Source organism: Macaca thibetana, chromosome 11 (genome assembly GCF_024542745.1).
Source record: "Macaca thibetana thibetana isolate TM-01 chromosome 11, ASM2454274v1, whole genome shotgun sequence".
NCBI lineage: Eukaryota > Metazoa > Chordata > Mammalia > Primates > Cercopithecidae > Macaca > Macaca thibetana.
Window position 1 is genome coordinate 13,073,338 of NC_065588.1, and position 70,552 is coordinate 13,143,889.

The 70,552-nt window shown below is 46.0% G+C and overlaps 2 protein-coding genes across 4 annotated transcripts; one reads left to right on the forward strand and one right to left on the reverse strand.

The window, feature by feature from the left end:
- The first annotated feature begins 8,427 nt into the window (after positions 1-8,427).
- Positions 8,428-29,383, forward strand: GPRC5A (G protein-coupled receptor class C group 5 member A). Of its 2 annotated transcripts, XM_050748250.1 has the most exons (5): positions 8,741-8,855; positions 18,951-19,100; positions 24,157-25,085; positions 27,806-27,864; positions 28,177-29,383. In XM_050748250.1, exons 3-5 carry the CDS (start codon positions 24,164-24,166, stop codon positions 28,261-28,263), a joined length of 1,068 nt encoding a protein of 355 aa, XP_050604207.1. In that variant the 5' UTR covers positions 8,741-8,855; positions 18,951-19,100; positions 24,157-24,163; the 3' UTR covers positions 28,264-29,383. The 2 variants fall into 2 exon arrangements, with proteins under 2 accessions (XP_050604206.1, XP_050604207.1); XM_050748249.1 differs by lacking the exon at positions 18,951-19,100 and having other exon boundaries at positions 8,428-8,855.
- A 26,955-nt stretch (positions 29,384-56,338) lies between these two features.
- GPRC5D (G protein-coupled receptor class C group 5 member D) lies at positions 56,339-69,589 on the reverse strand. Of its 2 annotated transcripts, XM_050748276.1 has the most exons (4): positions 68,583-69,589; positions 65,990-66,929; positions 58,324-58,391; positions 56,339-56,633 (listed from the first exon to the last, which is right to left on the reverse strand). In XM_050748276.1, the coding sequence occupies exons 2-4, from the start codon at positions 66,882-66,884 to the stop codon at positions 56,562-56,564; spliced, it is 1,035 nt and encodes a 344-aa protein (XP_050604233.1). In that variant the 5' UTR covers positions 66,885-66,929; positions 68,583-69,589; the 3' UTR covers positions 56,339-56,561. The 2 variants fall into 2 exon arrangements, with proteins under 2 accessions (XP_050604233.1, XP_050604232.1); XM_050748275.1 differs by lacking the exon at positions 58,324-58,391 and having other exon boundaries at positions 56,340-56,633.
- Between the last annotated feature and the right edge of the window lie 963 nt (positions 69,590-70,552).

Sequence of the window (70,552 nt, forward strand, 5' to 3'; positions counted from 1 at the left end):
AGTGTCGCCTTCCCACCAAGGCTTCACAGGCCACCCTGTGTAAAACAGCACCTGTCCCTTCAACCCTGCACTCCCTTTTCCCCCTGACTCTGCTTAACATATTTACTTGATTATTGTTTTCTTCCTTCCACTGAAATGTTAGCTGCATGAGGACGGAGACACTGTCTTGTTCACTGCGGAATCTCTACCTCCTGGAAGAAGGCTCGGCACATAAAGATTTTCAAAATACAGTTATTGAATGAATACATATCCTAGTCTCAAGCCAGGGAGTGTAGAACAAACAGGGAGGAGATAAGTAACCACAGAATCCTAAATATTCAGGTGTCTAAACCACATTTCCAAGACAGCTTCTTGCCCGGGTGCAGTGGCTCACACCTGTAATCCCGGCACTTTAGGAGGAGGAGGTGGGTGGATCACTTGAGGTCAGGAGTTTGAGACCAGCCTGGGAAACATGGTGAAACCCCATCGCTACAAAAAAACAACACATAGCCAGGCGTGGTGGTGTGTGCCTATAGTCCCAACTGCTCAAGGGGCTGAGGTGAGAGGATCGCTTGAGCCTGGGAGGTTGAGTTTGCAGTGAGCAGAGATCATGCCACTGCATTCCAGTCTGGGTGACAGAGTGAGACCCTGTATCAAAAAAAAAAAAACCGGCAGGGCACGGTGGCTCACGCCTGTAATCCCAGCACTTTGGGAGGCCGAGGCGGGAGGATCACGAGGTCAGGAGATCGAGACCATCTTGGCTAACACGGTGAAACCCCGTCTCTACTAAAAATACAAAAAATTAGCCGGGCGTGTGGTGGGCGCCTGTAATCCCAGCTGCTCGGGAGGCTGAGGCAGGAGAATGGCGTGAACCCAGGAGGCGGAGCTTGCAGTGAGCCGAGATCGCGCCACTGCACTCCAGCCTGGGCGACAGAGCAAGACTCTGTCTCAAAACAAAACAAAACCGCTTCTTATGCCTGGAAAGAACACCAACTAATTTTCAGACTGGAACCTTCTCCTGAAATGCTTCCCGTAGCCTGTTTTGTCATCCTTCAGCTTCCTTAGAATTAATTCTACTCTGAGTGCTCTTAGTGATTATTTTATTTTATTGAGATGGAGTCTTGCTCTGTTGCCCAGGCTGGAGTGCAGTGCTATGATCTTGGCTCACTGCAACCTCTGCCTCCCGGGTTCAAGTGATTCTCCTGCCTCAGCCTCCCGAGTAGCTGGGACTACAGGTGCACCACACCATGCCCAGCTAATTTTTGTATTTTTGTAGACATGGGGTTTTGGCATGTTGCCCAGGCTGGTCTCAAATTCCCGACCTCAGGTGATCCACCTGCCTCGGCCTCCCAAAGTGCTGGGATTACAGGCATGAGCCACCACACCCAGCCTTAGTGATTAATTTTTTTGTATTATATATCAACCTCTTTAATAGACCTTTTCTGAAAAAAACAACTTTATTGATGTATAATTTATATGTAATAAAATTCACCCACTTTGTTGGGTTTTGACAAATGCATACAGCTGTGTAACAACCACCACGATAATGATACAGAATATTTCCATCACCCTGACAAGGTTCCTTTGTGTCCCTTTTGCAGGAAATTCTTAGCCCCCGCCCCAGATGCAGACAACCACTGGTTGAATTTCTGTGATCGCAGACTAATTTTTCCTATTCTTGAATTTTATATAAGCAGAAGCGTACAGTGTGCAATCTTTTATTCTCCACGCAGCATGGGAGATCCATGCTTTTATTCTCCTGCTCCAGCATGACAGTTTTTGAGATCCATGTTGTGTGTATCAGTAGTTAATTCCTGTCTATTGCTAAGTGGAATTAATTGGCCCTTCTTTAAATGGAAAATCCTCCCAGAAGGAGTCATAGGGAATCCTTTCAGCCCTTGAACCCTCTGGTATGAATGAGGTTTTTTGGTTGAGCAACCTATGAAAGCACAGGAGGCCGGGCGCGGTGGCCCATGCCTGTAATCCTAGCACTTTGGGAGGCAAAGGTGGGCGGATTGCCTGAGTTCAGGAGTTTGAGACCAGCCTGGGCAACACAGTGAAACCCTGTCTCTACTAAAATACAAAAAGTAAGCTGGGCGTGGTGGCGTATGCCTGTAGTCCCAGCTACTCGGGAGGTTGAGACAGGAGGATTGCTTGAACCCGGCAGGTGGAGGTTGCAGTGAGCCAAGGTCTGGCCACTGCACTCCAGCCTGGGTGACAGAGCGTGAAAAAAACAAAAAACAAAAAACAAAGCACAGGAGTGTTTGTGGAGGTGGCGAGGCCTGACCAAGGGGAGAGGCTGGAAGGCAGTTTTGCCAGCTCCACTGCCTGTCTTTATGCGCCGATTCACAAAGCTACCTTCCTTCTTGCCTTTGGTGCCAGAAATCCAAGAGTGGGTGAGTAAATGTTATTGAAAATCTCCTGGCCGGGCGCGGTGGCTCACGCCTGTAATCCCAGCACTTTGGGAGGCCAAGGCGGGCGGATCACAAGGTCAGGAGATCGAGACCACGGTGAAACCCCGTCTCTACTAAAAATACAAAAAATTAGCCGGGCGCGGTTGTGGGCGCCTGTAGTCCCAGCTACTCGGGAGGCTGAGGCAGGAGAATGGCGTGAACCTGGGAGGCGGAGCTTGCAGTGAGCCGAGATCGCGCCACTGCACTCCAGCCTGGGCGACAGAGCGAGACTCCGTCTCAAAAAAAATAAAAATAAAAAATAAAAATAAAAATAAAAATAAAAAAAAAGAAAATCTCCTAGGCCGGGTGTGGTGGCTCACACCTGTAATCCCAGCACTTTGGGAGGCTGAGGCTGGCGGATCACGAGGTCAGTAGATCAAGACCATCCTGGCTAACACGGTGAAACCCCATCTCTACTACAAGTGCAAAAAATTAGCTGGGCGTGGTGGTGGGCGCCTGTAGTCCCAGCTACTCAGGAGGCTGAGGCAGGAGAATGGCGTGAACCAGGGAGGCGGAGCTTGCAGTGAGCTGAGATCGTGCCACTGCCCTCCAACCTGGGCGACAGAGCGAGACTCTGTCCGTCCATCTCAAACAAACAAACAAACAAACAAACAAAGAAAAAAGAAAGTCTCCTGAGTGCTAGATGTAAATTACATTTGATGCTCACCACAACCCTGTGAATTCATTGTGGTGAGTGCCCTTTCCTTAGATGAGGAAATAAACCATGATGCTGTTGAGTAGGGTTCAGGCCACTTCTTCCTAACTCTAAGGTTCAAGTTCACTCCCAATTACTTCCTCTAGGTCAGGCAAAGGCTTTTAAGCAGCAAGAACCAGAAGAACAGACTGATTTATGAGGCCTGATAAAAAATGAGGCTGAGGTATGAGCCTTCCTAGCCGCTGGCTCCCCTCCCTGCCCTGAGGCAGCCTCAGACAGAGGGCGAGAGAAGTCGGGAGATTCACGGAGCGGGAAGGAGAATCCCACAACTGCATTGGGTTTCATGTCACTGAACCAGTCTGGGTACTTCATGGGATTCTCTAACCCAGGCTTGGGGTTACTGGTAGCCCCTCTCTGGTTTCAGCGTGGGGGCTTCGGTTTATGAATTTCCTTGGAATTAAGACCCTGGGAATGAGTGCAATCTTAAAGTCCATCCCAGAAAAGGTAAGGAAGGCTGAGCTGTAACCACGGCGTTTTTAAAATAGGCTGATAACAATGAGAGGCCCCCTGAGAGGCAGCGCTGGGGCTGGCCAGCCTGCTGACTGCAAGCGTTCCCTACAGACTGCATTCCGGGGCTTCAGGTGTCATCCCTCACTCTGCAGGCACGTGTTTGCCCTTTGCACATGCCACTCCTGTCCCCATTCCACCTGGGGGCGGGGGGAATGAAACCAAGGCATTGGAGATGAAGCCCTAGAGACTCCTGCTGTGCTAGGTGGACTCTTTTTAGCATGTCACATGCTGGCATATGCAAAAATTTCAAAGGTGTACATTTCAAAGGTGTGTTGTTGCCGTAACAAAGTACAAAAAACAGGGCAGCTTAAAACAGCAAAAACACGTATTGCCTCATAGTTGTAGAGGCTGCAAGTCCAAGATCAGGGTGTAGGCAGGGTGGGTTCCTTCTGGAGGTGCTGAGGGAGAAGCATCCCATGCCTTCCGTCTTGGGTTCCTCAGCTTGTGGCAGCATCACTCCAGACTCTGCCCCTGTCTTCCCAAGGCCTTCTCTGTGTGTCTATCTCCTCTGTGTCTCTGATCTCTCTTCCTATAAAGACACCAGTTATTGGATTTAGGGCTACAGGAATGGCTCTTTCTCTCACACATGGCATTATGACCATCCCTACTTCATGCCTTCAGTGCCCTTCTGCTTCTAAGATGAGTCTGGGGTTCTAGACTCAAGCTGGACACTGGACACTGGCCAGCTGCCTCTCTTCTTGTCCACACGTTGTGCTGAAACTTTCTTTTTTTTCTTAGAGTCTCACTCTGTTGTCCAATCTGGAGTGCAGTGGCACCATTATAGCTCACTGCAGCCTCGATCTCCTGGGCTCAAGTGATCCTCTTACCTTGGTCTCCTGAGTAGTTGAGACTACAGGTGTATGCTACCAGGCCTGGCTGATTTTTTTTATTTTTGTAGAGATGAGGGTCTCACTGTGTTGCCTAGGCTGGTCTTGAACTCCTGGACTCAAGAAGTCTTCCTGCTTCAAAGTCTAGGATTACAGGTATGAGCCACTTTGCCTGGTCTGTGCTCACACTTTCTTAACAGGCAGGGCTGACACATGCCTCCGGGCATCCTGCCCCCTCTGCCTGAAATGCCCTTCCTGATCCTTACCCCTCTTCACTTCTCCATCTGAAAAGCCTTAACTCATCCTTTAAGCTCCCCCTCCTCAGTAGGGGCTACTCTGAATTCTGGGGTGAGTATTGACTGCAGCTTTTTGTGCCTGACCGTGGTCCCTGTGCATTTTCCTCGTGTGACACCTAACACAATGCATTGCTTTTGTTTGATTACTGCCCATCTCTCCACCAGACTGAGCTTCTTTTTTTTTTTTTTTTTTTTTTTTTGAGACGGAGTCTCGCTCTGTCGCCCAGACTGGAGTGCAGTGGCCGGATCTTGGCTCACTGCAAGCTCCGCCTCCCGGGTTTATGCCATTCTCCTGCCTCAGCCTCCCGAGTAGCTGGGACTACAGGCACCCGCCACCTCGCCCGGCTACAGACTGAGCTTCTTAAAGGCAGTTTTCTTTTGATTCTCCAGCATAGTTACATAGAAGACCATCTATAGTTGCTAAATGACTCACTCAATAAATGGACATTCCCTTCAGAGGATAAAGATCGAGTATGATCTTTCTTCTACTTCTGTCGTATTCCCTATAATGTATGGTGCATAGGTGGCTCTCAGATGAGTCCAGTATTGTTTAGTGATTGAATGGAAGAACCATTATTAGCAGGAACCTGGTGGGAGCTGTGGCTCACTGACACTAGCAGCTCCAATAAAGTAATAACCTAAGGAAACAGAATTCCCTTCCGCCTTCCTCCTGCCAACTCAGCTACTTCTTATATGAGATTTAATTGAGGCCAGGGAGGGGAACAAGTAGCACCTTCCTCCTGCCAGTAAAAAAGCAAAGGGAGAGAAAGGGGAAGCCCTAGGCCTGAGATTCTGCAGCCAGGAATTCCAAGGCAGCATTAGGAAGGGGGTCAGGATCAGGACATTGGCAGAACTGTCTGTGTTCTTGCTTCATTCCTGCAATCAAGAGTGGGGTTCATGGTAGTGATGGTTGGTGGGTATCAGAAGGGAAGGGGTCAGCAGGGATTGAGTTCTGGGACTTCCTGAATGAGGCAGACCCAGGCCCATGATCTTGGGCCATAGGCCCCCTAACCCCTGCCCACACTTTGCTGGCCTTGGAGCTGAATGAAGGTCCTCTACATCATCAGACCAGCCTCTCTTTTTGGGGGAACAAGGCACCCTTATTGCAGGGCTCTCTCTTCTCCTCTCCTCATTTCCAGTCTGGTGAGCTTTCCTCTGTGTTGCTCAACAAAGCTACCTGTCACTTTCAACCGGGTGGCACTCTAAGGATGATAACTAGAGTTGAGAGTGAAACACGGGTCTCCAGACCCCTGTCCTACTGTTTCTTTCATTGATTCCCAAGAACCCTCAACCTTGGTCTCCAGACCATTTTAACAGGATGAGAGACCTAGGAAGTGAATGATTCCATCTACTGGTCCAGTCTTTCTTCTCCTCTGGGGCATCTCAAAATCACTCAGATACCCCAGAAGCACTCAGCTGTTCCACCTGCCCTAGTCCTCCCTGTCTTCTTCCAGAGAGCCAGCCCCCAGGGACACAGGTGCAGGACCGGGACTAGGAGAGGCACGCAAGGGGCCTAGAGCTCAGAATTTAAAGGGGCACCCATTCTTAAAGTTGTGGAGCGCCTCCTTGAACTCTGTGCTCTGGGTGTGTCATGGCCTCATCTAGTCCTGGCTTTGTGCAGGCAGGTGTCTCCGTAAAGGGATGGGAGGAGAACAAGAGATTACGAGGAGAGTAAAAAGAGAGTACTAAGAGGACAAGGTGGGACATCCAAAGTCAATGGTACTACTCAGGATGGCTTGAGCCCAGGAGTTGGAGGCTGTAGTGAGGTATGGTGGCCTGTGAATAGCCACTGCGCTCCAGCCTGGGAAACATAGTGAGACACTGTCTCTAAGAATAACAACAACAACAAACAAACAAACAAAGCCAATAGCAAGGTGAAGAACAATGACTGAAGACAGGTTTGGAACAAGCATCCCCACACATGCTCTCTCTGTCACACACCCTGGACCTGCCAGACAGACACCATCCAGAGAACAGTGAACAAAGGAAAGATCAAATACACTCACCACATTCTCATTAGGAGGACCTATGAGAATTAGATCCTCCTAATTAGGAGGACTCCTGGGGAGGGGGTGTAGAGATCCTAGCACTTTGGAAGACCAAGGCAGGAGGATGGCATGAACCCAGGAGTTTGAGACCAGCATGTGCAACACAGCAAGACCTTGTCTCTATAAATAATAAAAAGAATTACTTGGGAGGCTGAGGCTGGAAGATTGCTTGAGCCTGGGAGGTAAAGGCTTATAGTGAACCATGATGGTACCACTGCACTCCAGCGTGGGTGACAAAGTGAGAGTGTCTCAAACAAGATAAAAACAAACAAAAAAAATTAGCCAGGTGTGGTAATGCACACATGTGGTCCTAGGTACTTGGGAGGCTGAGGTGGAAGGATAGCTTGAATCTGGGTGATTGAGGCTGCATTGAGCCGATGGTGCCATTGTACTCCAGCCTGGGTGACAGTGAGACCTAGTCTAAAAAAAAAAGAAAAAACCCCACAAAAAAATAAAAAATGTGGCTTATGTTTGTGGCTTGAATTATAGTTCTATTGTACAACGGTAGTCTAGTTCAACTTCCTCCTTGAACAGATGAGAACGCTGGGGTCCAGACAGAAGCCCTGACTTAGTGGAGGGCACACGCTATAAAACACTGTCATCTGCAGTCCCACCAATCTCTCAGTGCCCACCCCAACTCTGCCAGACACACCCCTGGGAGCCCTGGGTGTGAAAGGGGTAGACTCGCAGACCCCTGGGCTGCGCACCTCAAAGGAGGTGTTCCAACACTCAAGGCACTGCCTGTGTTTTTTTGGGAGTGAAATAAAAACCTAACAACGGTGGGGTCACAGTCTCCAGTAGGTCACATTTTAAAAGCACTTTAGGCTCTGGAGACTTGGGGTGTGGGGAGAAATGGGGAGAAAGCTGGGGGGTCCTGGATCTTCCCCCGTTTATTCATATGCAGAATAATCCAGATTAGTTTGCCAAGCCCGCTGATAACCACCTTAAAAGCAGAGTCCCTCCTACCTCCCACGAGGCATGGGGTAGAACCTGGCCTGAGCCCTGACACAGGCGGGCAGCCACTCCAGGATTGTTTGACACGTAAACAAAGCCAAGTTTCGGTCCGATTGGCTTGATCCTGAAAGAGGAGTGGGCAGTGGAGTGAGGGGAAACCGGGCGCCAAAGCAAATTTCGTCATTTCATAATTTCATCTGGCGCCGCGTTCCATCAGCCTGCAGTGTGGAGGCTTTAGGAGAGGCAGTTAGAAAAGGAGAGATACTTATCTCTCAGCCCCAGAGCAGCACTCGTGGTGCCTGTCTAGACTGTGACAGGTGGAGCTGCTGGGCTAACTACGGATCTGATGGGGAAGTTTTCCTTGACTTTCACGTGGCTTTGGCTGGGGAGCCCTGAGAAAGTGGCTGCCTCCTTTTTCTTAAGCCTGGCTTCCCATACGGCAGTGGCTGGGGGAGAGTGATGGAGAGAAAGGCTAAGCTAAGGGCCAAAGAAAGTGGAGGAAGGCTGGCTTGTCCCGCTGGACTTCACGGCGGAGCTGCTGCAATCTCGCAGGCTGGGCTCCTGCCCGAGGTGGACCCGAGTGCCTGCGGGGAGGCGGGTGTGGCTCCTCTGGGAGGTGACAGCTGGCGGGGCCCGTTCGGATCTGGTCTGCTCCGGCTCCCCTGTCGTAGCCGGCGCCCTGGAACCAGCGCATGAGCACGTCTCGGAGGAGTCCGATGCGCTGGGTAGGGCCGGGTGGTCACCCCCGCCCCGCTTCCAGGGGTGACTGTGCCTCTGACGTCAGATGGCTTTTGGGTCATTCCTTGGCACCAGGGCTTTATTTTCATAACAGCATGAAGTGCCGTGAAACTGGAATAGGCGTGTCCTCTGCCTCGACCCTCCCCCGCCCCTTGTCCCTCTGCTCACCCCTCGCTCCTTCCCTCCCTCCGGCGAGGGCCGCCTTTATAACAACTGCTCGGAGCGGGAGAGCGGGATAGCTGTCCGAGGGCGCCCCCAGCACTGAGGAGCTCGCCTGCTGCCCTCTTGCGCGCGGGAAGCGGCACCAAGTTCACGGCCAACGCCTGGGCGCTAGGGTAAGTGAGGCGCCGGGAGCGCAGAGTGCTTGGGCCTCTGGATTTAAATCGTCTGGGGAGAGCAGGGCCTTGGGAGGGGTGGGATAGAAGAGGAGAGAAATCTTGGTAATGGAATACAGTTGGCTATGAGAAGAAAATTCCCTAGGAAACAGTTCCTCTAGTTTAACAACTTAAATTTTTTTTTTTTTTTTTCCTTTGCGGGTTTCCCAGACTAAGATAGACGCGGAGAGCAAAGAGATGATCAGGGTAATAGTTTCTGCTCGGACACATTCTACAAACTTTGAGTAGGTGGAATCCGGCCAGGCAGGAGGTGAGCGGCTCTGGGATCACTCTGAAGGAAAAGAATAGAGGGAGAGAGATCTCAGAGGACCCAAAGGAACTGGGAGTGGAGGGGGAGTGGGAAACAAGGGGCAGGGGCAGGAGGGAGGACACGGTGACAGCTGCTACTTTACCCAGATACTGCAAAAAGCCCTTCTGAGTTTTGCGAATTAGATCTGGAAGCCCATCCCCTTTCTCTTGATGTGTGTGGCGGTCAGTTCCACTCTGGTGTCCCTTGAGTTGCTCAGGAACCTGGGACAGAAGGAAGTTGAATGCGCACTAAGAGCTCACCTTCCACCCACAACTTTATAGAAAGGACTTGGGAATAGCGTAGATGCTGTTCAATCTGGTCCCTTAAACGTCCTTGGGGAAGGCTGGCAAATAGCTTTATTTTATTTTATTTTATTTTTTGAGACCATCTTTCCCTCTTGTTGCCCAGGCTGGAGTGCAATGGCCTGATCTCAGCTCACCACCACCTCTGCCTCCTGGGTTCAAGCGATTCTCCTGCCTCAGCCTCCTGAGTAGCTGGGATTACAGGCATGTGCCACCACACCTGGTTAATTTTGTATTTTTAGTAGAGACGGGGTTTCCCCATGTTGGTCAGGTTGGTCTCGAACTCCCGACCTCAGGTGATCCGCCTGCGTCAGCCTCCCAAAGTGCTAGGATTACAGGTGTGAGCCACCACGCCCGGCCACAAATAGCTTTAAACATCCGTGGGAAAGGCTAGCACACAGCTCTAAACATCAATGGGAAAGGCTAGCCAACAGCTGAAACCTGTTCAGAATCAAGAAATTTGAAGGGCTTTCGATTCCTGACTTCTTTCCAGGCTGATTTTCTCCTCAGAGGCTTGTGTAAACAACACACCTGTTGAGGGGTTCGGCCGAATCAGCCACTGCTATGGGTTCATTCCTGAAGGGGAACACTTCAGTCACTTCAGATACAATGGGCTAGGGACCACCGGAGGGGTGAGGGCAAAGGGGGCATACAACCTCCAGGTTTGAATGCCGGTGTCTGCTAGGTGAGGGAAGGAATGAGGAGAAGGAATGGCCGGGAGGGGCGCTACCTGGGAGACAAGGGGCCCCTCCAAGGGTGTGGAGAGGTGAGTGCTTCAAGGGCAGAATAGAATGAGCAGAACCCTTTTGTTTCCTGGGAAGAGCTCTCAGCCTTGAGTCAGGAAGACTGATTTCTCCTCCCAGGTCCGCAGGAACAGGGAACTGTGATCAGCCAAGGGGCTGGGCCTGAGTTCCTCATAGGGATCTTGGGGAGGCCCCCAATTTCCTCTCCTGTGTTTAGATTCTAGCCCCTCTCTATCTGCACATGTCACCTTGGAAGTCCTCTTTAGAACTGGCTTTTTTTGTATTCTAGTCTTTAATGGTAATCAAAGACTACAAGGTATGAAGAACAATTTTGACGGCGTGATTTTATTCTTCTCATTCTGAGTCCACTACTATTTAAAGTCCACAGATTAAGCTGAGGAATTCATATGGTGGTATAGTAAATAATAAATTGAATAGTATTTTTGCTTGAGGAGTCTTTTATTTCCTGAGTAGTTCAGGGTGTTAGTTTCTTTTGTTCTTATTTTTATTGCACTGTGGTCAGACTATATGGTCTGTACATTTCTTATTTTAGAATTCCAGATTTGCCTTTGTATTCTAAATCTGCTCATTTTTTGGCAAATGTTCCATTTGGCCCATGGACCATAGTTCCTATTAAGCAATCATAATAGAGTAGGGATGGCAAAATATGGTCCATGGACCAAATATGACCTATAGCCTCTTTTTGTAAATAAAGTGGTTTTTTTTTTTTTTTTAATTGTTTTTGTTTTTTTTGAGATGGAGTCTCACTCTTATCTCCAGCCCTGGCTGGAGTGCAGTGATGAGATCTCAGCTCACTGCAACCTCCGCCTCCCTGGTTCAAGCCATTCTCCTGCCTCAGGCTCCCAAGTAGCTGGGATTACAGGCGCTCGCAACCATGCCTGGGTAATTTTTGTATTTTTAGTAGAGACGGGGTTTCACCATGTTGGCTAGACTGGACTCAAACTTCTGACCTCAGGTGATCTGCCTGCCTTGGCCTCCCAAAGTGCTGGGAGCATAGGCATAAGCCACCACCTGTAATCCACCATTTTACTGAAACACAGCAATGCTCATTTGTTTATGTATCATCTTTGCTGCTTTCATGCTACAAATGTGTGGCTTGCAGAGTCTAAATTGCTTCTAATCTGGCCCTTTACAGAAAATCTACGCTGATCACTGATATAGAGGATCTGAATTATATATGATTAGTAATGGAGATCTAATAAGATATGAAGACAGAGAATATTTCTATTAAAGTATCCATAGAACATTTACACAATTTTACCATGTTCTTATTCATATTGTATATTTTATCTTCAGTGTAGAGCATCCCTAATTATTGTAAAACAAGCTTTTTGGTCAATATAATGCCTTTTTACTTTGATTACAACTTTGTATGATATGAAAACCTCAACTTCTGCTTAATTATTTTACCTTGAATAACCTATTTAACTTTGTGTCTGACACATAATACTTATTAAATATTACCTGTTAGTATTTCTTCTTTTTGAATTTATTTTCATTTCTTTCTGTTCTTTTGCTTTTAACTCTTGCGTATCTTTTTGTTTTAGGTTAGGTTCTTCTAGGTATGATATAGTTTAGTCTTTTTTTTTTTTTTTTTTGAGACAGAGTCTCGCTCTTGCCCAGGCTGGAGTGCAGTGGCGAGATCTGCAAGCTCCGCCTCCCGGGTTCACGCCATTCTCCTGCCTCAGCCTCCCGAGTAGCTGGGACTACAGGTGCCCACCACCATGCCCAGCTAATTTTTTTTGTATTTTTAGTAGAGACGGGGTTTCCCTGTGTTAGCCAGGATGGTCTTGATCTCCTGACCTTGGGATCCGCCCACCTTGGCCTCCCAAAGTGCTGGGATTGCAGGCAGGAGCCACCGTGCCTGGCCTTTTTTTTTTTTTTTTTTTTTTTTTTTTAAATAAAACAGTTACCATTTACATTTCTTGTAATAATAGTTTCTTGTTATTGTCATCTAATTTTACGCCATATGGTTTGGTCATCTCCATCTCCTTCTGCATTACATAGTATATTTCATATTTTTAGATATACTAGGCAACTGAGTAGATGGTAGTGCCGTTCTCCAGGGTTGGAAAGATAAGCTTGTAAGGAGAGGTGATCAGTTTAGCTTTGAACTTGTTGGATCCAGTGAATATTACCCTTATGTATCAGAATAAGATATTTAAATGAAGGGATCTTTGAGAGCCTTAAGATAGTATACTAGTAGAGGGCTGGCGTGGTGGTTCACACCTGTAATCCCAGCACTTTGGGAGGCCAAAGCGGGCTGATCACGAGGTCAGCAGTTCAAGACCATCCTGGCTAACACAGTGAAACTCTGTCTCTACTAAAAATACAAAAAAAAAAAAAAAAAAAAATTAGCCAGACATAGTGGCAGATGCCTGTAGTTCCAGCTACTCGGGAGGCTGAGTCAGGAGAATGGTATGAACCTGGGAGGCGGAGCTTGCAGTGAGCCAAGATCCCATTGGGCAACAGAGTGAGCCAAAAAAAAAAAAAAAAAAAAGTAGTATACTAGTAGAGGACTTCACTTTATTTTCCTATTTTCTGGAAATTTCATTTCTTTGAATTCTGGGCATAAGAGATTTAGAAGCTATACTCAAAATATTAAGCTTTATTTTTAAAAAATGATTTCCAGTATTTCACTTTACATTCACATTACTCAAGTCTACATGCTTTGTTTAGAGTGACAGGAAGATGGTAATACGCCTAGGGAACTACCTGGAAGTGTAGAAATTAGAATGAACACCGTGGTTATACTTGTTTTGATCTGTCTGTGGTGCTATCATGACTTATTTTCTCTCATTATTACATAGAAACTCAATTCATGTTATTCAGATGTTATTCATAAGTTATTGCCATGATTAATCCCTTTGATGTCATCAGAATTGGGATGGCTACCCAGAATAGGGGATCCTGGAGATTTCCCTGTAGTCACTTTGCATTTATAATTAACCCTTTATCAAGGACAGAGGGATTTCTGTGGGACTTCTCCCTTAAAAGAACTCAGCCTGAGTGGAAATATGAGGATTAACATCAGCACATACTCGTCTTCAAAAAATTTTCCTCGCCATTACTCACACTTGCTAATAAATAACTTGCTTTGGGTAAATATTCAGCACTCAGTCTTAGTCCAAAGCATTTGCTCAGCACTCACTGCATAGAGTACAGAGTAAGGGGGATACCAACAAATACAAGTTTGCTCTATTTTCTTAAGAAGCTTGTTTTCTGATAGGCAGCTCAGCACTGATATTAATTTGTAATATATAACACAGATATGGAAAAACTTGAGTGCCAAGAAATATTTAATTGTAAAAACTATGAAGAGATCAACACATTTAGAGTGCAATAGGATTTCAAGTCTAGGTGTGATGGCTCATGCCTGTAATCCTAGCACTTGGGGAGGCTGAGGCGGGTGGATCACTTGAGCCCAGGAGTTCGAGACCAGCTTGGCCAACATAGCAAAACACTGCCTCTACTAAAAATATAATAATTAGCCAGGTGTGGTGGCGCATGCTTGTAATCCAAGCTACTTAGGAGGTTGAGGCACAAGAATCACTTTAACCTGGGAGGCAGAGACTGCAGTGAGCTGAGATTGTGCCACTGCACTCCAGCCTGGGCGACAGAGCAAGACTTTGCCTTAAAAAAAAAAAAAAAAGCTATAGGATTAATAGTAATAATAATAATAATTCAAAAAACTCATGATAGAGGTTAAATCTTGGGCAAAGTTTTGCAGAAATATGGTAAGTGGATCATAAACAGGAGGGAGAGGACCTTTCTGGTTAGGAGAATAATTCATGTGTTGAGGCAAAGAGCACGAGAAGACCTTAAATGAACCCAAATTCCCTTCCAGACGGAAAATACAGAACTCTAGGAAGATTTGCTTGCCTGGCATAGAGGTGGAGGGTTGCTTGTTTTAGAGACTTCTCAGCAAGCCAATGCTTGAATATATGGTGGTTTACATGGAGAGAGGTTGGGGTCAGGGAGAAAAGCTCTAGAGGTGATGACAGTGATTTAGAGGTGAAAAGGAGGATTGAATTACAATGATGACTACTCATGAAGAGCTATTCTTCCTGACCATGTGACACTGGACATGTACCTTACTCTCTCTCAGTTAGGTTTCTCACCTATAAAATGGGCTGTAGGAATGTTAAATGAGATAATGGTTGTAAAAGCATATAAATGACGGAACATGTGTAAAAAACACATAACTGCTCAGCATAGTGCCTGACTCATAATAGGACTTAGGAGGTGACCGTGGTTGTCATTATTCTTACTCATAATTACATCATGACTGTTATTACTACTGCCTGAATGTAGCAATTCGAGAATACAGAGAAAATGAACATGCTAGCAAGTCACACATTTTCAGGGCTGGGCTGGTGGAAAGACACATTTTGACAGAATGGGAGAAATCCCATAGGGAGGGAGAAATCTCAGAGGAAGGAAGACAAAGTCAGTTTGTCTTTGCAAGGTTCCAGGCCCTAGGTAGCTGGGATTACACCTACTTGGGAGGCTGAGGCAGATGCTCTGGGAAGGACTGCATAGAATCAGCATGGGCAACATTCCAGGCCTAGTCATAAGCAACTCTAGACACTTCCCATCTCTCTGGTCATGAAGAGGAGTCTCAGGTTAGAAACCCAAAGCGGGAGACTCATCACATGTTCACGTTTGTCCCTGCACAGTGGTGAGTGCTGTGTGTCAGTCAAGGTCACGTCTAGAGTCAACGCTGCTCCAGGAGCCTCTGGCTTTGTCCTTCAGGCGGGCAGTCCCCTGGTGTGCCTCTTCTTCCGACCCTTCAACCTTACCTCCAGCCCTGGCTTTTAGTTTGGATAGGAGTTTGTGGCACATATTCTTTTAATGACAGGAGATGGGGCAAGAGTGAGGATGAGGGGGAGAAAGAAAGATCTGGAAGTTTTGTACATGAAGCTCCCTATGTACGATGGGTGAACGGTGGAGCTGAACATGAGCTCAGACCACGTAGTTCAGCAGCGCGTCCTGCATTTTATAGATGAGAGGAGGCTTTGAGAGGTCAAGCGACTTACTTGTTCACACAGCCTGGCAGCTGAAGCCCCTTCTCCCTAAAGGGGAGGAGGAACAGAGGGCTTGGAGTTGAGCCCAAGAAGTGACTTATCCCTCATTTTCCTTTCCTCCCTCTTCCTCTTGTTCTTATTATTCCTTTCCCTCTCCCCCCCTGGTTTTTTAAAGCCTTTCTTTTGAGGCTGGGCATGGTGGCTCATGCCTGTATAATCCCAGCAATTTGGGAGGCCGAGGTGGGTAGATCATCTGATGTCGGGAGGTTGAGACCAGCCTGACCAACATGGAGAAACCCCATCTCTACTAAAAATACAAAATTAGCTGGGTACCTTGGCGCATGCCTGTAATCCCACCTAGTCGGGAGGCTGGGGCAGGAGAATCACTTGAACCTGGGAGGTGGAGGTTGCGGTGAGCTGAGATCATACCACTGTACTCCAGTCGGGGCAACAGCAGTAAAACTCTGTCTCAAAAAAAAAAAAAAAAAAAAAAAAAACACCCCCCCCCAAAAAAAACCCCAAAAAACACCGTTCTTTTATGCCTAGATTCATTCCAAAAGGGCTTAAGACAGCAACAAGTGATTCCAGGGTCTCAGCTGTGGGCATCTTTGTGTTACTGGATGGCTGTGTGTTAACTGTTAGCAGCTGGAATAAGTGAAGAGGGTCTCGTTCTAATATTCAAAGTCCTTTGCTCATGCCCATGGCCAGAGGCTACTCATGCTGAAACATTACCATCTCCCTCCAAAGTGCAGGGTTTAGTCACTGAGTACTGGGTGGAGCACATGACTGGATCCCAGTTAATCCCTTCCTGCTTACCAGTAAAACCTCAGGATTCATGCTTTCATGGGAGCCACCTGTGGCCACTAAGATAGGAGCGGGATGCCAACATGGCCAGGCGCTCCTAATCTCAGACCCAAAGTGCAATTTTTGGCAGCCCATGTGAGAAGGAGGGTGGGAGGAAGGGTGTTTAGACCTAAGGATAGCAGCCTGAGGGTTTGAGAGGAAACCAGGCGCAGCCCATCCTATCCTATCTCACGAGCAGCCCGTCCTCCTCCTGACTCCCCTTACGCCACACACCGAGCGCCATTCTCTTGCTGCCTCATCCATTCCGGTTAGGTACTTACTGAGCATCAGGTTCTAGGCAAGTGGCTGGGGAGAGAGAACTTTTAATGACTCAGTCTCCAGTCTCCGCCTGCACAGAACCTTTGAGTCTAGAGGGAAACACAGACTTACTGACAGACTGGGTTGTGTAACAAGCGCTATGGGAGGAAAAGCTGAGAGTGTCTGAGAGTTTATGAGATGTGTGTCTCATCAGACTTGGGCATCAAAAAAACCAAAAAACAAAAAAACCATCCTGGAGGAAAGGACATCTAGTCAAGTGGAGGGGTGGGGTCCATTTGGTCTTTATAGGAGCAAGTTCTTTGTTGACTGGATTCTAGATCTCCCTTCCTTTGACTTTGGTTACAAATAATTTCCAAACCACACTGCTAGTCTCATTCTCTTTTCTCCTTCCTGCTCCAACCCTTTGCTGCTCTCCCAGGCTGTTTCTCTAGCTCCAGACAGTTCATATTCCTAAATGCTGATTGCTTCTCTTTTCCCTCTCATACGCTGCTTTCTAGAAATCCTTTTCAGTTGTTCAGAAGCCTGTCCTTCTCTTCCAATCCCCTGGTGTCGTTCCCTTACGTGGGTCATTCTCTGGGCAACACGGTAACCTTTCAGTGCGGACTCGCTTATTAATAACTCCAGTGAGTTTTATTTTCCTCTGACTAAATTCAAAGTACTCAGAACATTTTAGACTTATTAAGCAATCCCTGTCAGCTTAGGGATGGGGTGGGGGAGGCTAACAGAGGTATATTAAGAATGATAATTCCGGGCACGGTGGCTCACGCCTGTAATCCCAGCACTTTGGGAGGCTGAGACGGGCGGATCACGAGGTCAGGAGATCGAGACCATCTGGGCTAACACGGTGAAACCCTGTCTCTACTAAAAATACAAAAACTAGCCGGGCGAGGTGGCGGGCGCCTGTAGTCCCAGCTACCCGGGAGGCTGAGGCAGGAGAATGGCATAAACCCGGGAGGCGGAGCTTGCAGTGAGCTGAGATCGCGCCACTGCTCTCCAGTCTGAGAGACACGGCAAGACTCCGTCTCAAAAAAAAAAAAAAAAAAAAAAAGAATGATTTCAAACTAATTAGTTATCCAGATTAAAAATTTACTAAGAAGGTTTTTTTTTTTTAAAGACATTTGTGAGATAATTGGGAAATATGAATCCTAACTACATCGTTGATAATAAAGGATTCTTGTTAGTTATTAAAATATGGTTAAGAAGGAGTTTTTATATCTTTTAGAGAGACATTCTAGGCTGGACATAGGGGCTCACACCTGTAATCCCAGCACTTTGGGAGGCCGAGGGGGGAGGATCCTTTGAAGCTAGGAGTTCAAGACCAGCCTGGGGAACATAGCAAGACTCCATCTCTACAAAAAATAAAGATTAAAAACATTAGCCAGGTGTGGTGGCATGCACTTGTAGTTTCAGCTTCTTGGTGGGGTGCTGAGGTGGGAAGATACCTTTTGCCCAGGAAGTCAAGGCTCCAGTGAGGCACAGTCACACCACTGCACTCCACCCTGGGCGACAGAATGAGAACCTATCTCAAAAAGAAAAAAAAAAGGGCCGGGCATTGTGGCTCACGCCTGCATGCCTGTAATCCCAGCACTTTGGGAGGCCGAGTGGGGCGATCACCTGTGGTCAGGAGTTTGAGACCAGCCTGATCAATATGGAGAAACCCTGTCTCTACTGAAAATACAAAATTAGCTGGGTGTGGTGGTGCATGCCTGTAATCCCAGCTACTCAGGAGGCTGAGGAAGGAGAATCGCCTGAACCTGGGAGGTGGAGGTTGCGGTGAACTGAGATCACGCCACTGCACTCCAGTCTGGCAACAAGAGTGAAACTCTGCCTCAAAAAGAAAAAAAAAAATACACATACTATTTATAGATAAAATTATATGGTGTCTGGGACTTGCTTAAAAATAGTCTAGGGAGTGGGGTAGGGGATGCAGACGAAACAAAATTGGCCATATAGGAATAATTTCTGAAATGAAGTGCTGGATACATGGGACTCTATTATAAAACTTTCTATAATGAAAGCAAGTTTTTAAAAAAAATGTTTAATATTTTAAAAATAGAGACATGGTCTTATTCTATCTCCCAGGCTGAAGTGCAGTGATGTGATCATAGCTCACTGCAGCCTCAAAATCCTGGGCTCAAGCAATCCTCCTACCTCAGCCTCTTGAGTAGCTGGGACTACAAGTGTGCCCCACTGCACCTGGCTAATTTTTACATTTTTATTTTTCTAGAGACAGTGGTCTCACCATCTTGCCCAGGCTGGTCTTGAACTCCTGGGCTCAAGAGATCGGCCCGCTTTGGTCTTCCAAAGTGCTAGGATTAAAGGCATGAGCCACTGCGCCTGGCCTAAATAATGTTTTAAAGCACTTCAAGAACTGTTTCTCCATTCCCGCTTGCATGATTGGGAGGTGGGAGGTGGAGGTGAAATTTGGGGAAATTGTTTACTTCTTCTCTTTACACCCACTGCCATTGCTCTTGTTGGATCCTGGTCTGTGGGTGCTGTAAGACCCTGAGACACAGCACCCTCTTCCGCAGCTGCACAGGAAGAGGAGCCTGTAGCTTCTAGATGGGGGCTCTGCCTTACCGTCTGTCTGTCCAGTACCAGAACTGTTCTTGAGGCAAACACCACATCAATCTCTGTCAAGATTTAGAGTCATCAGGTTCAAAGTCCCTCATAACGACCAGGTAATTATGATTAACAGCTACTTGTCCACCAACAGTAATACCTGATGGGTGGGGAAGGAGCAGTTGGTAGGGAGGGGCAGGGAGAGGGAGAGATCAAAGGGAAGAGGGAAATACCTTTCCTGCTAGACATCGCCCTGGTGATTAATCTGCCGGGGTGTGGAGAGACTACAGTGAAGTGCACAGGGCCTGAGTTCCTTCCCCACGCAGCCCTTGAGTGAGGCAGTGTCTTCCTCTTCCACATTCACGGTGTAGCCTGGGAGAGCCCTCATACCTCCCCTTTCCCATGTCAAAGAGGGGATCAAAGAGGGGACATTTGTAGGCAAGGCGGATCAGAGTTGGGCGCTTGGATTGCAGGGGCTGCCGATATCTGAACCTCATTTGCCTTTTTCTCCTGTTTCTCGTTCTGCACTGCCCTGTAGAGGTATAGCCCATTCTTTGTGCTCTGCTGGTGGTAGCGATGGCTGTGGTGTAGATTCCAGGAGGCCAGACTGTGCAGGTGACAGACCCACTGTGAGGGAAGGTGGGGGGAGGCCCACGGCCATAGTGACAGGTGCCCTCCGTCTCTCTCTTCTACTGTGGTAGGGAACGTGTCTGTTTCCCCCTTTACCACTGAGTGCTTAGAGCAGTGATCAGCACAGAGTGGTGCTCGGTAAATATCTGTTGAATGAATGACTACATACAATAAAGTTAAGCTTGGAGAGCCAAATTTATTAAAATTCAGGAAGATTGATTTAAGCTATATCTGGTGTCACTTTAACACACTATACATAATATTGTGATAATATATATTCATATGATATTCTTATGTGTATCATACATATTTATGCATATGCATATATTTTATATATGCATATATTATATATACATATGTGTATATTTTATATATACATATACATATGTGTATATTTTATATATACATATACATATGTATATTTTGCATGTATACATATACATATGTACAATCTTTTCCTACTTGCTATGTGAATTAAATAATTTTGGTAAGATGACTATCTCTTCTAACGGAAAAGATAATTTCGTGGGTTTTTTTTGTTGTTTTTTTTTTTTGAGACGGAGTTTCATTCTGTCGCCCAGGCTGGAGTGCAGTGGCATGATCCCTGCTTACTGTACCACCGTCTCCTGGGTTCAAGCGATTCTTCTACCTCAGCCTTCCGAGTAGCTGGGATTACAGGTGTGTGCCACTATGCCCGGCTGATTTTTGTATTTTTAGTAGAGACAGGATTTCACCATGTTGGCCAGGCTGGTCTCAAACTCCCGAACTCAGGTGATCTGCCTGCCTCAGCCTCCCAAAGTGCTGGAATAATAGGCATGAGCCACTGTGCCCAGCCAAGAAAGTTGTTTTTTCTGCTCTAAGGAAAGAGGCAGGATTCAGTGGATGCTTCGTATCTTTTCCTGCTTCCCAACCCAGTTCTTCCTCTTGTTTTGGATTTCTTGCTGCATCATCTCTATCCCTCTTTAGGGCTGGAGGTGACCTCTGCGAGCCTTCTCTTCCTGTAACTCTGGCCTCTTTCCTGCCACACCATAGTTCTCTTCTAGTCCATTCAAAACGTTTTTAATGCCACGTGAACAATCTCATTGGGAAACAAAAAAACTCAAGAAAAAATATTCCATGCCCAAAAAGCATGGAACACAACAGAAAGAATAGTGTAGAAGACACTTAAAGAAGCAATAAAATAATTTGAATGACATTGTTGAGAAACTGGACCTAGAGCTATGTCTAGCCTTGTTGAAGCTCAACATCTTATTCGACATTGACTTTGGAATTTGCGAGCCACCTGTTTTGAGGAAATGGGGTCACTCCTTTCTCTTTTCCAATTTCCCAATTTATCTTCCCACTTGTGCCCTGAATCCTGAGGATTTAGATTTCCTAGGGGTATGCTCAAGGAGCTGGGTCTACAATTCACACGAAGGTTGTAGGGGCAGAGAAAGAAGCCTTTCACCTGACAGATTAAGGACAGATATATGGGAAGTAAACTGTTACACGGCCAGTGGATTCCTGATGATCCGAGTAAGTAGATTTCTCGCTTTGTAGATGGTCTATTACTGGGATTTCCTATCCTCCTGGGCTGAACTAGGAGGATGGAACCAGGGTCATAATGAGGCATCTGATGAGGGCAGGGATAGGGAGAGAGAGAAAGAGAGGTAGAGAGGAGAGAGAGAAGGATATCTCAGATCTCATTTTAAGGCTAATTTGAGAGGAGATACCTAGAGTACTTGAGAGCTTGGGTCCTGGCACTAGACGACCTGGATTCAGATCCTGGCTCTGCCATTTCCTGGTTGTATGATATAGGGCATGTAACTTGACTTCTCTGCCTCAGTTTCCTCATCTGTAAAATAGGGATAATAGTTTTGCCTCATAGGGTTGCTATGAAATGAAGTAAGTAATGTATACATAGAGTGATTAGAAGTCAAAATTCGAGGCCGGGTGGAGTGACTCAACACCTGTAATCCCAGCACTTTGGGAGGCCGAGGCAGGAGGATGGCTTGAGCCCAGGAATTTGAGACCAGCCTGGGTAACATGGTGAAACCCCATCTCTACAAAAAAAATACAAAAATTAGCTGGGTGTGGTGGCGCATGCCTGTAGTCCCAGCTACTCAGGAGGCTGAGGTTAGGGGAGGATGGCTTGAGCCCAGGAGGTGGAGGTTGCAGTGAGTTGAGATCGCGCCACTGCACTCCAGCCTGGGTGACAGAGCGCGAGGCTCTGTTCCCCCCACCTCCCAAAAAAAGGAGTAAACATTGGAGCCATACTAAAAATTAGCATGTTAGCTATGAAGATTATTTTTTGTTTGATTACCTGCTGTTTATGTGCCATCCAGGACTTTCATCTTTACAGGTAGCCAATTTAGAGCTGGTTATGACAGACGAGACCCCTTTCATAATTTTTTGGAATTAATGGAGCCATATTTATACATCTTAAGGAGGAGGCCGGGCACGGTGGCTCACACCTGTAATCCCAGCACTTTGGGAGGCTGAGGCGGGCGGATCACCTGAGGTCGGGAGTTTAAGACCAGCCTGGCCTACATGCAGAAACCCCGTCTCTACTAAAAATACAAAATCAGCCGGACGTCGTGGCGCATGCCTGTAATCCCAGCTGCTCAGGAGGCTGAGGCAGGAGAATTGCTTGAACCCAGGAGACGGAGGTTGCGGTGAGCCAAGATTGTGCCATTGTACTCCAGCCTGGGCAAAAAGAGCGAAACTCCGTCTCCAAAAAAAAAAAAAAAACAAAAACCAAATCTTGAGGAGGAGGGGCAGAATCATTCTGAGACCACAGAGCCTAAGAAGAGGACGCAGTCACTGGCTCAGAAGGGAATGCTTGGCCTTCTTTTTTTTTTTTTTTTTTTTTTGAGACGGAGTCTCGCTCTGTCGCCCAGGCTGGAGTGCAGTGGCCGGATCTCGGCTCACTGCAAGCTCCGCCTCCCGGGTTCACGCCATTCTCCTGCCTCAGCCTCCCGAGTAGCTGGGACTACAGGCGCCCGCCACCTCGCCCGGCTAGTTTTTTGTATTTTTTAGTAGAGATGGGGTTTCACCGTGTTAGCCAGGATGGTCTCGATCTCCTGACCTCGTGATCCACCCATCTCGGCCTCCCAAAGTGCTGGGATTACAAGCTTGAGCCACCACGCCCGGCCATGCTTGGCCTTCTGTAGAAAAATCTACCATTCAGAGACCATCCTGGCGAACACGGTGAAACCCCATCTCTACTAAAAATACAAAAAAAAAAAAAAGTTAGCCAGGCGTGGTGGTGGCGTGGTACCAGCTCCTCGGGAGGCTGAGGCAGGAGAATCACTTGAACCCGGGAGGCGGAGCTTGCAGTGAGCGGAGATTGTGCCACTGCACTCCAGCCTGGGTGACAGAGCAAGACTCCATCTCAAAAAAAAAAAAAAAAAAAAAAAAAAAAAAGAAAAATCTGCCATCCAGATGACTCCTCTTAACCATGAGAGACTAGGATGCTTACAAATAACTGGATCAGGGCCAAAGGTAGAGGCTGCGAAATTATGATTAAAGTGTTAACTTCAAGCTTAGATAGTTCCATGTTCACTAATTCCTAAGAAAACACTAGCAAAAAAAATATCAGGATCCCTGGCAGGTTATTTGTAACATATATATATATATATATATATTTTTCAAGAGACAGGGTCTTGCTCTGTTGCCCAGGCTGGGGTGCGGTGATGTGATCATTGCTCACTGCATCCTTGAACTCCTGGGCTCAAGTGATCTTCCCACCTCAGCCTTTTGAGTAGCTGGGACTACAGGTGCGTGCCACCATGCCCAGCTAATTTTTCTTTTCTTTTTTTTTTTTTTTTTTTTTGAGACGGAGTCTTGCTCTGTTGCCCAGGCTGGAGTGCAGTGGCCGGATCTCGGCTCACTGCAAGCTCCGCCTCCTGGGTTCACGCCATTCTCCTGCCTCAGCCTCCCGAGTAGCTGGGACTACAGGCGCCTGCCACCTCGCCTGGCTAGTTTTTTGTATTTTTTAGTAGAGACAGGGTTTCACCGTGTTAGCCAGGATGGTCTCCATCTCCTGACCTCGTGATCCGCCCGTCTTGGCCTCCCAAAGTGCTGGGATTACAGGCTTGAGCCACCGCGCCCGGCCCTAATTTTTCATATAAAGATGGAGTCTTGTTACATTGCCCAGTCTGGTCTCAAACTTCTGAGAGCAAATGATCCCATTGCCTCAGCCTCCCGAGGTGCTGGGATTATAGTAGCATGAGCCAACACCTCCAGCCCTGTGAAGTTTTTTGAAATTAAGCTTCAAAATACCTCTTCAGAGTGTTCAGGTTCTCTGGCTTTAAGGTAACTATTAAGATAGTTCAACTGGGGGAAGGGACACACGAGATTTCTTCCTGTTCTTCAACAGGTTTTAGAATTTACTACAGGAGATAGGGGAAAGTTAGTAGCTTTACTTAATGTAGTAAGCTCAAAGTCAAAACCCTGGCTAAACAGGCAAAATTCGTTTCCTAATCCTTTTTTAGTCTTCTATGTCTGAGGACTGTGTTAGGAGACTCACCACCTTCTCCCCACACCAACATTCCTTTTCTGCAGGTCCAGAATGGCTACAACAGTCCCTGATGGTTGCCACAGTGGCCTGATATCCAGGTACCACAGACTTTGTGATAAGGTTGAAGCTTGGGGCATCGTCCTAGAAACGCTGGCCGCAGCGGGGGTTGTGACCTCGGTGGCCTTCATGCTTGCTCTCCCACTCCTCGTCTGCAAGGTGCAGGACTCCAACAGGCGAAAAATGCTCCCGACTCAGTTTCTCTTCCTCCTGGGTGTGCTGGGCATCTTTGGCCTCACCTTCGCCTTCATCATCAGACTGGACGGGAGCACGGGGCCCACACGCTTCTTCCTCTTTGGGATCCTCTTCTCCATCTGCTTCTCCTGCCTGCTGGCTCATGCTCTCAATCTGACCCAGCTCGTCCGGGGGAGGAAGCCCCTCTCCCTGTTGGTGATTCTGGGTCTCGCCGTGGGCTTCAGCCTCGTCCAGGATGTCATCGCTATTGAATATATTGTCCTGACCATGAATAGGACCAACGTCAATGTCTTTTCTGAGCTTTCCGCTCCTCGTCGCAACGAAGACTTTGTCCTCCTGCTCATCTATGTCCTCTTCTTGATGGCGCTGACCTTCCTCATGTCCTCCTTCACCTTCTGTGGTTCCTTCACGGGCTGGAAGAGACATGGGGCCCACATCTACCTCACGATGCTCCTCTCCATTGCCATCTGGGTGGCCTGGATCACCCTGCTCATGCTTCCTGACTTTGACCGCAGGTGGGATGACACCATCCTCAGCTCTGCCTTGGCTGCCAATGGCTGGGTCTTCCTGTTGGCTTATGTTAGTCCTGAGTTTTGGCTGCTCACAAAGCAACGAAACCCCATGGATTATCCTGTTGAGGATTCTTTCTGTAAACCTCAACTCATGAAGAAGAGCTATGGTGTGGAGAACAGAGCCTACTCTCAAGAGGAAATCACTCAAGGTACAGACACAGCCTGGCTAGGCAGAGAATCCCTTGTAGAAAGGTGGGGGAGAATCATAGGATGTTATAACTGTAAGGAACATGCAAGATTTTCCAGATTATACTCTTGATAGACTAGGTAAGTTCCTTAAGGCTCAGATCTTTCTTAAAATCATCCAGCCTGTTAGAGACAAGTAGAACAAGAAGCTGGCCTCTGGATCTTTACTGAGTACTTTGTACAATTGGTGTAGACAGGGGAGAGCCCTCCTCACTTCCCCTTTCTTGTGGTGTAATTTCCTGTGGGGCAGAACACCTCAGAGCTTTCTGTGCATCAGAATAAGATGCAGCAAAGAAATGGAAAAGGGATAACGAGACAAATTCCCAGCAATACGTAGGTGAGATTGTGTTTTTTGTAAAAGATAGCGAGACATTCCTTCCAGAAATGTAGAGCCTTTGTAGATTTCAGTGCATGAAACCAAGCCATGATTTCCTGCAGTGATCACAGAGCAGAGAAGGGAGAAAGCCCTTTTATCACAAACCAGCAGGAAGTCTCCTTAAAATTGGTAAGGATTCTGGTTTAGTGCAAAGAACCACATTTTTTTTGTGTGTGCTTCTGGGCCCATGGGAAGGAACAGATCATAGCTGACATACAAGAATCAAATGATTCAGGCCAGGCATGGTGGCTCACGCCTGTAATCCTAGCACCCTGGGAGGCTGAGGTGGGAGGATTGCTTGAGCCCAGAAGTTTGAGACCAACTTGGGCAAAATAGCAAGACCTCATCTCTATTTAAAAAAAAAAAAAAAAAAAAAAAATCAAATGATTTTGCTCTTGTCTGGAGTTGTGAGAAGCCAGATATTCTCGTGTTGTTTTCATAAGCAAAAGAGGCTAAACTGATGGCCAGAAAGTGCCCCTGCTCATAGGGACCTAATCATTGGTCTCCAGGGTTACCCTGACCTTTATGTCTAATCACAGGGAGTGGGTGGTTTTGGGATAGGAATGAGGAACCTCCAAGGCCACGTTCTTAGCGCCAGCTAAAAATAGGTCTTTCCTTTGCTCTTAAGCCTGAGGTGTGGAACTTCCTGGTGCTACTCACTGCAACTGTGGTCCCTTTCTAGGGCACTTGGAAGTCTGAAGGGAGGTTATTGAACCACCCAGCCCCTCCTGTCCGTTCCGTGGCTTCACTCCATCACCTCACTCCTGGACTTCCTGTTCTCATTCACTGACGAGTCTTCCTTCCTTCATTCATTTTATGGACCACTGTCAGCTTTCTCCCTTAAAATGCTGCTCTGGCCTCCATGTTTTGCTGCTCACTTTCCTCCCCGGGTCCCATGATCCACCCCATCCCATCAAATCCTTCCTGAGCCCTTCCACAGTTGGAACCAACAACCTCTGAAGCTTTGCTCTCAGTCCAGATAAACCAAGTCACCGCGCTTTCCTGCCTGTGCCCGTGCTCCAGGTGTGTCTGTCCTCTGCCTGGCGTAGCTGTCTCCCTCTTCTGCCCTTCTCCAGGATCAGGCATTCCCTAGTTACCCCTGGTACTCATTCCACCCTGTGCATCTGTCGGACTTTGAAATGCTCTTATCAGTGTCTGTCTCATTGCATTGTTATTTATGGGCCTGTCATATGTTCCTCACTCTCCAGCGTCAGCTGCAAGGAGGGATCATTCTGGTTAATCCTTATGTGCTTCACGATCTCTTACATAAAGGTGTTTAAGTGTTTATTCAGCAAATTGGGCAGGTAAATTTGGTGGGAAATAAACGAATTGCTTTGAATTGCATTCATGATGATTGCATGTGTTTATCCTTCTTTCCCAAGCCTCTGATTTTCCCCAAATACACAGAAAACAGTTGCTCATCAATCCTGCTCTTCCCAAAGAAAATGATACAAATATGTACATATTTTCCTTGTCAGGCAGTTAAGGAAATAGGTAAATCCCCAGTGAGATTCACTGTAGGTACACCCCTGGCCAGATTTATATCTGAAATGACTGGTTTTTATGACTTTTCTTTTCTTTTCTTTTTTTTTTTTTTTTGAGACGGAGTCTTGTTGTGTCGCCCAGGCTGGAGTGCAGTGGTGCGATCTACTCACTGCAAGCTCCGCCTCCTGGGTTCATGCAATTCCCCTACCTCAGCCTCCCAAGTAGCTGGGACTACAGTCTCCCACCACCACGCCCGGATAATTTTTTGTATTTTTAGTAGAGATGGGGTTTCACCATGTTGGCCAGGATGGTCTTGATCTCCTGACCTCGTGATGCGTCTGCCTCGGCCTCCGAAAGTGCTGGGATTACAGGCATGAGCCACCACGCCCGGCTTAATTTTTTGTATTTTTAGTAGAGACAGAGTTTCACCGCGTTAGCCAGGATGTTCTCGATCTCCTGACCTTGTGATCTGCCTGCTTCGGCCTCCCAAAGTGCTGGGATTACAGGCATGAGAGCCACCGTGCCCGGTTCATTTTCAAATGTGCTTTTGAAATGGTCCTAGGATGAGGTGGGGCTCTGGTGAAGTTCTGAAAAAGGGTGTCCCTAGTCATTATAGTTATTCATTCATTCAACCACTATTGTGTTTGCTTTGTGCCTGGTCCTAGGCTTGGGGACCTAGTCTCTCTCCCTGCAAGAAACTTAAGGTCTGCTGGAGAGACAGGCAGTTAAATGGGCAAGATGTCACATTGTGATCAGTGATACAACGGGGTGAACACAGGTGGGGGCCCCAGTGCTTTCATTTCTCCTCTCCCTCTGTTTCAGGTTTTGAAGAGACAGGGGACACGCTCTATGCCCCCTATTCCACACATTTCCAGCTGCAGGTACGTGATTTTTTTTTCTCCCTCTTCGTCAAAGGCATTAGCCCCTCAGGAACACTGATCCTTTGGAAACAGGCGATATTGCCATTCTGATGGCCCCTAGATGGCCACTTGAAGGAATGATGGGTCTTCTTTCCTCTAATTGGCCTCATGGGGTTAGTGGGGAAGAAGGAGAGCTTGGCATAGAGAGGACTTGGGGGTGGGAGGCCTGGGAGAAGGGGAAGGAATTGAGACTCCTGCCCAGACTGGAGACCTGTTGAGATGGCAGGAACTGGAGTGGGTTTCACGATATGATTGTTTCTTTTTCATAACCAGCCTCCCCAAAAGGAATTCTCCATCCCACGAGCCCACGCTTGGCCGAGCCCTTACAGTGACTACGGAGGAAAGAAAGAGGGCAGCTAACTCTGTCCTGAAGACTGGGACAAACACAGCTGGGCGGCAGATCCAGCGGGAGCTCAAAGGGATGTGGGCGAAATCTTGAGTCTTCTGAGAAAACTGTACAAGACGCTACGGGAAGAGCTTGCCTCCCTCCCACGTCAACCACAATTCTTCCATGCTGGGGCTGATGTGGACTAACACGACTCCAGTTCTTAGCGGCCTGTGGTGTTTTTTTTTTTTTTTCTCATCCTTGGGATACTTCTTTTAAGTGGGAGTCTCAGGCAACTCAAGTTTAGACCCTTACTCTTTTTGTTTGTTTTTTGAAACAGGATCTTGCTCTGTCACCCAGGCTTGAGTGCAGTGGTGTGATCACAGCCCACTGCAGCCTCGACCTCCCGTGCTCGAGCAGTCCTCCCATCTCCGCCTCCCAAAGTGCTGGGACTACAGGCATGAGCCACAGCTCCCGGCCTAGACCCTTACTCTTGCTGTTACTTTCCATGGACTAAAGGTCTGGTCATCTGAGCGCACGTTGGCTCACACAGCTCTAGGGGCCTGCTCCTCTAAGTCACAGTGGCTTTTGTGAGGATTGCTTGGCCCAGAGCAGACCTGCACATCTGAACAAAAACAGCACAGGCCTGTCTCTCAACCCACTGGCCTGAATCTACACTGGAACCAACTTGCTGGCACCCCCGCTCCCCAACCCTTCTTGCCTGGGTAGGCAAGGCTAAAAGATCACCCTACATTTACTCATCTCTCTGGTGCTGCCCCACATTGGGCCTCAGCAGCTCCCCAGCACCAATTCGCAGGTCACCTCTCTCTTCTTGCACCGTCCCCAGACTTGCTGTCAATTCCCAGATCTAATCTCCCCCTACGCTCTGCCAGGGATTGTTTCAGACCTCACTGGCCCAGGCCCAGTTGCTCCTTGTCAGGAGAATTTGCAGATCATTCTTACTCTAAATTCCTGGGGCTGATACTTCTCTGTCTTGCACCCCAGCCTCTGTAAATAGATTTACCGCATTCACGGCTGCATTCTGTAAGTGGGCGTGGTCTCCTAACAGAGGAGTGTTCATTGTGTAATAAGTTATTCACCTGAGTATGCAATAAAGATGTGGTGGCCACTCTTTCACGGTGGTGGCAGCAGTTACCAGTAGTGAGCATTAGACGCTGGGGGAGAGAACACGGGCTGCCCTGCGAGCTTCATGTTGGAGCTGAAGTTCAAGTTCACTTCCTTTGGCTTTGTACTTGACCCTTCTTCATGTGTCTGTCCTGTTGCCTCTAAAACAAGTGTGTTTCCCCTAATTTTCGAGGTTGTCATTGGTGAGAGAGCCAGGATCGTCACGGGGCCTGAGGTTTTACTCCAGCAAGGCAGAGGAGTGGCAACCTTGGCTTGGGGTTTGGCAGCCCAGGAAAGGCAGGGAGGGGAGCTCAAGCCGGTTTCATGTTTCACCCAAGGTCTAATTGTGGGAGAGGACAAATCCAGATCCCCTATTTGACAGAATTAGTTCACAAATGTCTCTCGGCAAAGACATGATACTTAACCATGATAATTGACTTAATCCGAGAAACAGCTCGGTAGGGCAGAGCAATAGGAAATCTCTCTTTGGTTATGGAAAAAACATAATCCCTCTACACAGAAACTGAGTGACGTGTAAAAATGTGTAGCTAAGTCAGGGAGTTACTTCCTAAGAGCCTGACGCTCTGCTTTTCATCAAAAGGAAAAACCAGAGTGAGGCAGAGGCGAGGGAGGTGGAGGTGAACGGATGATGTGCTGAGTTAGGGATGTTTATATGCCACAAAGGTTTGGTTGGTAGGCTTTGCACTAAGATTAGCCTAGCTTTGTACTGAAAAGGGGGAAGGCCACATAGTGACACAGATCCGTCTGGTCTTTCCCAGGAGGTGTGACCTAATGAGGTTTGTTGTGAGAAGAAAGCAATGTGGTTTCACATATATTATCTATCATAGGCTAGGGACTCAAGAAATGCATATTCCCTCCCCACTTTCTTTCTTTCTTTCTTTCTTTTTTTTAAGATAGAGTCTCACTCTGTCGCCCAGGCTGGAGTGCAGTGGCATGATCTCGGCTCACTGCAGCCTCCGCCTCCCAGGTTCAAGCGATTTTCGTGCCTCAGCCTTCTGAGTAGCTGGGATTACAGGAGTGCGCCACCACGCCTGGCTAAATTTTGTATTTTAGTAGAGATGAGGTTTCACTGTGTTGGCCAGGCTGGTCTTGAACTCCTGATCTTAAGTGATCCTCCCACCTCGGCCTCCCAAAGTGCTGGAATTACAGGCGGGAATCACCGTGCCCAGCTTCCCTTTCATCTTTTCTTTCCTTCTCTGGTCTTCATACTACCAACAAAGCAAGGGAGGAGTAGTAAAAGGTAAAATCACAAAATACTCTGGATTGGCATTTTTTTGAGACAGGGTCTAGCTCTATGGCCCAGGTTGGAGTGCGGTGGCACAGTCATAGCTCACTGCAGCCTCAACCTCCTGTGCTCCAGTGATTCTCCTGCCTCAGTCTCCTGAGCAGCTGGGACCACAGACATGCACCATCACACTCGGCTAATTTTATTTTTTCAGAGATCACATGTGGTTTGAGGGAGGATAGGGAGGACAGGGTGTCAAGAACAGCATTTTTACCAAGTTGGTATAAAAATGAAACAGGATCCAGGCATGGGTCTTTACACTGATAGTTACAGTAAGTTTTAAAATCTGAGCAGCAATTTGAATCACTTCTTGAAAACCAAACACAAAAAATATATTTTTTGTAGAGTTGGGGGTCTTGCTGTGTCGCCCAGGTTGGTCTTGAACTCAAGAGATTCTCCTGCTTTGGCCTCCCACAAGTGCTGGGATTACAGGTGTGAGCTACTGCACCCGGCCTGCTTTCTTTTTAGGGAAAAGGATCTGTGGGAGCTTTTATCCCCATGACTGCCTTCCTCAAGTCAACCTCTTTCCCCAGAAATGGTATCATCTCTGGACTGTTGTTTCTCCTTGTTCCTTCTTCCTTTCTCCTCCCCCTCTCCTCCTCCTCCTTATTCTCCTTCTCCCCGCCCCGCCCCGCCCCGCCCTCCTCCTCCTCCTCCTCCTCCTCCTCCTCCTCCTCCTCCTCCACCATGCTCGGCTAATTTTTGTATTTTTAGAGACAGGGTTTCACTATATGGGCCAGGCTGGTCTCGAACTCCAAACCTCGTAATCCACCTCCCTTGGCTTCTGAAAGTGCTGGGATTACGGGCATGAGCCACCGTGCCCTGCCCCATTGTTTCCCTTCTAAGAAACACAGTGGTCTCTGGAGCCCGCACAAGCAGGCCAGCCCTGCACTGAATGCCTGTTCTTGCCAGGTGGCCGAAGGTTGCTGCTCATTTGAGCAGTACCTGTCACCCCTCCTCCCCCTGCTGTGGCTGTTAACTCATCTTCAGGTCTCACACCTTCTGCACATAAATAAGCTCTTTATAAAAATTATTTTTTTTTACTCTTTCTTTTCTTTGGAGAGGGTACCAAAGGATTGCTATTCTTTTTAAGTAGGGACCGCTCATGGCCTGGAGGCTTTGGCATCTGAGAATCAAACTGGAGAAGAAGATTCCGAAGCCGTTATTGTCTCCATCCCTACCTGGGCTGAAATGGAATGTGCAAATGGAGTCCAGCCTGGTCCTTGGTTATTACCAGTTGATTGATGGCTGGGAGCCAAAGTGGCATCTCTTTGACCTAAACGGGCGATGATGAAATAAAACTCAACAGCCTTTCTCTCATCTTTCATAGTGAGATGCGAAATAGACCCTTTGTCTATGCCTCTCATTTTAGACTGAGGCTGTCCAAAGCGACCATACCCCATATTTCCACTAGATGGCGCTGACACTCCAGGCATCAACCTTCGGGGCCTCGGAGCCTTGCAAAGGCAGCCTCTTAAAGCCGCTTTCCTGTGTGGGGCACCAAGCTGAGCTGCAGACACCCAGTAGGCGCGAGGTAAATGCGTCCCATTTTAAGAGGCTTGTATTTATGAGCTCTTTGCTTCCTCCCTCCTACTATCTTTAAAGAATTGCTCTCCATCTCCTTTGGCAGAGTTCCTTTGCCCTTTGTCTTATTTTTGTGAAACCCTCCAAGGTATTTCCAGTCCATTTGCATGCAATCTGGCATCTTTATGGAGAACGGTCTCATATGCTGTTGTTGTTAACGTCGACTAGTATTTATGTGTAGAGAACACTGGCTGTTTGTCAGGAACAGTGTGCCAAAACAAAGAGTACGGCCCGGCCCTGGAAATGCATCAGCAAAACCCATTTCCCCTGTGCATTCATTCTGAGCTTCCTTCCTTCATTTCTAGACCTGTCATTACTGCTGAGAACTGGCCTGTGCCCAGCTGACCTTTCCCTTCCTTGCCCTGCTGTTGCCGCCAGGGTCTGCAGGTTTGCCACCGTTCCGGCCCCAATCTGAAACATGGGATTATTTCAGAATTGGAGGTGGCAGCTCCAGAAAAAAAAAAAAAAAAAAAACCTTCTGGAGTGTTGACTGCTAAGATCCAGGAACCGGGAAATCAACCCCCAGTTTGTAGATTGCCCTCTTTGGAAATTCTGTGACCCAACCTCGTGGCTGTTTTCTGGAATTCCTTCTATCCGGGGCAGACAGTGCTGTGCCTTTCTTAACTTCAGGATGTTCCAAGGATGCTGCTGGATTGCGTGTGTGTGTGCCTGACCCTGATTTCTGCAACCTCCAGATTTCTTTCTTGACCCTTCAAAGTGGAACAGTCCAGTGACAAAAATTTTAGAGTTTGAGAAGGTCACAGAAATCCTCCAGTTGGTGCCTCCACAGTCTTCATTTTACAGAGGAACTCAGGCCTAATGGAGTTAATGCAACAAGATCAGGGTTTTGGTTCTGTGTTGTTTCTACCATCAGCACCTGTGTGCTCAGTTCGGACACTTTTCCCAGAGAAGTCTTGGAGTAGAGAATCCTACTCAAATGTCACTGTATATTTTAAGTGTTCCTCTCTTTTCCCTTTGCCTCCCCCATTGCCTTTTCTTCCCCTGATTTCTCCTCTGGTCATCTCCTCTCCCTTCGGCGTGTAAGCCATGGGAAGGCGATCGAGGGGAGGACAGCTTCTGGTTAAACACAGGTCCCTCTTCCACATCAAATGAACATTGGCTTCCTGGGACAGAAGGCCTTCAAAGGAGGGATTGCAAAGCAAGGCAAAGAGTTCTGTCTTCATTTTCCCCACCACCATGAGATAGGACTGACGGAGAGGGTGGTGGGGCAACACTGCTTAATGGATGCATTTTCACATCATTTCAAGTTTTAGCCCTCATGACTGTATTTTCTAATCAGAGACAATAACATTTTAAATAAAACAACGATAAAGAAGTCTGAGTCAGGTGGTAACATTTGTTGTTTTCAAGCACTATCTTTTGATATATTTGGTTTCACATCATAATGTATTCAAGGTTTCATCCAGTTCTTACATGCTCCCCTTTACTGAGATTTTCTTTAAAAACATTAAAAAATTTTTAAATGTAATTCTTTTTTCTTTTGAGATAGGATCTGGCTCTGTCACCCAGCCTGGAGTGCACTGGTACGATCACGGCTCTCTGCAGCCTCGACCTCCTGGGCTCAGGTGGTCTTCCTCCTTCGGCCTTTCGAGTACTGACTGGGACCAGAGGTGCACGCCACCACACAATGCTAGTTAAAAAAAATTGTAGAGACAGGTTCTCCTTATGTTGCGCAGGCTGGTCTTGAACTGCTGGGCTCAAGCTATCCTCCTGCCTCCGCCTCCCAAAGTGCTGGGACTGCAAGCATGAGCCACCATGCCCAGCCTGATAGTTTATTTTCCATTCATCTTTTAACTTATCTCACAGTTGACCAGATTCAGCCAGTCTTTTCAGGATCCAGTAAACAGTTAATTCTTCATTTTAATTATTTTTAAGACAGGGTCTCGCTCTGTCGCCTAGGCTGGAGTGTAGTGGTGTGATCTCAGCTCACTGCAGCCTCCATTTTCTGAGCTCAAGCCATCCTCCCACTCAGCCTCCTGGGTTGCTGGGACTAGAGGCATGCGCCACCATGCTTGACTAATTTTTGAATTTTTTTTTTTTTTTAGAGACGGGGTCTCACTATATTGCACAGGCTGGTCTTGAACTCCTGGGCCCAAGCAATCCTCCCACTGTGGCCTCTTAAAGTGTTGGGATTGCAGGTGTGAGCCACCATGGCCCCCAACCAACAGTGAATTCCTATTCACTTGTTTGTGTTATTGATTCCTTCAACTTCCTTGAGGCCCATAATGAGCCCCAAACCCACACCCATACCCCTTCTTTCTCTTTGCATGGAATTCTGGCTCCCTTCAGGGAGCAAATGCCACACCTGGGAGAGCCCTGTCTCCCCGTGCAGCTTCTGGGAGCAGGTGCCGAGGTAGTCCTTGGAGAGCCCTGCAGATAACTTGTGTTTGTAATGACTCAGCCAAGATGTTTGCCCTGAGCCCAGTGATTCAATCCAAGTCCAATCCAATTGTGGTCTTCAGCAGACAAGAAGATGACACGTTAGTGAAATTTCGTTGCCGCATGTGCCACACCAAATTGCCTGGTTCCAGTTGCTTCTAGTGCAAGCCCCTTCCATATGATGATCTGTCAATCCTGCTGGGTTTATATCAACTCAATTCAGAAAACTCCTCTGGCAAGCCCATGTAGCCATGCTGTGAGCTCTGGGACATGATTGTAGGGGCTTAGCACCGTGTTTCCTGATTATGTAAAGCTACTACCTTTCTCTAAGAAGAAATGCTTCCAGGCCAGCTCTTTTTTTTTTTTTTTTTTTTTTTTTTTTTTCCGCCAGGAATTGAAAGAGAAAAAGCACGTGTCAATTTTTAGCATATCTTTATGAACAATGGAAAAAAGCAGAGATCATGATAATAGAGTTAGGTGGAGTCATAACTCAAACATTCAAGAAGAGATCCTTTACTAGATGGAAGTCTCTAGTGATGCACCGCAGGGCTCTGTCTTTGCATCTGTTGGGATAACGTTTACATCAATCACTTGCATAAAGATAGAGCACATTTATCAAGTTTCGCACATGACACAAAATTAGGAAAGACTGAATAATAAAACCAGAATACAAATATGTTGCAATAAGCTGGAATAAAGATCCCAAACCAAGAATTTACCTTAATAGATGTAAATGTATTCATGCCATAAAGTACATTACATAAATACAAATTGGAAAGACTTGGTTTGACAGTAGTTTTTATGCAAAAGACCTGGTAGTTTGAGGTGTCTAGAAAACTGAGAAGGACCAGTGATGAGACAACAGCCAGAAAGTCAAAGCAATCGTAGGCAGCACTGACACAATTGTGAAGTCCAAGTCAAGGCATGTGCTGTTCCCATGAGGTACTACATCAGAGCATAAAATCCACATCTGTGCAGCTCACTCTGATGGAGGAGCTTCTAACGGAGGAGATATTTTTAGTATTTCATGACATGTAGAATGGCTGATGGGACTGGAGCTAGTTAACCCGGAGTGGAGGAGATGTTGCAGGGACATGATCATCACCATCACTAACATTTACTGGGCGCTCACTCCGTGCCAGGCTCTCTTTGAAGTGCTTCATTTATTTTTGAGACGGAGTTTTGCTCTTGTCACCCAGGCTGGAGCGCAATGGCGCAATCTTGGCTCACTGCAACCTCTGCCTCCCGGGTTCAAGCGATTCTCCTGCCTCAGCCTCTTGAGTAGCTGGGATTACAGGTGCCTGCCACCACGCCTGGCTAATTCTTGTATTTTAGTAGAGATGGGGTTTCACCATGTTGGCCAGGCTGGTCTCAAACTCCTGACCTCAGGTGATCCACCCACCTCGGCCTCCTAAAGTGCTGGGATTACAGGCGTGAACCACTGTGCCCGGCCTAAGCGCTTTAGATACATAATATAATTTAATATGTATAAAAACCTCATGGGTTATTACTATTGTCACCCTTTTGTATTTAACACCTGCAGACACCAAAGCACCCAGGGGCTAAGTAACACCCAAGGCTACACAGCTGTCAAATGATGGGCTGGGAGCCAGGGCGGGGTGGGTGGACTGCCTCCAGATTTCTTATCCGTAACTCCCTGCTGCCTCCCCATCATTTTCAATAACGACCGCCCAACGGGTGGCTCTGTGGTTAGAAATTTTAGGGAAGCAGATTCCAGAAGAGCTTCCTGCAAAATAGCGGGTCCTTTCTTGGCTGGTGATGTTCAAGCTCAATGTTATTCAAATAGCATGCGCTCCATTCCTAAGGCAACTTGAATTCTAAAGCAAAGTTACGAAGGAGAGAATTTGTCTTGTAACACACAACTACCAGTGACATCCAATAATAATACTTATTAAAAGGGGAGGGCACATCCTCCAGCTCTGCTGGGGACAACGTAGGGAATTTTGTCTGGAGCAAGGCGTTAGATAAGCTTGGAGCAGCTTGTAACTCTTAGGGTTTGGACTTTTATTGGCTGAGTTGTTATTCCTCATATTTGAATCTAAGAGCCATAGAGGGTTCCTAGGTTGTTAGTTTTACTGGATAGTTTTCTTTCCGTAAGCCTCCAATCCAAACGCTTCCTTTGCCCTTTAGGTGAAAATGGAAATGCTCTTCACTCTTGGGATGGGCCTTCACCTTTTAGTGTTATGATTGGATGTCGATTAAAATTAAGGGAGCTGTGTGTTGCATGACAACTCCCTCGTTCAGAGCCTTGCTTTAGAATGGGAGCTGCCATGGGAATAGAGCTCATGCTGTGTGTTTTTTTTTTTTTTTTGAAACAAGAGTCTCACTCTGTCGCCCATGCTGGAGTGCAGTGGTGTGCTCTTGGCTCACTGCAAGCTCCGCCTCCTGGGTTCACGCCATTCTCCTGCCTCAGCCTCCCAAGTAGCTGGACTACAGGCGCCCACCACCATGCCCGGCTAATTTTTGTATTTTTAGAAGAGATGGGGTTTCATCGTGTTAGCCAGGCTGGTCTTGATCTCCTGACCTCATGATCCCCCGCCTCGGCCTCCCAAAGTGCTGGGATTATAGGCGTGAGCCACTGTGCCCAGCCAGCTCATGCTATGTTAACATGACTTTATTGTGGACACGGTGATGATCTAAAATGCTTTGCAAAGGCACTTGAATTTTGTAAACACCACTGTGTTCTCCCACCTCAGATACATGTAGTCAATGTCTGAACTATTGCTTGATTTTGTTCTTTAGACAAAAACTACTGTCTTTTTAAGAAAAAAAAAACAAAACTAGTCCATGATGTCTTTGAGGGTGATTAATTGCATAAGAAAGAACCCCATGATTCGTGTTACTCAGCAAAATAAAAAAGACGTGTGCGTTGTACTTGCGTAGCACGAGTTTAGTCATCTGAGTCACAAGCCCATGACCCCTGGATACTTGGGAGCCAGAATGAGGGTCCAAGGGAGCATCTGACTGTACTGAACTAGAGGGAGGGAGAGGAAGGGGTGGGGTGCCAGGGCTTCCTTGGGAAGAAAGCATCAGAGTGAGGGTGAGGGGATGGGGAGTGAGAGCTTATAAGTAGGAGGAAGAGTTGTAAAATCAGACGCCTGGCAAAGTAATGAAGATAAAAGAATGTTAATTTACCTAAAGTTAAAATTAAGGACTTAAGAATCAGGAATTTGGCCAGGTGCAGTGGCTCATACCTGTAATCCCAGCACTTTGGGAGGCCGAGGCGGGCAGATCACGAGGTCAGGAGTTCAAGACCAACCTGACCAACATGATGAAACCTCGTCTCTACTAAAAATACAAAAAATTAGTCAGGCGTGGTGGTGTGCACCTGTAATCCCAACTACTCAGGAGGCTGAGGCAGGAGAATCACTTGAACCCAGGAAGCGAAGGTTGCAGTCAGATGAGATCATGCCATTGCACTCCAGCCTGGGCGACAGAGCAAGACTCCGTCTCAAAAAAAAAAAAAAAAAAAAAAAAAAAAAAAAGAGAATCAAGAATTCAGGAAAATATTAAGTTACGATTCCCAAAAGGTCACGACCTGTGTGTGAAATTGGGCATATGGGTTTGCCCTCATCATAGAGCGTCCTTCCAGTTGTTCCTCTACGTTTCCAGAATGCCCGGCTTCATGAAAGATGGGTGACAAGGTGAGAAGGAGTGGCCTCCTAAAAGCAGAGAACCTGGCATGCTCAGAGGTGGTTCTTTTGATTATGTTGGCCGTCCCCTCCCCGCCCCCAAGGCCCTGGCTAGGTCCTCTGTACTTTCCTTTCTTTGACAAACCTGGTGGCAGTGCCAGAAACAATGAATTGGTACCTGTATATTTTTCCCTGGTCATCAGGGCTAGAGTCTACATGCTTGTGTATTGCATTTAACTTTAAAAGAAAACTAGAGTTTAGAAAGAAAAATGGCTGTTTATATATTCTGTATAATGGAGAGGTTTCTTTCTTTCTTTCTTTCTTTCTTTCTTTCTTTCTTTCTTTCTTTCTCTTTCTTTCTTTCTTTCTTTCTTTCTTTCTTTCTTTCTTTCTTTCTTTCTTTCTTTCTTTCTTTCTTTTTCTTCCCCCTTCCTTCCTTCCTTCCTCTCCTTCTCTTCTCTCTCTCTTTCCTTCCTTCCTTCCTTCCTTCCTTCCTTCCTTCCTTCCTTCCTTCCTTCCTTCCTTCCTCTCCTTCTCTTCTTTCTCTTTCTTGTCTTTCTTTCTTTCCTTCCTTCCTTCCTTCTTTCCTTCCTTCCTTCCTTCCTTCCTCTCCTTCTCTTCTTTCTCTTTCTTTCTTTTCTTTCTTTCTTTCTCTCTCTCTTTCTTTCTTTTGTCTTGCCCTGTCACCTAGGCTGGGCAATAGCCTTCTGAGTAACTTGGACTACAGGTGTTTACCATCACACCTAGCTTTTTTTGATTTTTTGTAGAGATGGGGGTGGTCTCTCTATGTTGCCCAGGCTGGTCTTGAACTCCCAAGCTCAAGCAATCCTCCCGCCTTGGCCTCCCAAAATGCTGAGATTACAGGTGTGAGCCACCATGCCTGGCTGTAGAGAAGCTTTCATGCTCCCCAGACATCTTCTTCAGTGGTCTGTGAGAATCTCAGAAATTCCTGGTATGTGTGGGGTATCTGCTGGTGGCTGTGTGTACAGACACACCCACACATCCACCCACACCCACGTCCACTGCTGTATACACAAATTGGCTGTAAGCGTAAGGTATGGAGAGTCATTTCTACAGGTGAGATGAAACCAGTGCCCTTGTATCCTATCACTGTATGTGTATGTGCACATTGTCATACCAAATAAAACTTTGCTACTGATTTCCATTCAAATCAGTAGCAAAACAAGGTTGTCGATTGTGTAGCTGAAAAGCAGTGCATGTCACCAACTGTCCCAGCTCACAGTGAGTGATCCATCCCTGTGACCTTGATTTTCATGATCTTTCATTTTTATTTACCTTTTATCTTTTGTACAGACGGGTTCTCACTATGTTGCCCAGGCTGATCTTGAACTCCTGGGCTCAAACAGTCATCCCGCCTCGCCTCCCGAGTAGCTGGGACTACAAGCTGGCTCGGATATAAGCAAGTAGTTTTTAATTTATTATTATTATTATTTATTGAGACCAAGTCTCTTTCTATTGCTCAGGCTGAAGTGCAGTGGTGTGATCTCAGCTCACTGCAACCTCCACCTCCCAGGTTCAAGAGATTCTCTTGCCTCAGCCTCCTGAGTAGCTGGGATTACAGGCGCGAGCCACCATGCCCGGCTAATTTTGTATTTTTAGTAGAGACGGGGTTTCACTATGTTGGCCAGGCTGGTCTCCAACTCTTGACCTCAAATGATCTGCTCACCTCAGTGTCCCAAAGTGCTGGGATTACAGGTGCGAGCCACCGCGCCCGGCCGGAGCAGGCAGTTTAATGCTGGGCTGCTCTGGCCGGGTAAGTCTTCAAGGTACTGAAATTTTAAATTTAGATTTGTTGGTTTGTGTGTTTTTCTCTCACTATTATATAGTCTTAGAAGGACAGAAACTTGTTCTGTTTTTCCCAGTATTCCCTGAGCTTAGGACAGTGCCTGTATACATGGCTAAAATGAATAAACTTTTTGGGAGAAGGGCGTTTTTTTTGTTTTTTTTTGTCACAGGCTAATTAGAATGATGGTCTTTCCCTCACAGAACACAGCTCTCAGGTTCCTCTCTTGTCTATTCTGGTGTCTTGAATGACAATTTGTCTTCAAATAATTTTGATGAATTCCAGCTGATCAACCATCAGATTTTTGTGTGTGTTTGTTTCCATATAAGAACACTTAAATCCAGTGTGATAAAAGCAACTTACAAGCCTCAGGCTTGGAAGAAAGGAAAGGAATTTTTTACTTCTTGGGCTGAATACATTTCATCATATCCCCGTTTATTTCCCTGAGGCTTTTCTTTGTCAAGCCTGGGAAAGTGCTGTTTCCTAGGAGAACCACACAAGAACAAACTGTAAATATGAGAAAAGAGAAAAGCATACCCCAAAGCTAAACAAAACAAAAAAAAACCCCAAAAACAATAAGAGAAGCATTTTAGATGGATTTTCCCCAAAGATCGATTGCATTGTTTTCCAAATGCATTTCTCTTCTTTCTTTAGAAAAAATTTTTTTTGAGACGAAGTTTCACTCTGTTACCCAAGCTGAGTGCAGTGGTGTGATCTTGGCTCATGGCAACCTCCACCCTCTGGGTTCAAGTGATTTTCCTGCCTCAGCCTTTCAGGTAGCTTCAGGTGCCCCCCACCATGCCTGGCTAATTTCGTATTTTTAGTAGAGATGGGGTTTCACCATGTTGGCCAGGCTGGTCTCAAACTCCTGACCTCAAGTGATCCACCTGCCTCGGCCTCCCAAAGTGCTGGGATTACAGGCATGAGTCACTGTGCCCAGCGTAAAGTGCATTTTTTTTCCTAAACTGACTTGAACCAAAATGGATGAACAAGGACCCTTCAGATGATATACACCAAACTGGAAACAGATGAGAATGCCAGGAAATAGGCTCAGGGAGAATTTGTCTTCTTGAATTTTCAGGCATAAGCTGCTTTTGGCAATGTTTTCTCTTACACAAACAGGGTGAGTGTGTCCTGGATGAAGGCTGGGTGGGAACCCCAGGTCAGAGCAGATGTGGAACCGCGGCATGGGGGACATTATACCCCAAAGAGGTGGGGGTGGGGAAGAAGATGAAAAGTGAAAGACGAAAGTTCCCAGGGGCAGAAATAATTCACAAACTCTTTCCATTGATTCTGCCTTCTCAAGCCAATCACTTTCTCCCTTTTTGCACCAAATTGGGAAAGCCTGGACAGTCTGCTACAAATCAGACCAGAGCCTTTCGCTGTCAACAGAGCAGCGCTTCCTAAACTTATACTGTGTTAAAAATCACATGAGAATTTGTTAAAAATGCAGTGTTTTGAGGCCTCCTGGAGGTTCTGATTTAGTCGATCTGAGTCAGGGCCCAAGAATTTGTATCTGGAGCAAGTATCCTGGCGATTCTTCTGCTTGGATGGGGTCGGGACGAGGCGTCGGCCAGTCACCCACATTGTGTTTTTGCAGATCCACTAATCTTCCACGCAGGCTCCAACAGCTCCTTCCCGGCCTGGGAATCCAAATCCGCAGGAAGAATCAGGGTGTTCTCTTGGCTTATTCATTCAGAGCTGTCGTGTGTGGTTCTGCAAACAGTACTCAGATTAGTTCCCCCTCCCCGTAGGGATCTTGCTGGAGATGCCCAGGGTTAACAGCGGAACTCCATATGGAGACAGAGGCGTAGGGGGAGCCTGGTTGGAGATGGGACAGCCTGCTCCACCACGAAGCCTGCTGAGGCTCTCTTCTTACGTACCCAGTGCAATCTCATCTCCCTGCACAACTTCCACCTCCACCTTTCAGCTCATCCCCTAATGTCTGCCTCTGTTGGAACTCCACACTCTCATCTTCATCTGCCTAGGGATGTTACAGTAGGTCGCTGTCAGGTATGAGCGGGGCGGAAGAGGGTCTGGTCCAATACCAGGAACCTCAGGTGACCATCAGGTGATGGTCAGGCGGCTGTTAGTCTGTTGCTCTAAAATAATAATTGGTCACAGCCGGCGCCAGGGAAAGACAAGCTCCCAGTAGATAGAAAACACCTGAAACGGGTGATAAGCAGCTTCCCGGTAAGATCTTAGGAGTTGGGGGAGTGGGCTCAAGCATGACCACTAAGAGTCAAAATGGCAGAGTTTAACTGGTATATGACCTTCTAGGGACATTCGACTGATAAGGGAAGAACGCCTCACGTGAGCATGTGTACAACTCCTGCATGCGTACAAACACACTGCGCATGCTCCCCTCCCAGGTGCTGGCAGGCCACACACTGCGCATGCTCCCTCCCAGGTGTTGGCAGGCCACACACTGCGCATGCTCCCTTCCCAGGTGCTGGCAGGCCACTGCGCATGTGGACAGGCCACACCAAGGGAAGAGTCAGAGGAGAAGGAACACAAGACTCCGGAAGCACGTCTTGTGCTTCATGACTTATAAAACCCTAAGTCAATGGTCAGACTGTCCGCTTGATCTCTCAAGTCGCCCGCGTGGCCTCTTCCAAGTGTACTTCACTTCCTTTCATTCCTGCTCTAAAGCCTTTTAATGAACTTTCATTCCTGCTCTGATACTTGCCTCAGTCTCTCCTGCCTTACCGCAATATTTTTAAAAACAAAATCAATACCAAAAAGCCCATGATAAACAGCATATCAAAATCTTTTTTTTTTTTTTTTTTTTTTTTTTTTTTTTTTTTTGAGACGGAGTCTCAGGCTGTTGCCCAGGCTGGAGTGCAGTGGCGCGATCTCGGCTCACTGCAAGCTCCGCCTCCCGGGTTCCCGCCATTCTCCTGCCTCAGCCTCCTGAGTAGCTGGGACTACAGGCGCCCGCCACCGCGCGCCCGGCTAATTTTTTGTATTTTTAGTAGAGACGGGGTTTCACTGTGGTCTCGATCTCCTGACCTTGTGATCCGCCCGCCTCGGCCTCCCAAAGTGCTGGGATTACAGGCTTGAGCCACCGCGCCCGGCCCAGCATATCAAAATCTTATAACACCAGGCGGTTTGGTTTGTTTTACGACCCTGCGTTATTGCAAGAGAGGAGCCGTTTCCAATCAGGCTTCGGATCCTGGGCTTTCGTGGGTGCCCTGTCCCTGCCATGGATCTGCGAGGGTTGACAATGGGGTACAAACAGATTTGGCAATGAAAGGCTATACACACACACACACACACACACACACACACACACATATCTATCTATCTATCTATCTATCTATCTATCTATCTATCTATCTATAGATATAGTTTGTATTTTGAGAGGGAAGAAAGGGAGATGAAAGAAAGGGAGGGCTTAAAAATTTTTTTTTGAGACAGCGTCTTGCTCTGCTGCCCAGCCTAAAGTGCAGTGGCACCATCATGGCTCACTGTTGCCTCAACCTCTCAAGCCACATCAATTCTCCCACCTCAGCCTCCTAAGTAGTTGGAACTACGGGTGTGTACCACCATTCTTTGGTACTTTCTAAAAAATTTATTAAAAAAATATTTGAGACAGGGTCTTGCTTTTTTTGCCAGGCTGGAGTGCAGCGGTGCGATCACAGCTCACTGCAGTCTTGACCACCTGGGCTCAAGCAATCCTCCTGCCTTAGCTGTCTGAGTAGCTGAGTTCACAGGTACGTGCTACCACGCCCAGCTAATTTTTTTGATGTTTAGTAGAGATGGGGGTCTTGCTATGTTGCCTAGGCTGATCTTGAACTTTGGATTCAAGCAATCCTTCTGTCTTAACCTCCTAAAGTGCTGGGATTACAGGCATGAGCCACCACGCCCAGCCTCTTGGATATTTTTATTAGATAATTTTTTTTTTCTTGGTAGAGATGGGTCTTGCTGTGTTGCCCAGGCTGGTCTTGAACTCCTGGGCTCAAGTCATCCTGCCTTGGCCTCCAAAAGTGTTGGGATTACAAGTGTGAACCACTGTACCTGGTCTTTTTGTTTTTTGTTTTTGTTTTAAAAGAGAGAAGAAAGGGAGATGGGGGAAGGAGGCTTTATATATATATATATAAATTTTTAATTTTTATTGTTTTCAGGTGGAGTCTTACTCTGTTGCCCAGGCTTGAATGCAATGGTGAGATCTTGGCTCACTGCAACCTCTGCCTCCCAGGTTTAAGCGGTTCTCCTGCCTCAGCCTCCCAAGTGTCTGGGATTACAGGCGCATGCCACAACGCCCGGCTAGTTTTTTTTTGTATTTTTAGTAGAGATGGGGTTTACCCACATTGACCCGAGGTCTCAAACTTCTGACCTCAAGTTATCCACCTGCCTCTGCCTCCCAAATTGCTGGGATTATAGGCGTGAGACATCGCACCCGGCTGAGGCTTAATATTTTTTGATTGGAGACTTTTAAATGAGCTTTTTCCACTTGGTTCAAAGCATGGGAGGATCTTTTGGTAAGCGCACATAGGGACACACATGTTTGCTTCTGCTTTGCGCTCCAAGAGGGCCTGGTACAGCAGTGCTCACTGATGATCAGGCCTCTCCTTCCAGTGCTCTTCACACACAGACCACGTCTAGATTCCTCCTTTTGGGATGGAAGCCCTGTGGGTCAGAGCCAGCCTCTCCCATTGCTTCTCTCTTTGTCTATCTCTGCTCCAGCATAAGGAGGTCTTGCAGCTCACTGAATGAGCCTTGGTTTTCCTTGCAACCTCACCTTCAGACAGACTTTTCTGACCTGCCTACCTGGTCCAATGCAGTCAGTTGACTAGTTTGGGTTTTTTACACTGCACAAGGTACCCAGCTGAGATGGTTGGGGTGGGGTTGGAATCCAGCCTCACTGCTGGCCAAGCCCTGGACCGTGGCCTGAGGTTGCATCCTTTGGGGTGGGGGCACATTTTGAAATTCATCCACTCAGAGGGGGCACATGTTTCTAACTCACACAGAGACTCCCTGTGTGTGGCTGTTCTGAGTACCATTCCGGACATCATCTGCTCAGTGAATTTCTACCCCCCACCAACCCCGTGTAAGACAGAGTTTGAGCTTTTGACCTCCTTTGTGAAGTCTATTTTGCTCTCAGTCTCTTAGACAGAATTGCTTTTTGTCTGGGAGACAGAAGATTCTAAGTGCTTACTCTTGAGTTCTGTACTTACTTTGTGGCAGACTAGTGACAAACCATCAGCCGACCAGGCCAGGTCCGGAGGCCACACTTCGAGGGCTCCACCTTAGACCAGCCCTCTGCTGCATGTGGGGTGACCTTCTACATGCTTTTATGATGGAAGCAAACTATCTCTGTGAATTGTAATTATGTGGACAAGCGTGGAGCCACATGGCTGGCAGAGCAGTCTGGCATGCATCAGTCAAGAGCAGGGCAGTTCTTCTTTGATCTAAGAATGTCTTTGAAGAACACTAGAATAACAGATGGTAAAGTAAAGTGTTCAGACAAGTAACTCCTTGCTTTACCTCAGGATACCAAAGGACTGGTTTAGTGGCTATGTCAGTCAGGATGGGCTGGGTTAGCTGATGTAACAAACAGTCCCAAGTGTCAGTGGCATAAAACAACAAAGCTTTATTTCTTGCGCATCCATCAGGGAACCCAGATGAATGCGGCAGTTGCCATGTGGAATATTGCTTACCACCATGGGAGGAAGGAAAAAGCCCACAAGGGTCTTGCATCAACAATTAACTGCTTGGGACTTGGAAGTGACATCATTTCTACTCACAACTTTTAGGGCAGAATTAGCGTTATCATCCCCCACAACCTCAAAAGGGGCAAAAGTGCAAACTGGCAGTGTACCCGGAAGACAAGAGAGTTTGGAAATATTTGGAAAACAGCACTTATGACTACCACAGTGACACGTTCCATAAAGTTGACAGATTTTCCTAATTTTCTAAATAACCACCCCTACTAGTTGTTTTGGTGTCTAGAAAAATGAGTTGTCAACAGCAGGACACGGCAGCAACAACTGCAGCTAAAAACCAAAAGCACAGTCTTTTTTGAAAATCATGCAGTGACATCTCTGCCAGTAAATAAAGATTCTCATGGGGTATGTGTCTATTTTATGTTATAGCGGTGGCTCAGATTACGCTGTAAAAAACAGCAGAGCAATAGTGGCCCAAATGCAGTTTATTAGGTGAGAGTCTTAGCATCTTAGTAAAATATATATTATAATATACATGTATGTCTCTATGTGTGTGTGTGTGTGTATTTCATAATTGAAAAGCATTGGGTAATCCATCCAATGGATCAAATGGGATAGTGGATGTGAAAATTATTTGTAAATTGTAAAGTGCTATAAAGTAGAAAGCACTATTTAAAAAAATTGTTGTTACCGTAAAAGATCAGGCATCTCATCACAGGGTCATCATCGGACCCTTATGATCTAAGATCTTATTCTGCTTTAGGTGTATACTCATTTCTTTTCATTTGCTTTTAAAACAAAACTCTAATTATAGCAGTGCCACAGTGAAGATTTTTTTTTTTTTTTTGAATCGACCTTGCTTTTTTGCCCAGGCTGGAGTATAGTGGCATGATCTCAGCTCACTGCAACCTCTGTCCCTGGGTTCAAGCTATTCTTCTGCCTCAGCTTCCCAAGTAGCTGGGATTACAGGCTCCTGCCACCATGCCTAACTGATGTTTGTATTTTTAGTAGAGATGGTGTTTTGCCATGTTGGCCAGGCTGGTCTTGAACTCCTGACCTCTGGCGATCCACCCTCCTCGACCTCCCAAAGTGCTAGGATTACAGGCTGAGCCACCACGCCTGGTCAGCAAACATTCTTTTAATCTGACCAGCTATATATACTCAAACCAAAATTGAAAAACTCAGTTTTTCTAGAGATAAATTGCCCTGTGATTAATGCCACTGAATTAAACGTTGATAATTTTTTTTTTTTTTTTTTTTTGAGATGGAGTCTCACTCTGCTGCCCAGGCTGGAGTGCAGTGGTGTGATCTCGGCTCACTGCAACCTCCGCCACACTGAGTTCAAGCAATTCTCCTGCCTCAGCCTCCCAAGTAGTTGGGATTACAGTCACCTGCCACTGCGCCTGGCTAACTTTGTATTTTTAGTAGAGACGGGGTTTCACCATCTTGGACAGGCTGGTTTTGAACTCCTGATCTCGTGATCCACCCACCTCGGCCTCCCAAAGTGCTGGGATTATAGGTGTGAGCCACCACGTCTGGCCAAACATTGAGAAATTTAAAAATTAGTTGCAGATAAAGTCTATACAAGTTTCTTCTACATACAAATAAAGCCTAGGTGGAAACTACAAAAAAAAATGTTCCATTTGTAGCATATACTTTAAAAAGTTCAGCCCCCTCAATACATGTAGGTGGGTCTTGTTTTAGGAAGATGTGCACATTTTCAAACTCTTAAAACAGAATAGTTAAGGGGTGACTTGCACATTAAAAAGTTATTTTAGGCTAGGCGTGGCACCTCATGCCTCTAATCCCAGCACTTTTGGAGGCTGAGGTGGGAGGATTGCTTGAGGCCAAGAATTCAAGACCAGCCCGGGCAACATAGCAAGACCCTGTCTCTTAAAAAAAATTGCCAGGTGTGGTTGTGTGCACCTGTATGTAGTCCCAGCTATTTAAGAGGCTGAGGTGGGAGGATGCTTGAGCCCAGGAGTCTGAGGCTGCAGTGAGCTATGACTGCATCACTGTACTCTATCCTGTGTGACATAGTGAGACCCTGTCTCTGAGAAATGCATAAATAAAATAGAAAGTAGTTAAAAAAGCATAATGTGCTCCCTCAGTGCATTTATATCATATAAAGAACATGTGAGTGAGTGAAAAATTATGTCAGTTCTGCAAGTTGGAATATCTGTACAATTCTATGGATAGCTTCCTCTGTATGTATGTTGTAGCATATTTGCCATCATCTCACAATTAGTGGGCAATAATAGATGCAACTGAAATTCCTGCAGTTTAGTTGATCTTGAATCCTATGATGACACAGTTACCTCAAGAACCGTATCATTTGCCAAACCTAGACTTGATTTAAGTAGATACTAAATGCGATTCAAGTTCTCATAGCACTTGCGCCTGTAATCCCACCACTTCGGGAGGCCAAGGCGAGCGGATCACTTGAAGTCAGGAGATCGAGACCATCCTGGCTAACAAGGTGAAACCCCGTCTCTACTAAAAATACAAAAAAATTAGCTGGGTGTGGTGGTGGGCACCTGTAGTCCCAGCTACTCAGGAGGCTGAGGCAGAAGAATGGCGTGAACCCGGGAGGCGCAGCTTGCAATAAGTCTCAAAAAACAAACAAATAAACAAACAAAAACAAAAACAAAAACAAAACAAAGCAACAACAACAAAAAAGAAAAACCCAGAAAAGATATTCAATGGCACTTCCAAAGTGCACTTGGAAGCTCTTTTAGTGACGATTCAGGTGAATATTAGAAATTGTCATTGTGCTTGCCTCTCTGATCCAACAGTTTGGTTATTGCTGACCACCACGATGGCTAAAAGGTAGAAAGAAGACCTTTACTGGCGATATTGCTTTGCAAGCTGGAAAGGGAAAGTGTCCAGTGTGTATCAAAGGTGCTTTCTGTTCAAAGAGGGAAAGGATGGTTGGGTTTTACGCCTCACAGGGTCTGTGTTACACACTAGAGTCATACATATTCAGCAGGTTTGGGGGAAAAGCTGTACATATATATATATATTTTAGATGGAGTCTTGCTCTGTCGCCCAGGCTGGAGTGCAGTGGCACAATCTCGGTTCACTGCAAGCTCTGGTTCCCGGGTTCACACCATTCTCCTGCCTCAGCCTCCCAAGAAGCTGGGACTATAGGCACCCGCCACCACACTTACCTAATTTTTTGTATTTTTAGTAGAGACGGGGTTTCACCATGTTAGCCAGGATGGTCTCAATCTCCTGACCTCGTGATCCACCCGCCTCGGCCTCCCAAAGTGCTGGCGTTACAGGCGTGAGCCTTTAAGTTTATATGTATAGCCTAGCTATACATATTTATGGAGGATGCCTAGTGCTTGAGCAGTGGGTAAATATATATGTAACATACATCCCCTGTGCACTTTGGGGTGGGGTTTTAACATTAAAATGAGGTAGAATTTGGCTCTTTATGTCAAAAGGTGAACTTTATGACACAAAGACAGTTTATGCGCGGCCTCTACAAGCCGGCTGAAATTGGCTTAAGGTTTGCAGTTGTTTGTCAGAAAAGAGACGTTTGTAAGTTTGATCCTCTGTCCAACAGAGTTGGAGTGGTCTGGGTTGTAAACCAGAGTTCAGATAATCTGCCGGATAGCTTCCATTGTTAGGGAGTTTGGTGAAAGTGCGGTTTTGCTTGTAGAAATTTAGAAATTTGCCATGCCACCTGGGCCCCGAATCCTCGACCTCTAGGTAACACTTCGGTTTCTTTACCCTCATGGTCTGTCTGAGTTGATAAAGGGGTGTCTGTTTTGGTCTCTCAGGTCACATCATCACAGTAATCCAGTCGCACGGATTTTCTTGAGACATTCCTGAAGGCAGCCCCAAGAAAGGCATTTTAATCATACTTTAACAATGGTTGCAATTTTGTGCCTCCTGATGTAAACACTTTGAAATCCTTTAAATAAATAAGTTCTGATATATGTTACTCGACAAACTTAATGTCACAGGTAGTGACTATCTGGGGCCAATGGCGTGGGTAGTAAACCAATTTATCAAGACAGTTGTAAATAAACGAAGGCAGATTTATTGAGAAGGAATGAAAATACTTTGCAAGGCTGCAACGGGCAGCACAGCAGAAAAGGATCTGTCTGCAGAGAGGGAGGGCCTGGGGGGAAGTTTTATAGGGTCTTGCTGGAGGGGACTATGGGCAGAAGGAGGTCCCCCAGCAGGTCCTTGTGTCCGCGGGTTGTTTGTGATTAGCTATCTCTCACAACAATCATTCATTCATTGATATTCCCCACCTGCCCCCCACCCCAACCCAGGGCCCCTTTCTTGTCATTGTTTACCTATCAGGACTCCACACTTAATTCTTTTTTTTTTTTTTTTTTTTTTTTTGAGACGGAGTCTCGCTCTGTCGCCCAGGCTGGAGTGCAGTGGCGCAATCTCGGCTCACTGCAAGCTCCGCCTCCCGGGTTCACGCCATTCTCCTGCCTCAGCCTCCCGAGTAGCTGGGACTACAGGCGCCCGCCCCTGCGCCCGGCTAATTTTTTCTATTTTTAGTAGAGACGGGGTTTCACTATGGTCTCGATCTCCTGACCTTGTGATCCGCCCACCTCGGCCTCCCAAAGTGCTGGGATTACAGGCGTGAGCCACCACGCCCGGCCAATTAATTCTAAATAAGCTATCTTTGATGAAGAGTGGCAGATATGATCTCTTAAAGGCCTGAGCCATTAAGACATTTTTAACAGCTCCAGGAAAAGTCTGCCTTTATTCAGACGTCAGGTGCATTTTCTCAGAGGTCCAGGTCTCCATATGGCCACTGTTTAGCGTTCATTGAGAAGCACCTCCCCCAAGTGCAAAATATTAGGCTTTGGGCCAAGGAAACTGGAAAGCTCTTTTCTAGTTTAATTCTCACTAATTGTGTTCTTTTAAAATAGGTGATTATGCTTAATCTGAGGAGGATGCCACAGTCACAGAAGTATCTGGTTTATATCATTCTGACATAACTTAGGTTGGGCTTAGTTTATGACAGCCGTGTCTCCTAGATCATCAGAGAAAGTTTCCAGCAAAAGATAGATCTTGAATTGATTGTGGAGGAAGAAAACAAAGAAGAAGAAGGCACGAAGTTGGCGGATATAAAATAGATATTACTCTAAGCCCTTTAAGTTTATGGGATGATAGTGAAATTTAATATGGAGGGAAATAAATCTCTGATGTTCTTTGGATCAGGAAAATATTGATATCATCAAGACGAAGGATATATTAACTCTACCCAGGCAAGTATTTTGTTAGCAGTATGCTCTAACCAACTGAGCTAACTGGCTACATTATACCAGGCAGGCGTTTTAAAATAAAAATTTTAATTGATACCTTTTCTTTTGGATAAAGTAAATAAACTCAGAGAGATACTATCTAAAATATTTAAGATGCAAGATGAAATGAGCCACCCAGAAGAAAAATTAAAAACAAAATATTTTGGCCGGGCGCGGTGGCTCAAGCCTGTAATCCCAGCACTTTGGGAGGCCGAGACGGGCGGATCACAAGGTCAGGAGATCGAGACCATCCTGGCTAACACGGTGAAACCCCGTCTCTACTAAAAAAATACAAAAAACTAGCCGGGCGAGGTGGCGGGCGCCTGTAGTCCCAGCTACTCGGGAGGCTGAGGCAGGAGAATGGCGTAAACCCGGGAGGTGGAGCTTGCAGTGAGCTGAGATCCGGCCACTGCACTCCAGCCTGGGTGACAGAGCGAGACTCTGTCTCAAGAAAAAAAAAAAAAAACACAAAATATTTTAGAGAATATGTACCTATCAAATTATGTAACCTATTACATATAAGTAAATGAGCTTAGATGGTTGGGCATGGTGGCTCACGTCTATAATCCCAGCACTTTGGGAAGCTGAGGCAGGAGGATTGTTTGAGCCCAGGAGTTCAAGACCAGCCTGGGCAACATGGTGAAATCTCATCTCTTTTTTTTTTTTTTTTTTTTTTTTTTGAGACAGAGTCTCGCTTTATTGTTCAGGCTGGAGTGCAGTGGTGTTATTGTGGCTCACTGCAACCTCCACCTTCTGGGTTCAGGCAATTCTCCTGTCTCAGCCTCCTGAGTAGCTGGGATTATGGCACCCACCAACACACCCGGCTATTTTTTTTGTATTTTTAGCAGAGACACAGTTTCACCATCTTGGCCAGGCTGCTCCTGAACTCCTGACTTCAAGTGATCCACCTGCCTTGACCTCCCAAAGCGCGGGATTTCAGGTGTGAGCCACCATGCCCGGCCATCTCATCTCCATTAATAGCAACAACAAAAAAATTAATGAGTTTAGATCTTCAAATAATACTTGTCAAATTGAGTAATTGGGTACAATATGTTAACCATACATAGTTTTATGTTTTATTTTATTATTTATTTATTTATTTAGATAGGGTCTCACTGTCATCCAGGCTAGAGTGCAGTGGCATGATCCTAGCTCACTGCAGCCTTGAACTCCTGGGCTCAGGGGATCCTCCTGCCTCCTGAGTACCTGGGAAAATCTATTTTTAAAAGCAGGTTCCTCATGGATCTCTACTTAGAGAGTTCACAGTTTTTAGCTTTATGTGAATTGCTGCATAAACGTGAAATAAATTCAATTGTATTTTCACAAAAGTATTCCATAGCCTGGGTGCGGTGGCTCATTCCTATCATCCCAGCACCTTGGGAGGCGAGGCCAAAGCGGGTGGATTGCTTGAGCCCAGAAGTTTAAGACCAGCCTGGGCAACATAGCAAAACCCTGTCTCTACAAAAATACAAAATTAGCTGGGCATAGTGGGGTGCACCTGTGGTCCCAGCTACTTGGGAGGCTGAGGTGGGAGGATAGCGTAAGCCACTGCACTCTAGCCTGGGTGATGGAGTGAGACCTTGTCTCAAAAAAAAGTATTCTCTAATTTTATAAAATTATGTTTTTATATTTTTCAGGATTAATTTTTCCTGTATTGGTTTCTTATGGTGCATGTTATGGCTTCCCCTGCTCCCCAGAGAACATCTCTTTGTCCACAGCTTCCCACAGAGGAAGCAGGCAGATGTGACCAAGTCTGTCCCACATAACCAAGCCAGGCACAGCTGAGAGGACCAGTGGTGTGTGCTGGACCCAAGGGTAACCAATCCACAGGCTGATTCAACCTAAGAGAAGGGCTGAATTATGGCATGGGAGAGAATCAGTCAGCTGGCGGTGGGTGGATAAGTGAAAATATCCACAAAAAGAAGCAGAGAAAGTGTAGAAGTGACCGCGGGAGACAGCAAGCCTCTCCCAGTTCCTGACTGTTTACTCTCCATCAGGCCAGCCGAGAGGCTGTACTGTGTATCCTGAGGAAGTTTTGTTTCCCTGTCATATGTAACTTTAAAGTAAAACTCCAGGCTGGGCGTGGTGGCTCATGCCTGTAATCCCAGCACTTTGGGATGCTGAGGTGGGCGGATCATGAAGTCAAGAGATCAAGACCATCCTGGCCAACATGGTAAAACTCTGTCTTTACTAAAAATACAAAAATTAGCTGGGTGTGGTGGCATGCACCTGTAGTCCCAGCTACTCAGGAGGCTGAGGCAGGAGAATCGCTTGAACCCGGGAGATGGAGGTTGCAGTGAGATGAGATCATGCCACTGCACTCCAGTCTGGCTGACAGAGTGAGACTCCGTCTCAAAAAAACAAAACAAAACAAACTTCATTCCTGAAACAGCTTGAATGAGACACTTGCAACCTATAACCCCCCAAATCTAACTAATATGGAGTCTAAAGTTAGATAAAATTGTGGTGTAAATTTCAGAGGCAGTTTGCTAAAAAGAGGTTCAATGTTAACCTTCATCAATTTTAGAAAAAAACATTTTGGGAGACAACATTAGGCCCTTGTATGTGGCTTCAGTGGGTTTTTAAAAATTTGTTGACCTACTCTACAGAAACATCTCCTGCTTGCAAAACAAAACAAAATTATGTTGAAGGTATCATTTTTACGATTATTAGGATAAACATCAGGAGGATCTGTTATAATAGTGTTCTTTCAGAACAGGTGGAAGTTTGCTGACTTGTTTCTACCCCTCAAATTAGGGTCTTCATGTGGATGCCACCTAATCTATAGACCAAAGCATTCCTTAATGCTTAAACATTTTTTCTCCGTTTTTCATTATCAATAAGGGCAGTAGGTCAAACGTTTTGGTCATTTACCTAGGTCCTGGGTTGTCCTGATGATATTGCTTATGGCACAGATTTTGAAAAAGAGCAGCTAATTTTAGTGCAGCAGAAAAATATATGAAAGTGTTGGAACCGGTTGGGCATGGTGGCTCATGCCTGTAATCCTAGGACTTTGGGATGCTGAGGTGGGTGGATCACTTGAGGTCAGGGGTTCAAGACCAGCCTGGCCAACGTGGTGAAACCCCATCTCTACTGGAAAAAAAAAAAAAAGTTAGCTGGGTGTGGTGGTGGGCGCATGTAGTCCCAGCTACTCAGGAGGCTGAGGCAGGAAAATCACTTGAACCCAGGAGGCAGGAGGCGGAGGTTGCAGTGAGCCGAGATCACACCACTGAACTCCATCCTGGGTGACAGAGCAAGACTCCTCTCAGGAAAAAAAAAAAAAAAGAAAACGTTGGAACATTGTGTAGAGATGAGCACTAGGTAGGGGTTTGGAAACCTGGATTCTGGTCTTGATTCTAGTGCTTAACAAGCCATGTTATATGGGGCAAGTCCCTTCTCTCTATACGTAAAAACAAAGGAACTATGTTCCTGAAATTCTCTGCATTGTGTGATCTTCCACAACAAAAATACAAGCTCTGCTAAAGCAGTGTTGTATGCCTTGTCTGGGACTGAGTCCTAGAATGGTTCCTGGTACCTTGCAGATCTCAGGAAATATTTATTGCTATTGAACAACTCATGCTGTCCATTGGCCATAAAAAAGGCTCTCTTGCATGTATAAAGCCATAGTTATTTTTCAAAAGGCTTTCAGTTAGCAGGCACTCAACACTTATGGGTCTGAAATATTTCATTGGTTCTCAAGGGGAACACACCTTACTTGCTCATACAGAAATATGGGCATGGAGGAGCCTAGTGGATGGGGAAGAAGACAGGCCTAGGAGTCAGAAAATCTGGCTCACCACTAATGACTGTGTGGCTTTGGGTAAGTCATTCTGTTCTCCGAAGTTCTGTTCTCTCATCTGCAAGGTGGGAGGGCTGACTCAGACCCCAGGACCCTTCTGGAGGCACACCTCTGACTCTGGTCTTCTTATTCTTGTAATAGATAACAAACGAGTATTAAAGGCAGATGAAAGGATTGAGAAGAATGTGGGGCTGATGAGGAACAAAGGCAAGACAATTAGTGCAGAGGCACCAGCTCATTAGAGACATCAAGACAGGCAGACTATGCTTTTTATGTTCACCACGTAAAATCCTTTATGAGCATCTGCTAGGGTGGCTCTTCCTTTGCTGTTACTGGGCTACAGCCACGTAAAATCCTTTATGAGCATCTGCTAGGGTGGCTCTTCCTTTGTTGTTACTGGCTCAGCAAACAGTTCGTGCCCTCAGCCATGTCTGCTGCCCAAGTAGCTGTCACAGGGAGGTAGCACCAGGACAGGAAGCCTGCCAGCTTGCAAGTCCATGGCAATGTCTGTGTTCATTAAACAGCCCAATAGTGGTGACCCTGAGGATTCGGCTTTAACTTTTGTAGACAATTCTGGGCCTGTCGTATTTTGAGTTCCTTTACAAAAAAATTACTGGATACCTCACACTCGTTAGGATGACCACTGTAAACCAGAAACAGAAACACTCCAGGAAATAACAAATGTTGGTGAGGATGTGGAGAACGTGGAACTCTGTGCATTGTTGATGAGAGTGTAAAATGCTGTAGCCACTGTGGAAACAGTGTGGAAGTTCCTCAAAAAATTAAAAATAGAATTATCATATGATCCAGCAATCCCTCTTCTGGATATACACCAAAATAACTGAAAGCAGGATTTCAAAGAGATTTTTGCACATCTATGTTCATTGCAGCACTATTCACAATAGCCAAGAGGTGAAAGCAATCCCAAATGTCCACTGACAGATAAATAGATAAAGAAAAGGTGGTATAGACATACAATGGAATATTGTTCAACCCTGGAAAAGGAGATCCTGTGACATGTTACAACATGTGACATGGACCTTGAGGACATTATGCTAGGAAAGACAAGCCAGTCACAAAAAGACAAATACTGTATGATTCTATGACATAAGGTATCTAAGTAGTCAAACTCACAGAAACCAGAAGTAGAATGGTGGCTGCCAGGGGCTGGAGGGAGCTGTTCGATGGATTGAGAATCTCAGTTTTGCAAGATGAAAAAGCTCTAGAGAATTCACAACAGTGTGAATATGATTAACACTACTGAACTGTACACTTAAACATGGCTGAGATGGTGAAGTTTATGTTCTGTGTTTTTTAGCACAATTTAAAAATTGACCAGACACGTAACCCAGTAGTAAAGCTGCTACTAACCTCCTTGTCACATTAGAATACCCTTAATTTCTCCAGACAGGGTCTTTTAGTTCTGTGAATAAGAGGCACCAATTCTTTCTAGTGTTGCTAAGAAAGGGAATTTTGCAGTTGCACGAGTGAAGAAAGAGACACAGTCAAGGTAGGGTGGCCAGCAAGATTGTAATTATGCTCAAAAGAGTGGTCTTCTGGTGGAGGGTCCATGTGGATGGAGGGGTTAGGAAACAGAAGAGGGCATGTTCTGACTCTTCATTGGCAGCGTGACTCTGTGGGCCCTGGTGGCCTATCAGGGCTATACTACCCAGGATGGTCGGCTGGGTTTTCTCTACTCGTGTTTCCTGTAGATTTATACTCCTGCATCTTGCTGGGGGCTTAGTTTGGCCCGTGGGATGAAACACTCTTGTGTGGGATCAACAGTCTGGAAAGGAAGAAATGCCATCATCAACTTCCTGACCAACAAAAGAAAAGATACTCTCCAAAGTTATATTTTTGTTTTTGGAGACAGAGTCTCGCTCTGTCACCCAGGCTGGAGTGCAGTAGTGCGATCTGGGCTCACTTCAATCTCCGCCTCACAGGTTCAAGCAGTTCTCCTGCTTCAGCCTTCTGAGTAACTGGAATTACAGGCATGCACCACCATGCCCAGATAATTTTGTATTTTTAGTAGAGATGGGGTTTCACCATGTTGGCCAGGCTGGTCTTGAACACCTGACCTCAAGTGATCCACCCACTTCAGCCTCCCGAAGTGCTGGGATTACAGGCATGAGCCACTGTGCCCAGCCCTTAAGTCATGTTTAAAGTATTATTATCTCACCTTCATTTAATTGTTTGTCAACAACAAAAGAAGAAACATACTGAGCCTACCTGCACCAGGCTATCCCTCAGCCACCAACAAGAATCTTTTTGCAAGCAAGGTTCTTTTTTTTTTTTTTGAGACGGAGTCTCGCTCTGTCACCCAGGCTGGAGTGCAGTGGCCGGATCTCAGCTCACTGCAAGCTCCGCCTCCCGGGTTCACGCCATTCTCCTGCCTCAGCCTCCGGAGTAGCTGGGACTACAGGCGCCTGCCACCTCGCCCGGCTAAGTTTTTGTATTTTTAGTAGAGACGGGGTTTCACTGTGTTACCCAGGATGGTCTCCATCTCCTGACCTCGTGATCCGCCCGTCTCGGCCTCCCAAAGTGCTGGGATTACAGGCTTGAGCCACCGCGCCCGGCCAGCAAGGTTCTTGAATAGCTGATCACTGGACATTGAAATGAATCAAGAAACTCTTGGAGGGATAATAAAGATGTTTTCATTATGTAAATACCCTCCTGAGGGTTGATTAAAGCGCATGATACAGCTATGGCCTGGTCCATGTGCCATTCTAGGAAAAGACAAATTCTCAGATAACATACCAGAGGGATTAGCTTAGTTAGTGGCCTCGTAAATTAATTGAAAAAAATGATTTTATTTACTTTTGATCCCTGTAATGTAAGAATTGTGTCCCAGTGTGATATTTCTGGCTGTTTAGGTTTGTATGTCTTCAAGTCTTCACAGCCCCAATGTGAATTACCCCCACACTACTCAGCAGTGCTCCCTCTGTTTTTGCCTGAAAGGATTAAAATTTGTTCATCCATCTGGGCATCCAGATGATGGTGACAGACCCTGCCCAGTTCTTAGGGCAGCCTGGGCTGCTGGAGCTAGACAGGGACTCAGAGAGGCAGTCAGTGGGGATCAGGTGATAGGTTCAGACAACTGCTACTAAAAGCAGACCCCGCACTCAGGCATATTTACAATCCTGTATTGTCCCCGAGGCAAAATTCGGTAAGCCTGCTGCTCTTCACCTTCACACAAAAACTTCAAGCTGCCCTTTCTTTCCAGACACACGCACTTGCATCAGAATGCTATATTGTTGCTGGTGATGAAGACTGGGAAGGTTCGGGTGAAGGCTGTCTTGTGCCACCTGGTCTGGCTTAAATCTGGGTGGCTCAAGCTCCACATGCCTTTAGGGATGCTCCTGCCCTGCCTCTCCTCTCTCAGGTCAGTAAAGCCATTAGAAATGAAGCCTGAGGCTGTCCTAAGGAAGGAGTGCTTGCTAGGTCCCTCCTGGGTGAATGTAGGCGAGTCCATTTACCTGCGGCTGAATGGGAGTACCAAATGAAGTTAATGCTACATCCTCCTCAGCTCCATCACTGTCTCGGGCTGAAAGCCAAAGGAGGGAAGGGCTGCGTTAGTGTCCAAGAGTCAATCGGAAACAGCACATGAGGACTACAGGAAAACCCCACGGCTTGCAAACAGGCTCCTCACTCTTTAAAAAGGAATTCTGAGGCCAGGTACGGCGGCTCGCACCTGTAATCCCAGCACTTTGGGAGGCCAAGACGGGCAGATCACTTGAGGTCAGGAGTTCGAGACTAACCTGGCCAACGTGGTGAAACCCTATCTCTACTAAAAATACAAAAATTAGCCCAGCGTGGTGGTGGGCGCCTGTAATCCCAGCAACTTGGGAGGCTGAGGCCAGAGAATTGCTTGAACCCGGGAGGTGGAGGTTGTAGTGAGCTGAGATCGCACTGCTGCACTCCAGCCTGGGCAACACAGCGAGACTAAATAAATAAATAAGAGGAATTCTCAGTGGTGGCCGTTATTGAAAAAGTTTATAATTTAAAGGAGTGTATTTAAAGTTGATGTGGAAGGCATGGGTAGCGTGTGGGTGTTTAGGAGAAGCACACTGGTGTCAGAAGCTCACTAGCTCCGAGTCAGTTTCTGCTCTTTCAGTATTACCTGTGTGACCTTGGGCAGCTCACTCTTTTCAACAGTCCCTTTAGGATTGATTCTCTACAAACTTGAATTCAATATTTCAAAAAAATTTTTATTTTGCCCAGGCTGGTCTTAAATACCTGGCCTCAAACCTCCCACCTGGGCCTCCCAAAGTGCTGGGATTACAGGTCTGAGCCACCACATCTGGCCTGAATTCAATTTTTAAAATTGGACATAATAAAAGAGATCACTTGAGACAACTTTATATTGTTGTAGGATCATCACAGACATAGGTATTTGTTTAATGGCTGTCTCCTCAACCAGCCTGTAAGTTCTGTGAAGACATGAGCTGTGCCTGTCTCTAAGAGCAGGCACTTGCTGGATACCTAGTTGTTTTTTGATGACCACAGACATAACTGTATTAGGAGGGTTCACACTTAGGGGTTTCATGTTGAGTGGATGGACCCTGGAGAAGGACTGCTTGGCTCTCTCACTTGTGTTCTTTAACCTTTTTTGCCTTTTTTTGGCTTTGTTTCCTGATGGAACTAAAGAAGAATAATGACAGTCATAACAGTAAGTCTATCTCACAGGATTGTTTTGAAGATTCTATAAAAATGTTATATAAAGTCCTTGGAACAGGGGATGCTACGTAGAAAACACTCATGAGCTATCCTTTGTATATGATTATTGGTGCTGGTGCTGCAGTTATAACAGATGCTCTGACATCCTCTTCCTAGTGGCTTTTTATTTATTTTTTCAAGGGGCTGATGCTGTGATACATGAAATGCTCATCTTTCCTTCATGGCAGAATTAACTGAATCCTTGGCTCGACTTCATTCCTTGTGTCCTAACACAAGGCTCCTTCACACTCAGTCTCTTGGGAACCAACTTTCATCCAACATTCTCATCAAACCGGATCATCAGTTAGAAAAGCCTAATTCGGCCGGGCGCGGTGGCTCAAGCCTGTAATCTCAGCACTTTGGGAGGCCGAGGCAGGTGGATCACGAGGTCAGGAGATCGAGACCATCCTGGCTAACATGGTGAAACCCCGTCGCTACTAAAAATACAAAAAAACTAGCCGAGCGAGGTGGCGGGCGCCTGTAGTCCCAGCTACTCGGGAGGCCGAGGCAGGAGAATGGCGTGAACCCGGGAGGCGGAGCTTGCAGTGAGCTGAGATCCGGCCACTGCACTCCAGCCTGGGCGACAGAGCGAGACTCCATCTCAAAAAAAAAAAAAAAAAAAGAAAGAAAAAAGAAAAAAAAAAAAAAAAAAAAAAGAAAAGCCGAATTCTTCCAGCTCTAGCTATAGTTCATGAGTTTACCAAAAGGCCAAGTGTTTTTTTAATACCAAACCTGCACCACTGTGTGATAGGAAGTCTGAAGTGAGTAAGACCTTCCATTTATCTGAGGAGGAGGCAGGGAGGGACGTGATGAGCAGCATTTAAAGATGAGGAAACGGAGGCTTCTAGGGCTTGAGGACCTTGGTTTAGTCTCAAGGTTGGTAAGAAGCAGAGTCTCAGAGCCTGGGCACATGAGGCCCGGTTCTGCACTCTTTCCACTGCCCTTTGCTGCCCAATGATGCTCCCGCTCCCTGAATTTGTTTTTTTAAATTTAAATTTAATTTTTTTTAAGAGTGTGTAGTGGTGCAATCATAGCTTACTGCAACCTTGAACTCCTGGACTCAAGTGACCCTCCCATCTCACAGTCTCCTGAGTACCTAGGACCACAGGTGTGTGCCACTATATCCAGCTAAGCTCTCTGAATCTTTATGAATGTCATCATCCTTGACTTATCTGTCCTCAGACCAAACAAATCCTGCCTATGACCCCACTGCCTTCTTCCCTGCTTTAAGCTAGTTCTCTCTCTGTGGCCTGTAACTTGAGGGTGACAAAAAAGAACTTCCCATGAAAGAACAAATAAAAATGACACCACCTGGGACCATTTAAGTTGGATTTCCCCTGGTAAGGTGAGTGGGCCTTGAAGAAAAAAATGTTGAGAATTGTCAAAAAGGGCTATATTCAGCAGAAGTTGGAGTTTGCTAGGGAAACAACCAGAAGGGCTTATGTTTGCAGGAACAGTGTTCTCTTGGCTCATCTCGTTTTATACTCGTTGACCCATTTTTACATTATGCACACTCACTGATTATCTAATGCCTTCAAAAAGAATCATATGAGGTTTGTCTGTAAGCATCCAAACACTGGATGGAAAAATGCCCACATTAATGTGACTCCTTCCTTCTTTCCTTCTTTCTTTCCTTCCTTCCTTCTTTTCTTTTCTTTTTTTCTTTTCTTTTCTTTCTTTTTTTTAGATGGAGTTTTGTTCTCATTGCCCAGGCTGGAGTGCAATGCATGATCTCAACTCACTGCAACCACCACCTCCTGGGTTCAAGTGATTCTCCTGCCTCAGCCTCCCAAGTAGCTGGAATTACAGGTGCCCAAGACCATGCCCAGCTAATTTTTTGTATTTTTAGTAGAGACAGGGTTTCACCATGTTGGCTAGGCCGATCTTGAACTCCTGACCTCAGGTGATACACCCTCCTCGGCCTCCCAAAATGTTGGGATCACAGGCGTGAGCCACCGCGCCTGGCTAACACTTTCTAATACAGATGGGTCTTAGTGTTAGCAAATATGATATAACGATATTCTAGTTAGTCTAAAACAGATAAGGCAGGCAATAATTAGAAGTTTTCCACTCATAAAACAATTCATAGCTGATATTCTACTCTATTTAAGATTTCTGCTCTTTATATCACATTTAAGATTCCTCATTTAAAAGACCTAGTGATTTTATTCTAATTATTTATTTTGGAGGTTACTTATCATTTATTCAGGAAGAGAAATATTCCAAAATTTACCAACTCCAAATTAAATATAAAACAAGTATTATATTCATCAACTAATTAATGAAGAATATGTTAAAAAATAACATAATCCCAGGAGCATGTAAATGGAAAGTAGTTAAACATAAAAATAGTTTCAGAATTATGTCTCTATTTTATTTTGCATTTTAATTGCTTCATTTCTTATACACAAATTCTTTACCCTAATCTTTTTGTTGCAGTTTCCTGTACCTAACAAGATGCTGAGCGTGTTAAATTTCAATCAAATGCTGTGAGAAGATGTATCTATATTTTTGGCTTAAGATTTTAGTTGAGGCCAACTGATTTTTAAAAGTCCAATCAGTATTCAGCTTCTCAGGGACACCCTTATAACACAGAGCAAATAATATTTATACCCATTTTTCTGGTGTCCTACAGTAATACGCCTGATTGCATTTTCATTCTCTATCCAGATGTTTTTGTATCTTAAAATTAAGTCCATAATCCACTTCAGAGGAATAAAGCCTAATCTTCTTTAGAAAGACTTCCAGGGAAATGAAATTCTTAATCCCCTTTGCTGATCTGTTTCTGTCTACCGACTCTTATTTTCGTATTTAATCGAAATCTCTCATGCCTCCGCATCCATTTCCACCCACTATCTTTAGTTGGAGATGGAAAACAATAATACAACTGCCTCTTGGGGAGAGGTCTTCACACTTGTGAAATTTTCTTTCTTTCTTTCTTTCTTTTTTTTTTTTGAGACAGAGCCTTGCTCTGTTGCCCACGCTGGAGAGCAGTGGTGCGATCTTGGCTCACTGCAACCTCCGCCTCCCAGGTTCAAGCAATTCTTGTGCCTCAGCCTCTTGAGTAGCTGGGATTACAGGCATGTGCCACCATGCCCAACTAATTCTGGTATTTCTAAAAGAGATGGGGTTTTACCACGTTGGACAGGCTAGTCTCTAACTCCTGACCTCAGGTGATCCGTCTGCATTGGCCTCCCAAAATGCTGGGATTGCAGGTGTGAGCCACTGAGCCTGGCCATACTTGTGAAATTTCCAGCTAGGGACCTCTTGTCCTACTCTTCTTTTAGCTGAATAATTCTGGTCTCATAACCCAGTGGTAAATTAAATAATTATGTGACTGGAATCACAGCTACAAACAGCATTAGTCAGAAGCGTCACATCACAAATGCATGCCTCATGGACTTGAACAAAATGTGTTTTGGGACAGAATTTTGAGAGAGAGCTTGTATAGTCTGGTAAAGCACATAAAGCTTAAGAATGACCATCTCATTCTCACTGTCTTCACCTGTCCACACAGGTCTGATGTTATAACCCTTTAATCATCTTTGTGGGGTTCTGCCGAGCCTCCCCAAGCTTCCCACACTTCTCATTAGTGGATCAGTGGGTATCCTTGCTAGAGACTGACTGACGCCGGGTACAATGGCACGGTTGTTCTAGCTGACCACACATCTGTTTATACAGTACCGTGATTGTTTCCTGAGCAAACAAAAGCAAAGACAGTGGTAAGTTGTTTCCCTACTATCAGCTTATGACCCACCGTAACACTTCAGACGTTTCAAGTTATTGTTATTATACTTCTCTAGCTCTTACCTATTTTATATCTATTTGTGTGTTTTTCCTAGCTAGTTGGAATCCTGCACTTTTAATTGAGTTTTAATCGTTCCTTGAAATTTTGATATTTGTACTTCTTCTGGGTGACCTAAATTCTGATTTTACTTTCTGAGTTTAAGCTTCTGGTTATTTTGCCCAATCTTGGAGAGCAATTCCTTCCTTCCTTCCTTCCTTCCTTCCTTCCTTCCTTCCTTCCTTCCTTCCTTCCTTCCTTCCTTCCTTCCTTCCTTCCTTCCTTGTCTTTCCTTTCTTCCTTCCTTCTTTTTCTTTCCTTTCTTCCCTCCTTCCCTCCCTCTCCCCCTCTCCCTCCCTCCCTCTCCCCTTCTCCCTCCCTCTCCCCCTCCCTCCCTTCCTTCCTTCTTTCTTTCTTTTTCTTTTTAAATTGAGACAGGCTCTCACTCTGTCACCCAGGCTGTAGTGCAGTGCTGCAATCATGGCTCCCTGCAGCCTCATCCTCCCAGGCTCAAGTGATCTTCCCACCTCAGCCTCTTGAGTAGCTGGGACCACAGGCCTGTGCCACCATGCCCAGCTAATTTTTTGTAGAGACGGGGTTTCGCCATGTTGCCCAGGCTGGTCTTAAACTCCTGAGCTGAACCGATCCACCCGCCTCCCAAAGTGCTGGGATTACAGGTGCGAGCCACAGAGCCCAGCCAATCAATATGTTCTTTACACACTATTGATTTTTTTTTCCACAAAATTTCAAATTACATTGATGATGACTATCATTGGCAGACTATTTCCTGCTCAGAAATAGATTTTCTAACCTTGCTTGAGTAATAGGATACTCTTGGCCAAACCAGGAACCATCGTATTTTAGCAAGCCCTTGCTCTTCAACTGAGATATTCCTTTGAACCCTTTCAACTCTTGCCTGGTATTTTGTGGGGTATGGAATATTGATCATTACAAAGCTCAATGTATTTGGGTTTATTGTGAAACTCTAGGAATTTTTTTTGCTCTGACTTTTGTTTCCTGGAAACACACAGCAGCAACAAAAACAAACACAGAAAGTTTTATCTTCTAGTAAGAACTATGAGAAGTATTTTCAGGAAAGATTGACTCTGCAATTCTGCCACAAAACTCAGTGATGTGATTATGCATCACCAACAAGCAATGAAAAACTTTTATGTGAAAAAAATGTGTAGTGTCAATTTCCAACTTTTGGTCAACTGAGCTGAAAAGAATTAATGGATGTATTTATCTGAACAGGATTTAATTTGAATGCGCAATTAGCCATAGATTACAGCTCAAAAAAAGTGTGTGTACTTAAAAGGAAGCTTATGTGAATTTTTTTTGAGCCTAGTGAACATTATGTGTGCTGTACAATATATAAAATAACATCATCGTTACACATTAGAAATAAAATGTGAGAAACCAGATGCCTATTAAGACACAAAAATTGATGTAAAACTATGATGTTGGGTTTTGGATAATAGCCCAGATGTTTCAGAAAAGGAATTAATGAATTTTGACATATTTCCAGATAATTGAAATTAGCCACTATTTCCCCCAGGTTGCTGGGATCCAAGCATCCTTGTTGCCATGGATAATATATTTTATTCCTTAACAAAGTGTAGTCAGGTGGCTTGAATAAAAATATGACTCAGAAATTATTATGAAAATGTCACATAAGCAAGTTACTTTCTTTCTCCTAATGATCACACATCTGAGTCTTTACTCAGAATTAGGATATAATGACTCTTCCTCTCGTTTTTTGTAAGCTTTGAAGGATTTTAAACAATAAATAGTTTGAAAAGCTGAAATCCAGAAGTGTTTGGGTTTTATGACTTTAATGAAGTAGTGAGTCCTATGAATCAGTTTAAGATTATGTTTGGGCAAATTAGCTTTGAGACAAATTTTTAAAATGTCCATCACTGCTGCCAGGATTGGCTTTTGCACTTGAAGGCCAACACATCTGGACTTAACATTAGATGTCATGCAAAATCGCATGGTTCAGTCCTAAATTAGGGCTGGTGAACTGATTTTTTTTTTTTTTTAGACGGAGTCTCGCTCTGTCGCCCAGGCTGGAGTGCAGTGGCCGGATCTCAGCTCACTGCAAGCTCCGCCTCCCGGGTTTACGCCATTCTCCTGCCTCAGCCTCTCGAGTAGCTGGGACTACAGGCGCCCGCCACCTCGCCCGGCTAGTTTTTTGTATTTTTTAGTAGAGACGGGGTTTCACCGTGTTAGCCAGGATGGTCTCGATCTCCTGACCTCGTGATCCGCCTGTCTCGGCCTCCCAAAGTGCTGGGATTACAGGCATGAGCCACCGCGCCCGGCCTGGTTAACTCATTTTATAGTGGATGCCTTTCTTTAGCCAGTGTGAACGTTCAGAGTCATGCCCTCTTTCTTTGGGGCCTTTGATTCATGTATGTCTTGGTCTCTCCCCATAAAGCTCTATGCTTTGGAAGAACTCATTTTTCATAAAAATTTAACCTTGATTCTGGGAGTTTGCATTTCCATGCTTGAACTATGAAGCCACCCACCCCATATCTGACCATTTTCTTTCAGTTTCCTCTTGGCTCATCCTACTGCATGATTTCTCTCCTGCTTCTCCTGTAGGAGCACCTCCCTGCTCCCTGAATCCCCCAGAAAAGTACCTCTGGAGAGCTCCTGGTTCTCCACTTGAAAGCTGCGTTGGTAGGCTGTGACGGGGCAGGCATGGCCTTGTGAAGGGCACTCCTGCCTACATGATCTGTAGAGAATGCAGAGCTCAGGGACAATGTACAGCAGCAGGAAAACCCATGCGTTGGTGACCAGGGCAATGCAGACGACCGGGTCGTCCCACTGGGGCTGTCGCTGGAACTGCGGGTTGCCTCTCAGGAGCATGGAGATCCACACCACCCAGATGATGATGGAGAAGAGTACAGTGATAAAGATGAGTCTTCCATGCTGCTTCCAGTTCTCACACGGGCCACAGAAGGTGGCTTTGGAGACGAAGAACGTGAGGGCCATCAGGAAGAGGACATAGACTAGGAGTACAACAAAGTCCACATTGAGCTGGTAGGGTGTCATGTGCACAAACATCATACCTCTGGTCATGATGAGAGTCACATACTCAATGGCAATAATCACCTGCAACAGACTGCAACCAATAGCAATGCACAGAATTGTCGTCCAGGAGAAGGAGACGCGACCCCGAACCAGCTTCACTAGGTTGGAGGCATGGGCTAAGAGGCACGAGAAACAGAGAGCAAAGAGAACCCCGAAGAGAAAGTAGCGTACGGGGGCAGTTTGCTGATTGAGCTGGATGATGAAGGCAAAAGCGAGTCCAAAGAGCCCCAGCACACTCAAGAGGAAGAGGAGCTGGGTGGGGAGGACGTTCCACTGGCTGCAGTCTTGGATCTTTCGCATGAGGAAGAGAAATGCTAAGAGTAGCAGAATTGTGACCACGATGCCAAGTATTGCCAGGGATTCCAGAACGATGCCCCATGGCCCCTCAGAGTCACAGGGAAGAAAATAGTCTCCAGTGGACTCGATGCAGTCCTTGTACATGGTGACTTATGGGTGTAGGCCTCACCAGAATGTTTTTCTGATGTCCTGCAGAAAAAGGATGAGACAAAAATGACAACTCTGCATCTCTTAGGTCGGTGCAAAAGTAATTGCAGTTTTTGCTATTAAAAGTAATGGCAAGAAGGCTGGGCGCAGTGGCTCACTCCTGTTATCCCAGCACTTTGGAAGGCTGAGGTGGGTGGATCACGATGTCAGCAGTTCGAGACCAGCCTAGCCAACATGGTGAAACCCCGTCTCTACTAAAAATACAAAAATTAGCCAGGTGTGGTGGTGCACACTTGTAATCTCAGCTACTCAGGAAGCTGAGGCAGGAGAATCGCTTGAACCCAGGACAGAGATCGCCCCACTGCACTCCAGCCTGGGTGACAGAGTGAGACTCTGTCTCAAAAAACGAAAAACAAGGCAGGGTATAGTGGCTCATGCTTGTAATCTTAGCACTTTAGGAGGTCGAGATGGGTGGATCACTTGAAGTCAGGAGTTTAAGACCAGCCTGGCCAACGTGGTGAAACCCCATCTCTACTAAAAATACAAAAAAAATTAGCCGGGCATGATGGCATGCGCCTTGTAGTCCCAGTTACTTGGGAGGCTGAGGCAGGAGAATCGCTTGAACCCGGGAGGCAGAGGTTGCAATGAGCCAAGATCGCACCACTGCACTCCAGCCTGGGCGACAGAGTCTGAAAACAAAAACCAAAAACCAAAAAACACATAAAAAAAGTAATGGCAAGAACCGCAACTACTTTTGCACCAACCTAATACCTACCAGAATGCCTATAGGGTGGTCCATGAGGGCACTCTAACATCTGTCATTCTGAAATGAAGACACCTGGGCATACAAAATAAATGTCTTTACCAAAATTGTTCCTAGGACACTGTCGAGAGCCTGAGTTACATTTTGTTTGATTCCTGATACTTATCTAAATGCTAAGTTTCCCCAGGGGAAGAAAATTCAAAGATATATGCAAACATAGTCTAAGGGGATGGGAAATGCCATCACACATATTACCCCAAATGTATAACAGTTTTATATAGGATGTCAGTAAAGGAAATGAGAAAGGCAACCTAAACCCCTCAAAACGATCTTGGCTTCATCCTGCTGGGAAAAGCTGAACAGATTCACTTGATAATATGTCTATTTGTGTATACTAATTTACAAGGCTTTTTGAAAGCTAACACAAAATCTTTTTCATAAAAGGAGGTGTATGAGAATGTTTGCATGATTGACGGAATTCAGTTATATCAGGCTCCAGAACAAGGACTGCCAACATCAGTGGATCACTGGATCGTTCTAGACACTGATGCACTGCTTGAAGGAGACAGGCAGATGAATTACTGGGAATAAAATTTCCCAGTAATTTTAATGACCGTTCCTTCTTTCAGTTCAATTCAAGTCAATCCAATGCAACAGGTTGTATTTAAACACCTATTATTTGTTCATCAAAGAATTGTACAAAATGGTCCCTTTCTTTAAATACCTTTTTGAACAGTTTAGTGGGAAAGTCCATGTCTTGACTGAGGACTGAGGTGGCCCAGGAAAAAGATCCCACATATTCATTTGGAAAAAAAAAAAATCTATTGCAATTGAATACCCCTTAGCTCTATGTCCCTTCAGTTATCCCCACACCAGATGGCTGGAGTGACCCAGGTTTACAGCCCTCGCATGGCCCCCCGATTCCAACTTACCTTCTCCGTGTCCACTCTGGAAGCTTAGGCTGTAGTGTTGGTGAGGTTGTAACTGCCAATGAGTAAGAAAGAGCCAACCTGAGCTTCTTTAATCTCTTCCCAAATGGGCGGAAGGACCGTAGGCTCTCACTGAGGTTCCTGCAGTATCTATAAAAAGAACCGGAAGGACAGAAAGACACACCTATTCCAGTTTCACAGCAACTTTTCTACAGAGATTTCCTTGGTGAGAACAATTCTTTTTCATTCTACTTCTGACCAGAGGCACCTTGGCCTTAGGGAGTGGGTGTAAATCTGAAAGTGGGTATAAATCTAGGAAATATGGCTTCCTCCCAGTGTATTGCAACATATTCAGGGAAGCTACACAAGGCCCTCAGGTGACTTACACCAGGATACCTCGTCCTTCTTCTGATGTATTTCCTAAAAAGCTATCTGGAGACTTTCCCACATCTTGATTTTGTTTGTTTGTTTGTTTTGAGATGGAGTCTTGCTCTGTCACCCAAGCTGGAGTGCAATGGCGCGATCTCGGTTCACTGCAACCTCTGGCCTCTCGGATTCAAGTAATTCTGCCTCAGCCTCCCGAGTAGCTGGGACGGGTTTCACTATGTTGGCCAGGCTGGTCTCAGACTCCTGACCTTGTGATCCGCCCGCCTCAGCCTCCCAAAGTGTTGGGATTACAGGCATGAGCCACCTTGCCTGGCCCCTACATCTTGATTTTAATTCAAAAGAGCATCCATTCAACGAAGTACAGGTAATGAGGGTTTCACTGGGCCATAAGGAAGGGTGGTTTTGCCTACTACTGGCATTAAAACGGCCAGTGGCAGGCAAAACTGTGAATCAGTCTGTGAATTTATCCCAAGATAAAGAACTGACAATTAAAGGTCACTGGCTGATACTGGAGTACATATTCCTTTTCTCCTATGGTGACACAAAATACAGCACAGCATAGTGTCCAGCCTACACCCACCAACCACGCCCCTGCCACCTCCAATTTACTCCTTGATTCTCTTCCTGAATATATATATATATATATTTTTGTTTGTTTGTTTGTTTGAGATGGAGTCTCCCTCTGTTGCCCAGGCTGGAGTGCAGTGGCGCGAACTCGGCTCACTCCGTCTCCTGGGTTCAAGCGATTCTCCTGCCTCAGCCTCCTGAGTAGCTGAGATTACAGGTGCATGCCACCACTCCCAGCTAGTTTTTCGTATTTTTGGTAGAAACGGGGCTTTCTATCCCGTTGGCCAGGCTGGTCTCAAACTCCTGACCTCAAGTGATCTGCCTGCCTCTGCCTCCCAAAGGGCTGGGATTACAGGTGTGAGCCACCGCACCCGGCTCCTGAATATATGTATTTCGATAGAGGACTGCTGAACACCCCAAACCAGTGTCTGGTTTCAAGGTGCTTGTGATCTGGCTGTACCTTTCTTACCCACCTGTACTTCCTTCACGTCTCCAGGCTCTATGACTTAGCCCGCTTGGTTTTTCCACTGGCTCACAAAAAAAATAAGTTCTCATCTGCTCACCTCTTAGGTGCTGTCGTTGTCTGAAACTGCCTTTTGCTTGATTCACATTTATCCTATTTTTGACCCAAATTCTTTCCCTCCCTGTAGGATTTTGTTCATCTTATCTCCTCTATGACTCTTCCTGCCTTCCCTCATCATTCTAGCCCTCGCTGATCACCTTCCGCCAGGAACTCTACAAGACTTGGGGTCTGTTCTGTTCAAAATTACAGAAACCCTATTTTCTGCCTATTAGTTAACTTATGAATACATATTAGATAATAATGAATTGAAATAAATGAATAATAAATAAGAAGTGTCTTGATTCATGTTATTTGAATTAATCTCATCTTCTGATTGGATTTATAGCTGCCTGGGGGTCAGGTTCCACATTTTATGTCCCCATATTACCTGCTCCCATGTGGAGAACCTCCTGGGTGATGGATAATTCAATTAATGGAATAATTCTAAAGAAAAAAT

What these genes read in the sequence shown, in the direction of transcription:
- GPRC5A (XM_050748249.1), top strand. Translation starts at nt 24,164, where the DNA reads ATGGCTACAACAGTCCCTGATGGTTGCCACAGTGGCCTGATATCCAGG. An exon ending in TCAAGAGGAAATCACTCAAG is followed by an intron (nt 25,086 to 27,805) that starts GTACAGACACAG and finishes CCTCTGTTTCAG; the next exon opens with GTTTTGAAGAGACAGGGGAC. An exon ending in CCACACATTTCCAGCTGCAG is followed by an intron (nt 27,865 to 28,176) that starts GTACGTGATTTT and finishes TTTCATAACCAG; the next exon opens with CCTCCCCAAAAGGAATTCTC.
- GPRC5D (XM_050748276.1), bottom strand. Translation starts at nt 66,884, where the DNA reads ATGTACAAGGACTGCATCGAGTCCACTGGAGACTATTTTCTTCCCTGT. An exon ending in GAACCAGGAGCTCTCCAGAG is followed by an intron (nt 58,392 to 65,989) that starts GTACTTTTCTGG and finishes TTTGGCTTTCAG; the next exon opens with CCCGAGACAGTGATGGAGCT. An exon ending in GTACTCCCATTCAGCCGCAG is followed by an intron (nt 56,634 to 58,323) that starts GTAAATGGACTC and finishes CTTCCTTTCCAG; the next exon opens with ACTGTTGATCCCACACAAGA.